This window comes from Anopheles moucheti, chromosome 3 (genome assembly GCF_943734755.1).
Source record: "Anopheles moucheti chromosome 3, idAnoMoucSN_F20_07, whole genome shotgun sequence".
In the NCBI taxonomy this organism is placed as follows: Eukaryota; Metazoa; Arthropoda; class Insecta; order Diptera; family Culicidae; genus Anopheles; species Anopheles moucheti.
Window position 1 is genome coordinate 4,163,613 of NC_069141.1, and position 72,089 is coordinate 4,235,701.

Here is a 72,089-nt window from a genome sequence, read left to right on the forward strand (position 1 = left end):
GTCATAAATTTTATCTTCCACGCAGGAACGGTTGTGTAAACCGGGCTTCTACCAGATCCTGGTGCAGGTTTCTGTGAGGTGCTTACCGACGTCCGAGATATAACGTCAGACCAAAACCAACATCAGCAGTGAAGGTGGACAATGAATAACGATGACATATTACCATGGTGTAGAGCAATGGCGCTTTTGTTGTGTAGCGTGGTGTGAGTGCTGCTGTGCGGCAGAAGATTTGAGCTTTCTTCCAACACTCCATGTGAATCCAGGGTACGAAACGCTGTGGCCCGCATGCTGTGGCAACCTTCGTCGAACTAAGCTCGACCTCGAGCACCTGCTGTCAACCTGTGTTGGTGGGGTGCCATTATTAAACGGGATAAAAAATAAGTTTGCTCACTCCACTAATGATACAATCTATCTGATAGCGTTTGATGAGGTAAAAGGATCCTATATTGAATGTTATGATTAAACAAAAATGATACAGTCCTTTTGCCTGCTGGTAACAAGTGTAAAGAGTGATAAAATTATGCTGGATTGAAATATATTCTAAACAACATAGCACGACGTAAGTTTGATGCTATAAGATCGCAAATCCCTTTGAACCGTAGATATGCAAATAAGCCTACCTTATCACCTGACACCGAACACATTCCCAGTCACGCTAAATAACTTAACTAGGAAGTTTATAAGCTCAAAGGTTGTGATGCCAAACGAAAAGTCCGCAACACAAAAAATACGCCCGATTATCTGGCAAGCAAGAAGGACAAGTTTTAAACAACTTCCTCTGCCATACACCGCTGCTGTTGGCGCTTCATGACCGGTAGCACGGTTGTGGTTGACGGATAATAATTGCTTTTCATCAGCCTTAACTCGATGCAAACAACACAACGGTTAGAGCAGGAGGGGTGGTGCGAAAGAAATGGCAGGGCGTTAATTTCATCAAATTTAGTTTTGAAGTTTCGATAGCGTTGAGAGGATGATAAATTAAGGCTGATGATTAGAGTTGACTCAGATGAAAGCGATTAAAGGGGTGGTTCTCTGGTGGAAGTCTTGTTACAACGGAATACAAAAATGAGCGTGAAGTCAAAAATGAAAATAGTAAAACTAGGAATATTATTAAAAACTCATTAACAAATCTCAGCTTAATTTGTCGCAAATGCCTTGCGCAATCAAGGCAGGCACGTTTAGCGATCCAGTAGTTATCTAATTACACGAATTGATTATGTTTCATTAGTTTGTGATGGAAAACTTTCCGCCTCAAAAAGTTTGCATGTCGTGAGTAATGCAGAGAAGGTGAAAAACTACATCTGTGGGAAATCCATTTTCCAGTCAGGGAAATACGGTTTGAGGCTGATTTACCCAAGCACGAGCGAGAACGAACCAAATGCTGCAAACGAATGATCGAAAAACGCAGCACGCTAATAATTCAGGTTGCGTGTTTGTGATTTATTTTCGGACCCACCGAATTACATCCACCGTGGGACATGGGACATGAAGGTGCTGTGGCGACAAAACGGCCTCAACCCTCCCAAGCCCCAGCAAGAGCGCCAACATAGGGCGCCAGGTGTTGTCGCCGGTTTTGTTTGTCTGGGGATTTGTAGCGGTTGTGTAGCCGCCCATCCCAGAAGCCAATGGAGCTTTTGGTTGTGGTGGTGATTTTCACTCCCTTTTAAAGTCACTGCATAACGGTGGTCAGCCAAATGGCCATCATCATCCATTGATGGTTGAGCCATTCTATGGGTTCTGCTCGCTATTCCCCGTAAAGGTGAAAGACTGTGTATGATGGCCCATCAAATGGGAGATTTCTTTTCACACGATATCCACTAGGACTGACTGCCCCCACAGCACAAAGGCCCCGAAGAATGTGGCTTGAATTGTTCGGACGAACCGTGAATAAACACGGAGCACAATCAATATCCTGAACTCCGGAGAGCCGACTCATTCCGATGCCCCATGATGTGGTCATGATTCGACGGTTGCTCTAAGGTTGCTTGCTAACACGAAAAGTCATCAGATAATCGTGAAGCAAGATTACATTCCCATTACATCTTTATGATACACTTTTATGCAAATGGCTTATCAGCAGCGATTGTTTTCCCGCGTTGTTTTGATTAGCTTGAAGGTTTTGAGCTACACAAATGAAGGTCAATGGCGAAGAAATGGAAAACAATTGGATGATATTTAGCATCTCATGCTTTAATGGGACATTGAAACTGCAATTAATAATCAACAAAACGAATTTCAACACCTCAATAGACTACGATCCGCTACAGGAGAAAGAGCATCGAGATCCTGGAGCTTGTTTCTGCATATCGGGCGAAAACAAATAGATTCACATTCATCTTCCCATCACTCCATCGCAAGTACTCTTCATCACACCAGCACGAACAATGTCATCCTCCGTGTGCTGTCTTAAGCTCACTTGTACGTTTGCCACGATATCCATCACACAACAACAATGGAGGGCCACCTGCTTCTTGCCTTATTCGCCTCACAGGAAGGAAATCTTAAATCAGCCTCCTTTGCGATCCTCCTTAAGGCTTATCCGCATTTCGGCGGTGTCTGAGGCTTTATTCATCGAGCACACGTACGGAGAGGGAAGGAATATTGGAGCACATCGAAGGTTTCGCATCTTGAGGCACTGTTCATATTTCATTTTGCATGAACGTTTCCCTCCATCGCACGTTCACGGTAGTGCAGACAAGATAGTCTATCGAGTGTGTGGGGCAAACCATCACTTTTACCGGAACACTAACTAAGCCTCGATGTAATGCCTTCTTTCAACAAATAGTGCACATGGTGTTCGGTGTTACTTCAACCCAGTTTTCCCTTCCAATCCGTAATATCCGTCATGCCTCCGGATGTCATTTTACCCACATAGTGTTGCATGGAGTTGCAATCGCCCACGGACACCTACTCGCCGTTGTTAACGAACGTGTTTACAAAGCTGTTGATCGAATGAATACATCCTGACGATATGAATGCCGACAGGGAAGGAGCGTAAGAGCCCTCTAGGAATGCGTCCAATAAAAAAGATGGTCCTCAGAAAAATGACGCCAACCACAAGACACCAAGAGCGATAAAATGCACACACTGGATGAGTTCCCCATTCAGGGCGCTCCATTGACGCAAACGTCAGGTAGCTCGTTCAATTTGTCTCCGTTGACAGTCTTGCCATGGTCCTTACCGCAGCAGCACATGGCTGAGAGGTGGTTATTTGCGTAAAATCTCGCATGAATGAGCAGTACAGTACATGGAATTCCCCCAACGCCTTATATGCACTGAAGGGTATTAAAAATAGAGTGTGGGATACGTTGTGTGTCGAGACCCGATCACGATAGGCACAGTTGTTTTAAGGTCTTCGTGTTGTGCGAAGGCTGACGCAGAAGGCATCAGTGCATTGAATCATTCAGCAGGTGTCAATTCAAAGAGTGTCTTAATGAAAATTCCCTGGTGACGGATTAAGAAACTAACATGAAGGATATGCAGTTGGTGTCCTTTAAGGTAGAAACATGATTTGAACGCTTCCAATATTATTAGTGGTGCAAGGAAATTATTTTGAATTAGTCAAATGTTTCTGTTCTCATTTGGGTTTTTATTCTGGTTATTATATCACTATAAAGTATATTACCTACCTAAAGCTACCTAAACACTTTTCCTACCAAGCAACGGTGAGTGGCGAGTCTCCTTCTTTTTGAGGTTTTCTGCAATGTATACGTTCCGGTTTCGAACAGTCTGAACACTGCCACGAATAAAAACATTTCCCAACATGCTTTCTCGTATTACTTGCTGTTTATCTTTGTCTTTTCCACCAGCCACGAGAACTGGCTACCGAACGGAAAGAATAACAACCTGAGGTGGAAGTCGAAGCAAAAACAACTCCTCGCGCTAGATGTAGACTTATTTCCTTGCGAGTTTTGTTGGATTATTTTGTGTTGTTACAGTGTTCTCTTGGCTAACAACTCCTTTCCAACGGAAGGGAATAACGCAACATAATAGCTGTGGGGGAAATAAGGACCTTTCCTTCATGAAGTATGATGCCATCGGATCCACATCTGTCGTTACTCGTTTCTGTCCTTAACCTTGCCAGTGTGATTACAGAATCGTTAGCAAGGAGCTGTGGTTGAGTTGGATGTGACGAGACCAAAGACACAGGTTGCGCAGGTTGACGTGATTAGAGGGAATTGCAGTGAAGTTTCCCAGAAACCGTAGGAGTTTGTCGTTTACCTGCAGGTATTGTTTTATTTTTAAATACAAAGACAAAGTACAATAATATAATATGAGCAATATTGATTACTGTGGAGAAAAACATCAACAATCAGCTGTAAGAGTGGCACTCAGTTGATATAAAGGCATGTTTGTCATGTCTGTTTTGTGAACCAGGAAAACATATTGTAAAGGAACGATACGTGTAAGCACAAGGTTGGAGCAGAAGGAATACTTTTTGGAAGCTACCGTCATTCATCACTAGGATCCTCACTTAGGAGTCAACACTTAGAGCTCATCGTCGGAATTTACTTTCAACGAATGTGTTTTCCTATTGCAAAAGCCTCAATGCTAAGGCTCACGAAAATTGCGTTCGATTAATCGATTGTAATTTTGAACGACATCCTTGCTAGCGCCATTAGCGCCTAATGTTTGCCGTTGATTACATTTGCATAAACATACGCTCGGGTGGTTTACTTTGAATTCATGCGGAAGCTTAAATGGCTTTTTCGATTGACGCTACGATTCACAAGCGCTCACCAGGCTTGGATGTTAGGATGAGAATTTTATCGTGCTTGCTAAATTTGTTGAACCCAGGCGTGATGGATTATATTGCGTTAGTCGTTAGCGAAGCATAAATATTGTATATTACGGCCTGTTATCTGGTTAGTCGTTATTGTGCAATCTTTTTGCTCTCTTAATTTGTTTGAAAAGCGCCCTAATACTTTGTCCTCGTTTTTTTCCTTTTCTTGGGTTTACTCGGTTTCTGCGGTGATAGACAGTCCAATAAACCATTCGGTGAGATCCAAGAAATCTGTCTGCTGGTGCTTTTGCCGCTGGTGTTAACTTTTAGGCACAATTATTGGGAAAGAACAATAAAACAACTGCTTCAGACGAGTAAAAACATGACCAGACAACGGACTTACCAAAACAAACTTCTTTGAACAATTTGCTACAGTCTGCATGCGATGAGAGATATTCTGGATTTAAAGGTCAAATGTACCTCAGTATAATCGATCATTCTTGTTAAAAACGAAAGATCCGAAAAGGCTGACGTAAGCACAAATTATTGCGTAATGTACAACATAAACTTTTCTTTGATCAATACTCGGAAACGAAACTGAAAACGAAAGCCTGTCAGTGTGGCAGAATTTGGTGCATAAATTTTAATGCAGCAAAAGCCAGCGCGTGTGTTTGAAGACGATAATCTTAAAGCGAACGTTTACCCATTCTAGCCCAAACAATCCTTTTTCAGTCTTTTCGCGTCGCACACTCGAGTGGTAAAAGCTCGTGATGCTTTGATCGTAAAATAATATAGCACACCGGAAACGTGTTCGCACGCTACGGTGGCCTATGGTTGGCAAGTAATTTATGTGCCTGTGTTCGTGCGAACAACCCTTCAGCTTGGCACAAACACACATTCATTCTTACGTGGTGTTTGGGGGCAATCTGTTTGGGTAGTGATAGCATGTAGATTTTACAGTTTTCTATAAATATTTTATGATAATGATGGATTGGAACGGATGCTGAAAGGTAGCGTACGCAGCAGCAACGATTTAGCATACTTGTTGTTTGCTGATGTAGATCGTAATAATGTTATCTCGAGTATCGATTTTTTGTTAGCAATCACTATTTTCCTACTCAAATACTGATGCGTGTAAATCAAGCTTACAAAATATAACCGAAAACAGGAGGAACACATGAGCAGAGATTTAAAAATTTTTAATCTTAAAAGAATGACTTCCTGAGCGGGAAAAAATTGTTTCAAATTAGCAGGGCAACAACCCTGCACTCCTCGGGAACAAACTTATGAAATCTAATTAAACTCTCATTAATTTACCACACTCAGTGATTATGCAATGAACGGTGGCCGTAGTTTGGGCATCGTTGTGTTACGTCGTGCTTACGTTAATGTACATCACACACACCGGTGTTACCAAGCACGTTTGAAAGTCTGTTTGTGTTTTTACCGAGGAAATAACCATTCAACCCCACCTAGCACATTGCTTTATAATGACTTTTTGTTTTAGCACACATGGTTCATGGGGAGTGGGAGTCGATGATTGCATTGTGAACTGAAGGTGGTAACTCGTTATGCCACTACATGGAACATCAAAACTTGAAGTTTCATTCCAGAACGTATACAAGTGTGTCACTTTAAAATGATTCGTATCCATAAATTCAATAAATAATTTAGATGTGAAATGTTTAAGTAAACGCCCAAAATATATCAAACTTTTATTATCCTTGATTCAGTAATTATGATTGAAAGAGTAAATTATTGTATTAGTGGTATGGTTAAGGTTTTTTGAGAAGAGTCATTCGTTTAGAAATAAAATTTTAAAGATTCTTGCAAAGTACAATTTCATGTAAGCAATTGATGTTTCCCTTATACTTTACAGCATATTCCGTTGGTTGATTATACCGAATAACTAATGACATCATCTGAATGCTTCGTTTGTCGTTTTTAGGTATTGTTGAAAACAGCAAATGAATTATTGTAAGAATAACGCATTAAAATGAATTTGTTTGTTCGCGCTAGACATATTCCCCATAAAATGTTTTCTTATGATCCTCGCGGGGACAAAAACCGGGAGCAAACATCGCGATGATATTATAACAAGCTTCCCCAGGCTAAACAGACGCTCCAGGAATTGATGGCAGTGCGTTGGATTCCACCATTTTGTGTACGTTCACTCAAGCGAAACGTGTACCCGTAAAAAAGGCTGAAGACAAAATTTGCCCTAAGCTCTACTTTTTGTGGTACGCAGCGTGCTTTCGGTTGGCTTTCTTTGCATGTTGTCCCAGGACGATCTGTGATTCCGCCACATATCGTACCAACGCACCACATCCGCTTAGCGTCCATAGGATCCCCTTAGTTGTGATAGGATTCATGCAGGATATTTTAAGGTACGGGAAGGTGTTTTACGTTGCACAGTGTGGTTTTTTTTTACTCGAGATTTAGTATTCCATTCCTCAGTAGGGAGCATCGTACTGGTAGTCTACGATGGCACTCTGATCATTTCCTGTACTTGACAGATGAAAGACATTCCGGTCGGTGACTTATGAGAAGCTATGAGCTTTTGGGGGTGTGTTTGTTTTGGTACGAGGGAAGTTTCATTCGTGGTACTTTGCGGTTTGCTGCGAGTGTGGAATATTTTTGCTTGTGGAAGATTTTAATGTCAGCGATATGTCCAATTGCCTGCGAGTTAGAGTTACTCACACAAACTTTTTCAAGAAAGATTTATTAACATATTCCAGATTTGTATCACTGTTTGATGAGAATTGATGTGATGTTTCATAGGTGGTTTAAGCAAATCATGTCCATGAGCTTGGTTTGTTTTTTTATTTTTGACTTCGAGAGTCATTTAATCGTTTTTTATTTGCAGAAGAATATTAAACTTAGATGTTTGAAAGCTGAAAATTCAGCAGCAATTCGAGTGAGCATTTAAAGTAATGTAGCGATTCAACCTAACTTCATGCAATTCATTGACTTCATGCACTTCATGTTGCAATTGTTATGATCATCATGAAGCGATTGGCAACGTGAAGTTTCTCTCTGCTTTTAAATTCATCTGAGCACGTTTATCAGATGGGTTTATAAAGTCATTTGTACCATTCTATAGCGCCCCACTTAAACGAGTTTTAATTATAATTTATTCAACCTCAGTTCTTGTCGTTTCCCTTCTTCCAGAAATGAAAGCAGTTTTTAAGTTGTGTTTGCTTATAACAGCGATATGAATATATCAATTTTAAATACTATTTAACCTGTTTTGTTCAGCTGAACATCAGACTCAACTAGATAAATGAACTGTGACAATTTACTTAGCTGCACTAAATGGGCAAAAGTAGACAATAACAGTAATGCAAACATTTCTTCGCTCAGCAACTGTACATCGAAATACGTTGGGTTCCGAGATGCATTTTCGAAATGACTTTAGTTTATTACCGCCTCCTAACCGCCAACCATTGCAACAATCTAGTAAACGAACCGTGATTTTCCAGGGCATGGAAGTCAACATAAATGTCAAACCGCACCCAAGCGGAGTCGTTCGCTCGGTCGTTTGGTTGGGCGGTTTTCCGGGTGGTCGGATTGTAGTTCCGTCTCGCTGTAGTTTCGCTCGTCAGCGGATGAGTTATGTTTTTAATAACCATAATTCATGAAGTAAAGCAATGCACCATTCTAGCGTTGTGTCCTTTTTTGGGGCAAGAAGGGGTTGACTGTTTTGACGCAATGTGAGGCGTGAATAAGTTGGAAAAATGAGAAACGACCAATAGTGACCGTTTGAATGATAGCCGGTAAGAAGCGGTTACAGTGTAAACATTTAATAAAAAACCATGATAATCCCCATAATGAAGTGATGGAATTATGTCGACCGTAATATTAGTTCAGATTGCACCTTACTGGCGTTATACTCTTTATCATGGTATGGTCATCTTTTTCTGTCGAAACAGTTATATTTAATTTAATTTGTTTTAATCAAAAGCCACCTCATAATGATCATTCCCTTACTTGCCCTCATTTTCCTGCCACTCATATCACAACACTTTGCTCTTGCTTCCATCTTGTTTCCGGTATATTATCGTATTGTTTAAACAATGCTTCTGCATTAAGCGTGATTCATGTTTGCGAAAGTCATGCTGGCAAAAACGAAGGAAATGCCAAATGGAGTACGAACGTGCAAAGTGGTTGGAGGTACAGTTTACTCTTCTCGTTATAGCTTGCGCATGAAGTATGGTACGTTTATTTCCGTTTGTTTCAAGTGTATTGAATAGTGCAGTTGGGGGAAAATGATGGTTTGATTAATGAAATGAAGTGGTGCGTAGAGTTCGTGAAAAATATAATTGCTGAGTAAATTTACAGTCAGTTTATGAAACTAGTAGTTTACTTAATTCGTTTTGCTTAATTCCTGTCATTCCTGTTGTGCAAACGTTATCGAATTGTTTGAAATTTGTTGGATAAATCTTCTGAAACTAATCAAAGTGACAGTGATGATTAGCAAAATATTACGTACAATTCGTTAAATCAGATACGTGTTACGTGTTACGTGATATTGATCAGCCTATTAGTAACACAGAAGAGTGTTGTAACATTTATAAGTACTGCCGGAAAGCTACACTAATTAACCGACGTTTTAGCCACAAGACATCCTGGGTTCTGTCTGTTACAACCGCAACCCAAACAACATTGCCCAGATACGTTACATCGGTGTACTTTGGAAGTTTGTTTTTGCAATTTTCCGGAAGCTAAAACAAGATCCGTTGTAAGGAAGGGTAAACCGGTGCGAGAATAATATTAGCTAAGGCTGGAAAGGGCTGAATGTCAGAAGAAACTAATGGTGTTGGTAGTTCTAGGTGAATAGACATTGTGCTGAGCACGTACTACACCGGCCGTCTCCGGACCGTCCTTTGCAGCACTCTCGTAATATGTATGTATCTCGTGCAGTGAATCCCGTGTACAGAGCATCTACTGCACATGTAAACCAACCGCATCGTCCAAACAGTTGGTTTGTAGCGTAGCATGTTTGATTTTGACCAACGGCTACGCTGTAATGTGGAAGGTATGCTACAACCAGGATTTTCCACGTTTCGCCAACAGGTACTCCCCACGGGTATCACACACCACATTGCGTACAGCTCACATCGTAAAAAGAATCGCCACACAGATACATTTACCCGTTTGATAAAACTATGCACACGTTGAAAACACGAGTTTGCCTCGGGAGATGAGGAAGAATGAAACATGTTTGTTGACAAAATAGGTAAAGCACTCGCCTGCAGGTGTCACGTGACTATACTGTGAAGCTGTCAACAATAAATGCAACGAGTAACGGCATTGCATGTGCGATTGCAATTCTTATCTTTCTGTCAGATGCATCGGAGAGTCTCGGGAAGTTAATGCTATGACTTGTGAAGCTAGGTAACATACGGATAGTATGTAGCAACTGAGACCTGCTGGTGAGTAAAGTATCGATTTCCGTTATCAATTCTTCTCGCCTTCATTTCATCTCACAAAGCACATATCTGCGTACTGGTAGGAATTTCACTCATCCTATCCAGGGTCCACTACACCACTCAGCACTAGCTGTCAGTTGAAGTAGAGTATGTAAACATGTTTGATTGAAACATTTTTCCAACAGGCAATCGCGGAACACTTTTGGCGGCGTCGAGGCATGTATCGTTCACGTTCATGCTTGTGATTGAGTTCGTCGACGGAAATTGAAAATGTAGCCACATTTCGATAAAGGAAAGTTTGGCCATGGCGAAAAGCATTCAGAACCGACAGGAAGGCAGAGGTGTCATGAATATGAAGGGAGCAATTCCATACGGTGGTAAAACATTCCGATGGATGCACCATTGCCAAATCTGTTCCCAGGACAGATCGGTGATGTCGATTCGGAATGATTGATCGAACGAATAGGCGTCGGCATGTGGAGCACAAGCATTCGGTAGTGTTTGCCAAAACCGTTTTTACCCGACGACAGGTGAGATCTCGAATCATAGCACAGTGGCAAGAAATGAATGCAATGTTGGTGATTGCATCGATAGTGAAAATGGAAATTCAAAGTTTTATAGTGGAAAGTTTTATGTGCATATTTGGGTATACTTTTTCCGTTAGAATTATTCTTTTCAACACCAAAGTTACGGCGCATCAATAGTAGTAGGTCTTTGGTTAAAGGATACTCTGTTGCTTTAAATATAACTGATAATTTACTCATTTGAAATAGAGGAATACTACGAACCACATTTTCGTGTATATTACAGTATTTTATATCTACTTATTGGACGTAAAAAGCTCAGAATATTATCATACGTGGATATTGGCTGAGCTTCGTGTGCAAATGATTAAAAAAATTATGACAAAGTCCAAAAGTTCGTAATGCTTAGTGGATAGCTTAGAAAAATCAACGAAATACAGGCAAAGAACGATAAAGTTTTCCAAAGCGCGAGAAAGCGAAGTCCTGAAAATGTCTCAGAAGAAGAATCTTTTGTCCCCGGATTATTGCACTTATGAGAGTTTAGTTAAAGACCACTTTTAGTTGAAGTAAAGTTGCTAGAAAAAAACGTATATGTATGCTTCGTGCAGTATTATATTTGGCTATAGTAAGTGTAATTAAAAAATTCTTTAATTTGCAAAAGCCATTGTCTCGTTTTGTTTTGTGAAAAACTTTTGATTTACTTGTATCCTATCATTCCATTTATTTGCTGCTTTAATGTGAACATCAATTCTGCTCTACGTTAGCATCAATCTTACATCCTTAATAACCAAACGAAGCATGAGTCATGATCCTGCATATGGCACATAAATCAAAGATAATCTCAGTCTACGACAAGGAAATTGAATGTGCACCGGCACAGTTCGGTAGATTAATCTGCTTCACAATCACAATCTGCAAACGTACGGTGCGAGTGAAATGAATTATGAGCGAGAAAGGTTATGTGGGATGCGATCTCATGTTGCTGGTCAGAATTTCAAGTTACGTACATTGCCTAGTGTGTCAGCATGAGGCCGATGAGATGCTAAAGACAGTTACCAAAGGTTAGGAGATAGATTTGTCTTCAGAGAGATATGAATTAAATGTAGCATTAGTTGCAGTTCTAGAAAGGACAAATGGGAGTTGCCGTACGATGCTTACCATGCATAGCAGACAGGTGTCAGGTGTGGACAGATGAGAAGTTATGTGTACCGATTGGTGGTACGAGATACGTTTGCTGCTGTACAAAACCGAATTAATTTCAGTTGATGAGACACATTGTTGTTCATATCTTGTTGTCCAAGCGAAGTTCGAAGCTGATGCTGTTTAGAACTACTGATGTTTTTTTTTAATTAGATGATTATGGAACGACTGATTTTTGCAAAATGTTGTCAAACTGAAATTTTGGAAGCTGGCAAGAATTAAATACTATTGACATTGAAATAAGCGTTCTGTCTGAAATTTTTTGGAAGAGTTTATATTACACAAATTTCGTCTAAACGGCTAGACTTATGAGACATAATCTACTGAACAGCGATATTTAGTAAAGTAGCTTAGCAGTAGGTAAGAGATAAGGTAAGTAAAGTGACACTAAATAAGGTATGGTGATGCAAATTTTAACAGTCTTGGGAAAAAAATAAACTATACAACTAGATGAATACAGTTGAGAAATTGTCTCTCGATTTGTACAACAACTTATCTGTGCTGAAACTTATCTTTCACCAGTACGAAATCAGGCCGAAAGAATAATTTATGACACATTCTGGAACACATTATTCTCGCTTCACAAATGTCACAACCGTCGTTATTCAACGATAAATATTATTTTTATCCTTCCGGCAGCTTTTAAACTGTCACCGATGCTGCCCGCTCACAATAGTACGACGCGAATGATTAATCGCCCAACTGGTTCGTGAGAAAATTGACAAAGTTTAGATGTTAAATGGCAACATCCACGACATGTCTGTTAGCGGCTTTGCTGAAAAGCATTGGAACCATTATGTTTGTGATTAACACGATGAAAATGAGACGAAAGTTTGCACATAATTCATTCGTTAAATGAAATTCTTTTCATTTGCGAATGTTTCTGGCTTCAACATAAATTAAAAGCCTTGTGTTAATTAATGAGATCTTCAAACGTTTGCGAACTATGCTTATAAACACCCAATGCAAGGTTGTGTTAGGAAGTATTAAAAAAAGAGAGAAAACTATTTCATTGGGTTGGTTTTTATGGCAAAAAGTGCTGTTATTTGTGCATTTTCTGTAAATATTAATTCCCTATCAATATTATTATAACGCATACATAGTACCAGAAACTGCCAGTCCTTTCGAGAAATAATTAATTAGCTGCGAGAAAAACCATTGGATAATTTAGTACTTATAATACACTAATTTGATATTTATTCGTTTAGTATAAAAACCATTTAAGCTTCCTGGTTGTTGGTAAGATCCATTATTAATCTTGAAGCATCCTTTAGTTATGCAAAAGATCATTTGAATGCTATTGGAAAAATATAATTACTTTTATTCCCAAAGTTCAATTTACGTATATTTGAAATGCCTACGATTCGAATAAAAAAATTCCAACCGTAATACACCACGCATCGATTTGCTCTGCCAAATTCAACATCTCTACAGTTTAATTCGAAACATCGAACACCTTGAAGCTATCGGCAATACCTGGTTGTAACACTAAACCCCCTGTAAACACACGCCCATAATCGAGCTCAGGCAAAAGTCACGTGCTGGTAACGTTTCGCACACGTATCATCATGGCAAATCAACTCGCTGTGAGAAGGTCAATGGTCAATAACAATTTTCAAATATTGGTGTTAATGTCAATCGGATGAAAGGGTATGAGAGAGTTGAAGGGGTCGATTTCGTAATGCTCGATAGCAATGATCGTTGACGTTTTGTTCGGTCGAAGTGTGTTACGAGGTGGAATAGAACAATGTGAGGGAAATTGCTTTATTGTCTGCCAGCATAATCATAACGTTGAATGCGATCATGATCCGATGCAATGTTATCATAACATTATATGTCGAGCAATATGCTTAATATTATAATATATTCCGTATATATTATTCCATTATCCATAAATATAATAAGGATATTGTATTAATAATAATATTTAATATTAATAATATTTTTATGTGTTTTTGAATGCTAGAAAAGTAGATTAAAGCTTGTTTGATTTACACAACCTACATACAACGATTTTGCCAGGGTGCTTCTAGCTAATTGTGATTGTATTGCCGCTAGAAATTTTGAAGAACAAGCATTAAAATATGGAAGCTGAAGCAAATATAAAAAAAGCTTCTTTTATGCAAACAGAAACGTTTCCAGATTACGATACTTTACATTACAAAAGGCACGCTCCTAGGCGTAATCGGTCTTTTGCTCTGCTTTTCCTCATTGTGAAAAAGCACTCATTTCCACCCAATTCACTGTTTACTTCGCATCCAAATGGGTTCCGGTCTTGTTCGGTGACGACGATATTGGTTTCAGCGGAAGTTCCCCGGGGAATTATATTTCTGCGCCCTTCTTTTTCCCGGAACGTCTCCATCGGTTGGCATAAAGCTAGCGAATGGAATCACCCCGGGTGTATGATGAAAAACCGGAAACGACCTCCATTTCCCTGCACTTTTGATTGTAAGGCACTTTGGCAAGGTAACGGTGGAGACGCCTGGTGCCGCGTGAAAAGCGAAAGATTTATTAAGTGCGAGGGCGTGTGCCGTGCAGTAGCAGCGTAGGAGAAAATATCTCGATTTGTTGTTTTGATTGGTTTTCCTCGGTGCTTTATCGATGGGTATCGGTTTACTGTTACATCCGTGGTGTAACGTTTTGTCAGAAATAACGGATAATTGATTGCATCAGTGGTATCTTAACTGGCGTTGTGATTCTATTGCTCTATGATTCGTTATTCTTAGCATCATTTTTTAGCTTCACATTTGCTGTGTTTTTCTTTAAAGCATCATCAATTATGTTTTGTAAAGCATCGGATTGAGCGTTTGGTAATTATTTAATTTTTATGATTTGACTTGAGTTCTTAGATGTTTAAAAGAACTTTATATTTTTAAAATAGTTTCGTTATTCGTAACGCGTATGCGAATTAATCGTATAACAAAACATCACAAACCGATGACTATTTGCGAAATAAAACTGTACACCAAAATAGGATTCCACCGTTCGTGTTACCATGACGACCCGCAGTTCTCCTTCGCTCATATCCCGGGTAATCATATCTCTTGCTGGTAATTAAAGTCAAGCTTCACCATTCATCATCTACGTCCCACCCAAGGATCGGATCCCATTCGCTCGTGTGTTTGCTATTAAGATATGAACAGCGATGTAACAGCACCAAACCGGAAGGTGACTGGTTTTGATCTGCACTGTCGCCTTGCGATGAGTCTCGCTAACTTGGGAACTCGCTGTGGCTGCGGTAAATGTCATTAAGAGATAATGCGCGCCCATCTACAGACGGAATAATTAATCTCTTTCATGTGTGACGGGGAATATATTCGTTTATGCGATTACATTTCAACCGAAAGCAAAACAACAAAAAGCAGCTTTTGGGAACGGCGAGCGGTGTGGCGTTTGATCATGAACCAGATAGGTCGGTTGCTCGGAATCGGGGTTTATCTCGTTGGCAGGGACGCCTGTGCACGTGCTCCGAACCGGAATGAGTGACTATACGTGCAGGCCGATAGATGGATAAGGCGCTCCCTTTCAAAAGCTCTCATCTTTTTCGCACCACCGTCTGCTCAACATTCAAACTAGCGGCCGGTGTCAAACATAGTTGGTCGGCCGCGGAATGATGTACCACAGCTAATCAAAAGCGTCATGCTTCGATGCATTTCGCAACGCCGTGCATGGGTGTTTCACCCATTGCCAACATGGAAGAAGTTATCAGATTCGAGTGACCTCGATGCGTGTGAAAGCTCAGCAGATTGACTTCATTATGTATTTATATCGGGCGCCTCGACTTTCAATGTGTTGCTGGATCGGTCCGGAACCGAGGATGGCATAATCAAGGTGTTTCGAGTGCGCCTGTGAATGCTATGGAACTGGAACACCCATGACGTCACGCGGCAGGTGTTGTACATTAAGCATACATCATGCATTAATCATTGCATGTGCTGATTTCGCGCCACGTACGTTTTCGTGGGTCCGTTTTGGAGCGCTAGTTCATTCATCATAGAAATAAAGCAGTACAACACGTTGCTGGACGTGAAAGAGATCGTAAAGGTGTTCTTGTTCGTGAGAGAACTTATGATAAGCATAATATTAAATGAAGGGTGTAGAAATTGTATAATTTAGTAACAAATGTAATAACAATAAAGTTATAAAATAACTCCGAGCACATCTAATTGGTGGATTAGATCCAGGATTTATGTTAATTGCTTCAAAAAGTTCATCGCTTACTCACGCTTAGCTCTATCTGGTATGCGCAGACACGGTAAGGTGACGAAAAGTATCCCCCGGTAAGCATCCATCTGTTTTTGCTGTTATAAAGTTCGAAAACTTCCATCGTGGTGGCAATTCAAGGTAAGGACAAGTTTTTCTTTCAGCAAACTTTTCACGGCCATCTCATTCACGCGGTCACTCAACTGTATAATTTCTTTGGATGCTATCAAGGTTAGCAACAGCTCCAAATATGGTGCACAAAAGGAAAGAATCAATTGCAGGTTGAATAGCGATGAGGGAGCTTGTTGCTCGTGAAGAGTAAAAAGAAAATGTCTTATTTTCGTTAGGTATCGATTATGTTGATGGAATAATGGTATGGCGTTTGATTGAAATTATGTTCTAAAGAAATGAGCGATTGAGTTTGTGATGATTTGCATAACCAAAATCGTATTCGAAAAAAGCACCGGTTTATCCAAGACATATCAAATCAATTGTCTGTTGTCGAAATCACTAATATCTGACTGCTCTCCAAACATCTCGAGGTTGTCATTAAGGTATGTTTTTCTTGTGCTCTTAAAAGCAGCTTATTCCTTATCCTGTTGCACCAAACATTCGACGTCCCATAGTGTTGTTTATTTGATGAATAGTGAGAAGTATGGCTTCCGAGCATTTACCAAAGCAAAGCTCATCATGCTAGACGCTATGATTCGGGGCAAAGCTATTCCTTTCTTCGTTTTTTTATACGAAGGTGAAAGAAATAAACACCCATCCGTCCACCCACTCACATCCGGCTGGATCATTGATTTTCCTCACCCTCAGCTGGTGCTTAAGGCGATACCAAAACGTTAGCCAAAAAAGGCATGTTGAATTAAATGCAGGGGGCAGATGCGGTGGACAGGCTTAGGAGATTGTTTGCAGCAGGGTCCGATCCCGATAGAACGAACGGCCAGCCAAATATTTGCCCATCGTTCGCCCACAGGACATTTTGGTTGGCAGGATGTGAATATGACTGGGCTGCTTCCGGGATAGTGTTGGAGAGTTTCCATTTTGTGGGCCGGTTTATTTTTTTCTCTCATCACCAACAACACTTGTGTACATCCCACAACATTTGCCATGCGTTGTGTAGGGCTAAGATGGAACCATCGATATGGTAATAGTGGCACGATGAAGCAGAACATTATAGCGCCTTTTTGGTCACTATTTACACTCCTCCCCAGTTTCACTTTCCGGGCGGTGTTCTTATGCGGCGATTCCATGCTCGAGGGTGTTTTGTGTGTAGAAGCCAGTTGGGATGGTGAGATATTTAAGCGGAATAAAGCCTGCAACGCGATATGAGTTCCAAATACGGAATATATTCCTTATTGAATATCCTTTCAGTTTACTAATTGATTTTGTTATATAGAAATTAAGTTGTTGCTAGAATAAATCGAGAATGTATTGGAGTTTTTGATGAATTTGTAATCGAAGTCTTTAAATAATGAGTTTTCAAATAATAGTAAACTATTATCTATCAAGTTTGAAATAACACTTATGACGGCTACTAAATTATATCTAATCATTCAGAAAGTGTCCTTGAAAGTGGGTCGCTTTTATCTCATCGTTACGAGATGATTTATGTAATTGAGGACCCACCGTTCGGTACCATCTTCGGCTCATCTTATTTAGCAATAAATGTAAGACAGCAGAATTGTTTGCAGATCGAATGATGGCTTTGTAGAGCAAAATGAAACAAATAACCCTTAACCTGATCCAACGCATCCCATAATACCCTTTTCGGGCTTTTTCACGCTTGCACAATCAACAGGTCCAGGTAAGATGAGCAGGGTGTACTTTCTATCTCGAATGTGTCCAACACCGGTTTTTTTGTTGTTGTTTGAGGTTACGAAGCAGCCGGCGACCACTTTGTAGAACAAGGCGGAAGGCAGAAATTGGAAAAAGGGACCGAAAGTGAATTGAAGAAAGTGATTCCACCCTTCTCCCCTTTCGGTCTATTCCGGTGGCCGGAAGAGATGATTGGGTAAAAACAGGGTTCACATTTAGAAACTTTCCGGGCGTTTGAACTTTTGGAAAAGATCGGAAGGATTGCCATTTGGGAGTGTCGTGATGATTTTTTTTTGTTTGCACTTTGTTGGAACACTTTCTACGAGCTGGTGGATCGATAATTTATGGCTTGTGTTTTATGCATGATTTGGTTCACGTCGAATTTAGGTGTCTTTTTTCTCATTAGTATGATGCTTTATAAAATGTGTTTTTTTTAGAATGTTAAGCCAATGTACAACATGTTTTATTATTTATGTTCAAACATATGATGAAATGTCATTGGTAATGAAACGAACTTTTGAAATGAAATGAAGAAATAAAATTATTAATCTTATCCAGATATTGGTAAAAAAGAAACACTGTAGAAGAAAGTAAACATATTGCGCCATTTTATTGAAAAATTCTTTTATTATACAAACAATGCCATTTTCCGTTTCCGTTTATTACAATAATAGTTAGAATATGACCAATAAAAGTAAACATAATGAATCAATAATAAGAGTTCATTCACCTAGCAGCGGTACACTTACAACATCCTTATCCGATTAACGTTCGATCCTAGTTAGGTACACGTCCATATTGAATAGAGCAGGATGTTTCCACTTCTTGAGTAATTTAGCGAGAATATTACTACTACATCCTTTTGCATACCCACACCATTTGCATTAGTGGGCAGATTCCGCGCTCCAAAACATAAAAAGGTTCCATTCGTTGCGCCAATCACACACGGTTCCGCTTGTGATACTTTCTTGTTTAGCCGAATGTTTCTTACTTTAAATACATTTTTGGTTTGCTTGTTTTTGCTTTTTTATACATTGAAAGGGACCAAGATTAAGTATTATGTATCCGTTATTGAGCTGAACATTCCGAGCTCCTACTTAAAGTTGTAAATTTAAGCTTTAAATTGGAACATTATTCCTTGCCGGCCCGTTTTAAAACAGCTTCGTATTTTTCCAATTTGTACAGAGCTTTAAAATTAGGAAGCAATTTACTCCAGCAACGATTCGATTTGTTTAAATTTTATATTTTTACCTCCATTTCCACAAAAAAAAACAAACAAAAAACACCTTTGAAACGTGCTTTTACTTTGTGCGCCCTTCAAACTCAATCTTTCCCGAAGAGAATAAGTAGAGCAGGAAAAAACAACTTTCTGATTTAATGCACCATCAGTTGGCCAGAAGTTACTTCGAAAACTTTTGCTTTTAGGTTCCACACAAAACAACAAACTCGAGTGAACGATTCGAACGAATTCTCACAAAAATAAAATGGTACGAATGATAGACAGCACAAATTGAATCACTCCAATCCGATCGTCGACAAAGTCGACACAGTCGGCAGTGAACGGGGCCTTCGGCGCGCTTGGTGCTCGATTGTTCTTTTCGTTTTGTGCCTGCCGTGCGCTGACCATCTGAGCAAGGAAGGGTAAGCAGCACCGGTATCGGTTTGCGAAGGATAGATATCACACACAGCTTTCCGGCACTCGGTTTGTCATTAGGAAGTCTTCAATTCCTTTCAGGTTGATTTCCGCCTCGGAGATCTCCTCGTCCCGGTAGGTGGTGCTTGATATGATGGGCTGATGGTGATGGTGGTTTGCCTGATGGTAAAACCGATCCTGACCCTTATCCCTGTCCACCTTGTCCGGTTCTAGCTCCTGGGGCGAATGGGTGATGTGCTGCTTGATAGCAAATGCGGAACCGGTCGAGTTAATCGGAATCAGCTCTTCCTGGTGGATGTCCGTCAGTCGGGGATACTGGCACGGCAGTCGAGAATGTGGAAGAAAGGGCAAAAACATCACATGCATGTTGTCGGTGAAAAAGTTGATCATTGAAATGAACAATGCCAACGGGAGAGAAAGGCAAATGTAGAACAAGCTTTGAGAAAAAGCTCCTGTCAAACGGATCTAGTAGCCGCGGGCTTGACAGTTTACGAAAGCCTCAACAATGGGGCAACTTTGCACCGGGCAAGAAGCTTACCGGTATCAGATCGGGATCCTGCTCGTCGTCAATAGTTTCTACTTTGGTTTTCGTTTTAATGCTGCTGCCGACGTTGTTCATCCATTTGGTGGTTTTCGTGGGTTTGTCCTTCTGAAATTGGGAGGCAGATGCAGCACAAGAAACTCATTACTCCCAACTCATCCATCGATCGGATCTGTCCGACAGTACCTTCGATATGTCGACCAGCAGAAGCGTATTTTTCGACTCCTCCGTGTATCGCTTTTCTTTATTAATATTTTGTTTAAGTCTTTTCGATTTCAGATAAATTCTAACAATAATGATGATAATGATCAGTACGATGGTTAGGAACAGCCCGATCAGGATGGGTGTCAGCAGGGTTGATTTGGGGTCTTGGCTCGGTGCGGGATCGTCGAGTGCGCCCGGTATGAAGAGATCCGCAATAAAGATGCGCGGACTGTGACCTTTATGGTTGACCGAGTAGACGTACAGCTTGAGCGAGTCCGGCTGGCGATGTCCTCCGGCGGGCAGCTGCTGTCGGAGCAGGTCGAAGGATGTGATGCTGAAGATGGGTTCCTCGGTGTTGGTGAGATTGATGCTACGAATGGAACCGAAACCGGTTTTCATCTTGTTGGTCTAGAATTTGGGAGAATATTTCGATCGTCTCTTACCTGTGTCCCGGGTAACGGCTAGAAAGCATCTCCAGCACGAATGATTGCTTCAGTCCACCATCATATCCCTGGTGACAGTTCACCTCGAATGCGTTGGTGAAGTTGCGCCACGAGCAATTGATAACCGAGGTGGGCAAACCTGTGACGGAATGATCCAACATCCCGCCGGTACATGTGAGCATGGAACAGTAGGAGAATTATCATGCAATTTGCATGATGGAAAAAACATAAATTTATCGTATTTCATTTTACTATTGTCTTCTTTTCCAGGAAAATGAGGCCAATCAAGCTCGTATCACTAGTTATGGTAAAGCGAGAGAGCAAAAAGAAAAAAATACGGACCAAAAAACAGTACCAACAAACACAAGCATCAATTTTCCTTCATTATTTATGCGATGCGAACGGTTGCTGCTGTTGCTGGTAAAACCGTTACCGCCAGCATGCACTGGCAATCGAACAAAAGCGAAAAAGCGGGAGGGAAAAAAAGGAAAACCAAAAGCAGACAAACAGCCAGCAAAATAAGTGCTTGCATCCGTACCGGCTGCAATCAGGTGGAAAATGCACGGTTCCGCCATTGTTCCGATCTCGTTCGTACCCCAGCAGGACAGCGTACCGTACTCCTGTTCGCTGGTCGGTGTGTAGTGCAGCTGGCTCGTCGAACCATTGCTGGAAAATCGATGCTGCTCAATCTCCAGTACCTCTTCCGAGTTTTCGAAACGCCAGTAAAACTTGCTAATGAGAGGAGAAAACCCCGAACAGTAAAGTGAAGTCCGCACAGTCCATTTAAAACGTTTACAATTACTCGAGGGTGTGTGTGTTTGTTGGAGGAGTTGGAGCAGTCTACTCTTACCTTGCCAATGGGTGCGTTATTATATCACAACTAACGGTGATTGTTTCGTCCAGCGAGACACCGATGCTTATAATCTTGTCCGTTGCGCAAAGAGGAACATCTTTTGGGAGGCGAAAACAATACAGAGAATAATTAGTAATTTTTGTGTATTTTTTTGAGTTTAGGAGAACAATAAACCAATCATCTCGTATCATAACAAATTTACAATAGTTTATACGGAAGGAAAAATTGAGTTTGTAAGTTCTATGAACATCATTCATTAACATTGGATGTAATAAAGTACAATTACATCCAATTTTAAGATGAAACACCAAACTAGAAGCACTTAAAGACATGCCAAACATGACCAGTCAAGTGGAAACTCGACGCTACCCCTTAATTAAGCAACTTACATTTGATGTTGAGTATGATCTCATTGCTAAGCGTTTCGCCCTCGGAATTGAGTGCTCCGCACTGGTACGAACCGCTCGAGTAACGTGTCACCTTCTGTATGACCAGACTCTGGTTCGAGCGAACGATTTTCGTTGACGACGAGTTCTGAGGTAGTTGCACTCCCTGGTGGAGAAATTGATTAAACAGAAACGTTGACTCGTAATGACAGCGATGGCGATGATGATGATGATGATGATTGGGAGTATCATCAATAAGCATCGAATCGCATGTATCGACAAACAGCGTGGATGAGTTTTGGGAATGAAACTATATCGCAGCAAATTAGTCAACTCAGGCTCTGGCAAATGCACTGCACTTCAGCAGCGGTCTAATTGAGACCGTTGGCTCGTAAAACCCCGAGCGTATTAGACGGGGAAAGCAACCTCTGGTACAAATCACCATCCATCCATACACTCGAAGGGTTTGTGGTTAGCAATAGCTGTATCATTTAGTGTACTAGACCGAACTGTTTCGCCAATAAATTTATGCAAATTTGATGTAATTGAGGTTGTTGCACAGTTGTAGCACAGTGGTTGCGACCGTTTTTGTTTCTCGGAAAATGGGTATTCTTTTCGATGATGATGCCGGGCACTAGAGAGATCGTGATGGTGCGATGCTCGTTCCCGAAAGGAACAGTAGTGCTGGAATTTGTTGGATATTTGGAAAGGAATTTTCCTTCCGACATCCGCTGGCCGATGGCGTGGAGTATTGGAACGCAAAATAATGTGGCGTACGTGATCGAACAGAATAATGCCCATAATTTCAGCGCGTTCAAGAGTGAGTGCTTTGGGTGCGGTAGTATCACCGTTAAGGAACAGGGTAATGGAAGGGTTGTAAAAGGAATTCACGGTTTGTCGTTAAACATGGGTGCAGTATTTGCGGAACATTTGGAATGCCCGTACGAAGACGCATTCCAACAGCCAGCAGACAACAGATCTGTACTTACATTGTGTAACCAGGTTAACCTTCGCCATGACGGATTGGATTGTATCTTGCACTCGAAGTAGATGTCGTCACCCTCCTTGATATCGTCCATCGCGAGTGTGGAACCAAGCTGAAGCACAACTACCGGCGGATCTGGCAGGATTCATCAAAGAAACAAACCGACCCCCAATCAAGGACATGGACTCAGCAGAAGAGGCACACGAGTACTCACAGTGCACGCTGATGTTTTGGAAGTGTTCCAGGAACAGGCCGGCCACCTTCGGGTTCTGGGCCCGGCAACCCAACAACCGTCCGTCATCCTCCACCGTTGGCACGAACGTCAGTACGGAGTAGGTAGTGTTGCGGATCGAGTGCTCCTTGATGCGTTTGAGCGTCTTTTTGCCCTTGGTCCACTGGATGACCGCATTCGGACGCGCACCAGTAGACTGACAGACGATCTGGTACTCCTTGTGGGCGGCAAGCGATTCGGTTGCGTTCAGAATGTTCACCACCAACGGTTTTACTGAGGTGTGCGGTATAAAACGGAAGGAAATGCGGTTATGGCAGTTTATTCGTTTAGCAAACGCTTGTGCAGGGCCATGATAAGGGTCTTCGGTTTTGTAATGTTTGCGTTGGGAAAACGGGTTTGTCTGTTTAGTTTGCTAATATCAATGGGAGTGTTGCCTTGGTAAATCATCTCCTGAACGGCATCAAATGAATAATATTTTGTGATTTGCAAAATATGTTTCAGAACAGATAACCAAAACAGGTGTTTAAAATGGTTTAAAGTTAGGGTAGAGAAATCTTCAAATGTTTGAAAATATCTTCAAAAAAATGAGTTACATAAATCTGGAATTAATGATGGAAATGATCAACAAAAATTAGCTTAACTGCATGCATTCTATTTCCTAGCAAATTATGTATGGATCTGTGTCTGAAAACAACATTGATATCGACAAAGGACACTTGTACTTTCTGTATTCCTTCTAGCAAATGAACATGCTCTCGGACACATTCAATCAAGCGTGCAAGATTGTACCAAACGTGATCAGTTTCCTGTACCATCCATCCGTATCATTTTGGCCACCCTCGAAGCAAGCATCCCCTTTCATTCCCCTGTCTTGCTGTCGTCCGAAAGCATGTCCGGTAATGGCGATGGTGAAAATTGACGCTTTCAAACACTTACGGTACATATCGAGCACAAACTTGCTCGTACGGGGTTCCATCAGCTTCGTGTTGGACGCCTGGCACGTGAAGACCGAATGCAGCTGGTGACGCTGGACGGATGTCCACAGCAGACGATTTTCGATAATGTTTCCGGTGTTCTGTTCGATCTGATTATCCACCAGATTATCGTTGATGAACCAGAGCACATCGGGCTGCGGTCTGCCTGAAGCGATCGATAGTGGGGAGTTTTGTAAGGAATGGGGTGAGACACAGATTAAAGGAAGGAGATACACAACTCGTAGCAAATGACATTGCATACAAAAATAAGGAAAATTGTTCTTTCTCAACAACAATGTACAGAATGGAAGGATGAGAATACGGAATAGAGATTAATTAAAACGAAAATACGTTGAAAGAAGAGCATTAATGAAGATGGATATTGGAAGTGGTTCTTGTCTTGGGTAAATTTGCTAGTAATTTCGATTCGATCATTTTAATAGCAGTTGTTTTTATTGAACAAGATTTTCAAAGTTTCAATTCAAAGTTTTTTCTTTGAGAAACCTGTCCCGATTCAATATACTTTCAAGTGAACAAATCTTTCTCCTTGCTAACAGGAACTCTTGTGAGCAGATAAAAGAGAGGAAATGCTCTTCCGTAGATTCCGTTTCCACTTTGGGTAAACTCGATTCCTTTCTCTTTTTTGTTGCTGTTCTGCCATACTATTCTGCACTCCGTTTGCCATTCAATCAATGTTGAATTTGTATGCAAATCCATTGCACCGTTTAAATTCACATTTCCTTGCCCAGAACATACACCGCCCGGATGAAACGGGTTTATCCGTGGAAAGATGCAAAGGTTTGCTTTTCAATAGAATTATAAAATCGTTAGCAAGGGGTTTTTGTATGAGCAGAATTGCTTCTGGCTCCACATCGTTCGCCTTGTGCTTGCACTATTCGATTTGAGAAACTTTCACACTGCTGGGCTACGTGAGTACTGGTCCGGCTTTGTGGAAGATTTGTAACATTTTAAGTCATTTAAAGTTATGATCCCTCTCGTGTACTTGGGATCCAATTGCATTTTTTGCACTCCCACACTTATGTATGAGTGTAAAATAAACGAAAACCTACACTGTTCAAAGAGGTATTGCAAACCCCAACATCAAAACTCAATTGGCAAACTGGAAAGTGTGTGCTTTAGCTTGCGTTGCTAGTGAACTTTTTCCCTTCCGGTCGCTTCCAATGGTCGACTCGCGCGCTAGGCAAGGCACACATTTTTCTCACCATTGCCGGGCGGCTGAAATAATAGTCAAACAAATATCAGCCAAAGCTTGCCAGACCGTGAAACATCTGCAGTCGACTTTAAACTTTTAAGTACGCTCGAATGAGTAGTGAAACCCCTTAGGGGCTTCGGGAGCTGGATTCGAGCACTGGTGCCAGATCAACTTTTCGTTTCGTTTCACGGTTGGTTTTTTTTATTCTTTTTTTATACACAATTTTTATGTTTGCTTTTCAAGGGGAGAGAAGGTGGCCAGGAGACAGACAGGGTTGAACAAAAAAAAAAAGGAAAAAAGCAGATTCGCCTTTCAACGCTACGGAGTGTTTTGACATCTCGCGGTTCTTTTGGACTCAATTAAAGTTCATCGTCTGCGTTGCTTTCGCTGTCTGGTTGGTTTATGGATGGGGTTTGTGTACTCCGGAAAAATAGATTAACATTAATATTTCATATAGGGCAGTAGGGAGGTTAGTGAATCATAATAAAAATATAACAATAACTGGTTGGTGTATGACTTAACTAATGGGAAAAGCATAAAGACACGACACAAAGGAACAATACAATATGCATGTCTAAAGTTGTCACGTTTCTTTTTAAATGAACTTTTCAAGGCAGAGAAACTTTACATAAATTACCTCCAACCACACGGCACGTCAGCAGTATATCATCTCCTTCCTCCTTTGGTCCTATTATTGTACTATTTATGACACGTCCCCAGCGATCTAGAACTACGGGTTGCGATGGCGGTACTGTAGAGTTGTTTTTTATTTTTGGTAAAAAGAATATATGGAACGGATGTAAGTGAGAATGGCAGTGGAACGCATAGAACGAACCGTTTGCGAAATGGTTCAGTCATTTTGTATGATTTAGATTTGGATATCATTGTAAACAAAAAAACACTTCTAACTTACTAATCACGGTGAGATTGAAGCGGAAGCTTTGCGTTTGGCTATTTTGGAAGTCAACCCGGCAACGATAAATTCCCTGATCGTGACGTTTAATTTCCTGCCCAAGGGGAAAAAAAGGAACGTATTACGCACGGAATGGTTGCACAATCGAACTGAGTGTTCGTCATATTTACACAACAAAAGCAACAGGGATGCGAAATCAAATCGAAATGGGTGACGTTAACAACTTACGTTCAATTCCAAATATGCTGGATCACTTTCGATCACGTAACGGGCACGTGGACCAAACACCTGCGGCGCGGACCAATGTTGAGCATCGTTGAGCGATTTTCCCCGTACATCGAGACTGTTGCGGGTATGGAAAAATGCAAGAGGAGCAAACAAAATCCATAATCAAGGTGTTATAAGTAGTTCTTAGTTTAAAAATTGACTATTTTTACTTAAAAAAAAGTAGTTGCCGCTATTTTTTTCTCGAAGACATAAATTTTTGAATGTGTTCTTTTTTTTTAATTTCAGTGTAATTTTTTTAACTGCATCGATATTAGAAACTGTACAAATTATGTTAAATTTTTTTCTCATCTTATAAATTTTCAACACTTGGAATGATATTTTAATTGAAATGTAAAATTAGATCTTATCAGACAAAAATTGATGCGTTCTTTGACAGTGTGAAAGTGGTGATTTCGTAACAAAAATGCATGCGCTAGAGAGAGAAATTTAGTGGCAACGACTGTAACCTAAACCATTATCCTTTTCACCTAAAACTCACTATTGCTTGAGCACAAGTTTATCTCTACTGAAGATTTTCATCACTGCCAGACGATAATTACCTCCAAAAGGGGATATTTTTTCTGTCCGGTCTCTACTTTATTCTACCAAGTGGGACCCTTTTGCAACGATTCGCTTTTCTATGTTTATGACCTCAATATCGTTTGTTTTGATATGAGTGAGCCAATGGAATCTTGCAGCAGCTTAGCGTTTGTGCGCTACTCACATTGCAGATCGTTTTGAAACTACAAAAAAGCCACCAAATCTAGATATCGAGCTCCGGAGCAATCCGCTTCATTGTCGTATCATAGAGCTCCTTTTTCCATGTGAGTGTGTGTACGTTTGTGTTTAGAAGGGAAGCTGTTCCATAAAGCGAAGAGATTTACCCAACGCCAAACAATGGAAGTTCGAGTAAACGAAAAAATAAACTTTCCGAACCGTCCACCACCCCGTATCACTCAATGCCAGGATATCCCGTGATAAACCCGGTGATGGCTTCTGAACAATGAAATAATCCGTACCAGTTGATAGAGAAAAATCTTGTCTCGCATTGCAGCACTTTAGCCTTGCCTCGACGAATGTGTCCGCTTCAAAAACCCCTTATTGTCACACAGTAATCTCCGCTCCGGTAAGTGACCCACAACTGCTGTAACTACGGAGTGTCAGTAATGGGTTGCTGACCAACCCAGTACACTACAGCACCCAACCTGGCAACTCTGACTCCTCTTCGTTTGCAGCCATCTGCAGATTGCTCAGCATCGCACCCGAAAAACCATGATCCACAAATTTTGCCTTCACATGACCATTTATCCAATCGAGATGCTTACGGAAGGGCTATTCCAAACCATGGAAGTGAATGTGTGTGTGTCCATCGCTGTAATGGTGTGGTACGGTGAAAGAGTGGTGTGAAAGCAATGGAAAGGAGCGAGGGGAAAGAGGGAATCATTTCTATTCCACTGACCAACAACCGTCCTGTAATGTGTTATCTAGGATGATTCGCTTTTGGAATCGCTTTTCCTTTGGCAGGAAATCCGAGCGGGAAATTGTTCCTGGCCAAGTGATTTTATATAAATTGTTATCTTTTTTATTGTCATTTCCGCTTATGGTTGCTGCTCTTTCTTCTCTGCTGCTTATCAGAGCGTAAGGAGTGGGAAGAATTGGTAATAGAGAGGGGAATGAGTTAAAGCGTTAATCGTTAACCCCTAAGGTAGTGTAGATTTAGCCTTTCTTTCAGCACCTGGGATCAGCGTGGTAGAATGGTGGAAAGTATTCGTAAAATTTTACTTAAGAGATCAATTCATTGATTTTATTCACTGCGAATAAAAGGATTTTTAGCCCAAAAACTATGTCTCTTTGAATAATACAGACGTTTTGCCTAAATTGCTGAATTTGACAACTTCTCTTGAGGTTTCCAGTAAGGATTTGTCGTCGATTTGTTCGCTAGAAGCATTACAAACTGCATATTCAAGTATGGCTTATAGCCATCAATTTCCCATCTTTACCGTATTGCATCGACAGTGTAACCGGCAAAACGTACGAAAAATGTCATGTAACCGGAACCGAAACCTGGGAAAAATCAAGCAAAACTTTCCAGCCTTAAGGGATGTACCTGATCCTGATGCATTCAGGAACTGCATTGCTGCACCGTTCATCCGGAAAAGAAGGCAAATGAAACCATACTCCACCGAGGGAATATTTATGTTCCATACACCGGGCTCCACTACTTGGACTGTGCTAGAATATCGGGTTAAGCCCGGTATTTCCTATACCAGGGCACAACGAAAACAGCGGAAAAGAGGGACCTGGGACGGGATTTTGGCCACCACGAACACTTTTCCACCCTGGATGGAAGAGGATCTCAGTTTTATATTTCATGAAGTGTAAAATGAGGTTCGTTCGGCGCATAATAAAAGGAGCAAACATAAAACCCGAAGCCGAGTGAAGGATTAGTGAAGGCTGCTGCATCGAAGGGCAATTTCTCGATTGATTTTCCCCTTTCCCGTTCGTATGGGGTATGCGGCGTTACTGCAGTGTCAAGTGGGTCTTTGCAGGGTCTGGCGAGTGTGGCACAAAGAACAAACTGGAGCGACTATGGAGCTGGACGATATGGGAAACATATTTTTCAACCCATGCAACAAACTGGCAACTTTCACATTGGACTACTTTGATCGATGCAATGCTATGCAGCGAAACACGACCTTCTTTTCTGGCGCTTAGAGAGAAGCTGCCATTGAGGTGCCCTGCACTGGAACTGGATCGGAACTTAAATAGCTGGATGTGAAAATGTGAGAAGGCGAACGGATATCACTTACCTGTACAAAGGAATTCCAGCGTTGTCGCGAAACCACAGCACCATATTGATTTTGTCGCGGTTCGATGCTAGAAGCGGACAGTAAAGAGTGGCCTGCTGGTCTTCGATTGCTTCCACGTCAGTGGTTTTAACTGCCAACGTGTTGTTGAGTTTAGAGCATATTGGATAGAGATGGAATGTTAAGAGCGCTGCTTTCATTTACCAAGAAATAATTTAATTTGAATATTCCAATTCCCATACAACATGAAGGATAAACTTTCCCAATGTTTTGTCGATATTAAGCGTTAATTACTGTCTAAATAAACTTTCTCCAACACTCAAACTTACTTAGCAGGGTATGATTTAGAATGCAAATATTCATCGCCGATTTTAGGCAATAAATTTTATACCAGCACAATAAACCATTTTCGGCTCCTTCCGAAACCACATCCCAGCCAGTTTTGTTTGAGTGGTAAATAAGTGCAAGACGGTGTATGTTTAAGGGATAGCACCACGTCGTTCCAACGCATCCCAAGTGAAACTAAAAATCAGACGAAAGAGAAGAGCCAAAAGCAACATCCACTGTGGGCATCGCTTTAGTGCGAGTGGGCTGATCTTAATGGGTCCGCTAGGAGTTCCAAGCGCCTGTAACTGTTACTGCTGCTCAGTTCTTCAGAACCGTTTACTACTGGTTGGTTTGATGCTTCGAAGCTTCGCAAGAAAAAATACATCTTCACCGGGTGGATTGACTTTAACAGCGGCAATAGTAATCTTCCCACCAGTTACATCGGTCGTCAAGTATTTGTGTGTGATTTCTGCTCTTCTTTTTGAGCTCTTTGGAGTGGTTTCACGTGGGAGGCGAACATGCAAACAGCGAAATATAGAAATATCACAATTTTATAGCCACATTTTAGTGTTGCTTCCCCATGTCCCGGACGGGTGGGCAAGGTCAGTGGACTGGATGGTGTACGTTTTTATGGGGCTACATTTGCTTCCCGTTAGCCCAGCTCTGTCGTGAGGTTTCGGCCAAATCCCTGAATGGGTGTTGGAGCATGATTTTTCAATTTAATAGACTCGTCGGTGGGAAAGTTTTTTTTACGACTTTGTACCGTTTACTTGCACACTGAAGCTGATGTTAAAATTTATGTGACATGTCACGTTTATGGTGGAAATGAACGCTTTTCCCAGTGGTGGGGCGGTACATGTTGGTTGTTTAGGATTTTTGGGTCTTTTTTACAAACATTTTGCTATGTCACCAAAGAGGACTCATTGAAACTCCATTTATTTACTGTTAAAATTCAATTCATTTGCTTCGTTGTGTCCTTTTTTGTGTCTTCTGGGTAGTTTCTTTCACTTTGCAAAAGGAAAACTGTCACAAACAGACGCCTTCGCCTGTGAAATGCAATTTAATTTGCTCCCATTATTATCCACGTCTCCCGGATACGCCAAATTGTTGCAATTGTTCGTTTAATTTGTGGACCGTGAGAAAGGGCGAGAAAATCCATTCCAGCCATTCCCGGTTCGTGGTAGTGGCGAGGATAGTACCTTCGAGCGGTTTTGCTGTAGCAGAAAGCACCGGCTTCGGCAACATTTGCCGAACCGGCTTCGGTGGAAACATTTTAGGCTTGTGGCCGCTCCATCCACTCCATAGCCGGGCTGGGGTTTACGGTTGGTTTTAATTTAATTTTTTCCACAAATTCTTCTATGCCGCATCCTGCGGCTATCGGTAACGATGCGAGACGGCACACCGTCGGCGGTGCCCGTAGTTCGGCTAAAACCATGAAACTTGAAACTCGCTTCTTGCGCTGGGATGATCACCCCTCGGGGTAGCGGTCTGTCTTTAGCTGTGCCGCCATTTGCAGAATGGTTACTTAAAAGTTGCACGCGAATCGGTCGTTCGCGGTTCGATTCGTTAGATGTGGCTTTTAACGGTGTAGACGTGCTACCTTCCGAAATCTAAGCAGAACTTGGAATAAATCGTTGCGTAACTATACGGCATAATTGAAACCACGAAAACCATCATCCTGTTGTGTGGCGAATGAATGTTTGAACATTGTTACGTTTGATTTTTATTGATTAAAACAACTACGGTTGAGGTTGGTGTTTTTTTTTTGTTAATTAAATGTCTTCACATCAAACAAAATGGAGGAAGATTAAAATACGTGAAATTGCTTTACACGCTAAGCATGAGCAGTTTAGGAAAGCTCTTATTTTAGGGTAACAATGCGAAAGGAATATGGCAAGAAAAGCACGAACAACTTTCATTACTTTTCGCGATGATGGATGCACGGTCTCGCGCAGGTCTTGCACACAGTTTAAATTAAAATTCTCGAAGCAAAAGGTCCACCGTGCGGGTTTTCCCAGTTACATCATGCACGGATACATTGTGTAATCAACAATTACAAAGGAACAATTTAATTAAACCTGATCATCACTGTCGACTGCGTTTGATGTTTACTGATGTAACTTTTCAAAAGAAAAAATAAAAATAAAGCAGAGTAGAAACACATGTGGGATAAGACACAGTCTCGTCGTTTGTCGAATTAAGCTCACAGTAAATGAGAAAATGATTTACAAAATGATTTAGCAAACCATTCGCGAATTCTCTTTTACATCCATGCTGGTTTTCTTGTTAAAATTATTTTTAATTACTTAAGTCTTATTAGCAACGCTGCTTTATCCTGTGCAATCATGTCAAGCGAAACAATTGAAGTAAATTTGTGGAGGACATTAGAAGAAGCTTGAAATTGGTGGAGCTACCGCAACGTAAGCGATTATGGCAACCTCAACGACAAGTGGCACCAGAGAAATAAAAACGCATCCACAGTAAACTAGCAAAATGCACAACACAAAAAAGAGCTTCATCATCAAAGTCCTTTGAAGTGTTGCGACATAAAACACTATGTACGGCGTTATATGTGCGTGTGTGCTTGTTGCCATTTTCTGTCCACGTTCTCTCGAATTGCTTTTTTTCGCATCTGCCATGACTCGATTTCCGAGCACGCGAAGCAGAAGACGTAGCAAGAATGTTGTTTGGTTGTAATTACACCGCTCGTACATGAAGTCTCACAGTGAAGGATTTCTACCGGCGAGGACTGATGCTGATGGAACATTGTACGCCACCCATCAGTGCGAGGATAACACACAGAACGAGCAGATAAAAAGAAAACGGATGGAAACCTTATCCACTCGGAGTCATTCGGAGGACTTTATTAGATTGAAGTTCATTACCATGGTTGCTAATTCTTATTAAATCATTTTTCTCGTTCACAACTCATTTCCAGCTTTACATCATACGGGGGTACTGTTACCACTGGTACTGGATCGTAACGGAGTGTAACTGAATGCGTAACCGTGAAATTGTTTCCTCTTCGCTGTTCGGAACACAGTGGATGAGCATAAGATTGTTGAGCATGCTGGTCGTAAGTCATTTGTTTGCAATTGCGATGATTACTGATTGTTCATTAATGTTAATGTTATCTGCGAACAAATTATTTTCAAGAATTGTTTTACATTTCGCTACTGCTTGACTCCTCAAATATTTGCGTAATTTAGTTTCGATATGCTATAAAATATTCAAATATTTGTGATAGATCTTAATTAAACACCGAAGTGTTTCAGACGTTTATAAATTAAATTGTTTTATATTAGGTAATCAGCTAAGCTACATCACTTCATATGCAATCAGAGAAGCTACCATGACACGTTCATAGTAATGGCCTTCCAAGAGTGGAATAGACTTTTATTAAACATAATTTGTATCGAAAAAATATCATTGAGTTTTTTTTAAGAATCGTCTGTTGTGGATCAAAACCAATTTTTCAGAACTTAAAATCTAACACAGGTCAGTAAAGACAAACAAGACCATTACACTTTGCCATTTTCTTTGCAGACGGGAAAAAAAGTAGCGCTAGCGCTGCTGGACCACTGCGAAAGTACCCCGGTCAAAGCATTTCTGAAGTCATTAGCGTTATCTTTCATCACAAGCGCTCGCTGCTGCACCTTATCCACCATCTGTAATGACCGTTATGAAATCACAATTACTTACCAAAGTTTTCCTTCTCATTGCGTGGATGCGACCAAACCGACCCGGCAAGCGCAAACAGATGCAGCAGCAGAAAAAGCAGAAAAGCAAACGACAAAGGACGGTACCGGTGCGAGAAAAATGCGCCCGTCGCTGGTAAGTGCAACCGGAACGGGTAGCTTCCGGCTCGGGTCGTGTCGTCGTCGACGTCGTTCACTGTTGGTACCGTTGCAGGATGTTGCTGAACATCGTACGCCGGTCGATTAATGGTCATTGTTGGCGCGCTCGGTCATGTTTGATTTCGTCCTGCAGTCGGTTCAGCATACATTCCGTAGGCTTTGTGGACGAATACGGTGCTGCGGCGTGTGCGATTTGGTTTTGCTGCCGTTCCCAGGTAAGGAACGTGGATCAAGGTGCATTTTATTACTGTACCCTATGTATGGGATCGGGCTGATGAGCTGAATTGAACGCTATCTACGAGTGGTGAAACTTTAGCTAAACACGATCACTGCTTGATGCTGGCCTATTTCGAAGTTGTTTTTAACTATTCCACACATTCACTGCACTTTCGGGCGGGTTTCTTTGCACTGGTCTAATGTAAGTAACATGATAACATTTATAACATCACTCTAATGCTGTATTTTAGCACTGAACACTGTTAAGATAATGAATAATTATAACATTTTTATAAAATACACTATAGAACCTCAAAGCACACAATACTGAATGCAACTAACTTGTTAGAAAAACCAACACTGCTTTTAAAACGCTTTAGATGGAACATTTTTGCACTCATGAAGAATAAAACTTTCATCAGTTTAGTCCTTCATGTCGGATGCTGCCTGAAGGGCCGACTGGCGTCCGTTTGCTTTATTTTGGAGAGTTCACGTTTACGGAAGCTTTCACTCTAGAGTTGGAACAGTGTTTTGCTAATATTGCAAAAAACTGTGCTGAAACTCAACAACCACCATGAGAAAAATCAGCAACAGACTTTTTTCTAGGTAGGGGATGCATATTTTATTTGGTTTCGTTCTGAAACGAGAAAGAAAACATGGAGAAAAAAACATTAATTCCATTACAGTATTTCGAAACCATAAGAGCAATTTTCAGGTGGATAAAGCGGGATATGGATTGTTGACATGTTTTAAAGTAGAATTTGGAGAGTAGTTCAATTCACAATGAAACATTTGATTTTTAGTAAAAGAAGTTTTAAAAATCAAGGAAACTAATAATATTCCAACATCCAAGTAGGAGTGTTTTCCGTTCGGTTTCAATGTACCCCCATTAGAGTGCACGTTGGTCTCTTCCCATCCAACTCAACCACAGCTCCTTGCTAACGATTCTGTAATCACACTGGCAAGGTTAAGGACAGAAACGAGTAACGACAGAAGTGGATCCGATGGCATCATACTTCATGAAGAAAAGGTCCTTATTTCCCCCACAGCTATTATGTTGCGTTATTCCCTTCCGTTGGAAAGGAGTTGTTAGCCAAGAGAACACTGTAACAACACAAAATAATCCAACAAAACCCGCAAGGAAATAAGTCTACATCTAGCGCGAGGAGTTGTTTTTGCATCGACTTCCACCTCGGGTTGTTATTCTTTTCCGTTCGGTAGCCGGTTCTCGTGTCTGGTGGAAAAGACAAAGATAAACAGCAAGTAATACGAGAAAGCATGTTGGGAAATGTTTTTATTCGTGGCAGTGCTCCGAATGTTCGGAAACGGAACGTATACATTGCAGAAAACCTCAAAAAGAAGGAGACTCGCCACTCACCGTTGCTTGGTAGGAAGAGTGTTTAAGAGATGCGGTAGGTAATATACTTCATAGTGATATAATAACCAGTATAAAAAACCCAAATGAGTACATTCGACTAATTCAAAATAATTTCCTTGCATCAATAATAATATTGGTAGCGTTCAAATCATGTTTCTACCTTAAAGGACACCAACTGCATATCCTTCATGTTAGTTTCTTAATCCGTCACCAGGGAATTTTCATTATGACACTCTTTGAATTGACACCTGCTGAATGATTCAATGCACTGATGCCTTCTGCGTCAGCCTTCGCACAACACGAAGACCTTAAAACAACTGTGCCTATCGTGATCGGGTCTCGACACACAACGTATCCCACACTCTATTTTTAATACCCTTCAGTGCATATAAGGCGTTGGGGGAATTCCATGTACTGTGCTGCTCATTCATGCGAGATTTTACGCAAATAACCTCCTCTCAGCCATGCGCTGCGGTAAGGACCATGGCAAGACTGTCAACGGAGACAAATTGAACGAGCTACCTGACGTTTGCGTCAATGGAGCGCCCTGAATGGGGAACTCATCCAGTGTGTGCATTTTATCGCTCTTGGTGTCTTGTGGTTGGCGTCATTTTTCTGAGGACCCTCTTTTTTATTGGATGCATTCCTAGAGGGCTCTTACGCTCCTTCCCTGTCGGCATTCATATCGTCAGGATGTATTCATTCGATCAACAGCTTTGTAAACACGTTCGTTAACAACGGCGAGTAGGTGTCCGTGGGCGATTGCAACTCCATGCAACACTATGTGGGTAAAATGACATCCGGAGGCATGACGGATATTACGGATTGGAAGGGAAAACTGGGTTGAAGTAACACCGAACACCATGTGCACTATTTGTTGAAAGAAGGCATTACATGGAGGCTTAGTTAGTGTTCCGGTAAAAGTGATGGTTTGCCCCACACACTCGATAGACTATCTTGTCTGCACTACCGTGTACGTGCGATGGAGGGAAACGTTCATGCAAAATGAAATATGAACAGTGCCTCAAGATGCGAAACCTTCGATGTGCTCCGATATTCCTTCCCTCTCCGTACGTGTGCTCGATGAATAAAGCCTCAGACACCGCCGAAATGCGGATAAGCCTTAAGAAGGATCGCAAAGGAGGCTGATTTAAGATTTCCTTCCTGTGAGGCGAATAAGGCAAGAAGCAGGTGGCCCTCCATTGTTGTTGTGTGATGGATATCGTGGCAAACGTACAAGTGAGCTTAAGACAGCACACGGAGGATGACATTGTTTGTGCTGGTGTGATGAAGAGTACTTGCGATGGAGTGATGGGAAGATGAATGTGAATCTATTTGTTTTCGTCCGATATGCAGAAACAAGTTCCAGGATCTCGATGCTCTTTCTACTGTAGTGGGTCGTAGTCTATTGAGGTGTTTAAATTCGTTTTGTTGGTTATTAATTGCAGTATCACCTTCCCATTAAAGCATGAGATGCTAAATATCTTCCAATTGTTTTCCATTTCTTCGCCATTGACCTTCATTCGTGTAGCTCAAAACCTTCAAGCTAATCAAAACAACGCGGGAAAACAATCGCTGCTGATAAGCCATTAGCATAAAAGTGTATCATAAAGATGTAATGGGAATGTAATCTTGCTTCACGATTATCTGATGACTTTTCATGTTAGCAAGCAACCTTAGAGCAACCGTCGAATCATGACCACATCATGGAGCATCGGAATGAGTCGGCTCTCCGGGGTTCAGGATATTGATTGTGCTCCGTGTTTATTCACAGTTCGTCCGAACAATTCAAGCCACATTCTTCGGGGCCTTTGTGCTGTGGGGGCAGTCAGTGTGAAAAGAAATCTCCCATTTGATGGGCCATCATACACAGTCTTTCACCTCTACGGGGAATAGCGAGCAGAACCCATGGAATGGCTCAACCATCAATGGATGATGATGGTCATTTGGCTGACCACCGTTATGCAGTGACTTTAAAAGCGAGTGAAAATCACCACCACAACCAAAAGCTCCATTGGCTTATGGGATGGGCGGCTACACAACCGCTACAAATCCCCAGACAAACAAAACCGGCGACAACACCTGGCGCCCTATGTTGGCGCTCTTGCTTGGGCTTGGGAGGGTTGAGGCCGTTTTGTCGCCACAGCACCTTCATGTCCTATGTCCCACGGTGGATGTAATTCGGTGGGTCCGAAAATAAATCACAAACACGCAACCTGAATTATTAGCGTGCTGCGTTTTTCGATCATTCGTTTGCAGCATTTGGTTCGTTCTCGCTCGTGCTTGGGTAAATCCGCCTCAAACAGTATTTCCCTGACTGGAAAATGGATTTCCCACAGATGTAGTTTTTCACCTTCTCTGCATTACTCACGACATTTGGGCTTTGGGTCGGAAAGTTTTACATCGCAAACTAATGGAACATAACAACTCGTGTAATTTGCATAACTGCTGGATCGTTACACTTGCTTTGCCACTGTTGATTATGAACGTTGGAACTCGGGAGTTGAGGATGATGATGAAGCTTGCCCTGATAGGAGTTATGAATGATGTAGTACGGGTTGGAAGCGTACATAAATTGAAATCGATATTACTTTAAGAAAAATTTCATTTAAACCTCCAACACATGGTTGAAGCATTTTCAAACCATTTCATTGTTTTGCGATGCAAATGATTTATTCATGCTTTGGTTCGCATTTTTGTTAAAAAACATGAATTATGAGGGATAATTTTGGTATATTTACCATGCATATGAAATGAGGAGCATGAAGAGTACAAAGAAGTACAAGTAACAAGAAATAATGTGGTAAGGTCAAACGTTTTCAACGGAAGGAAGACATTTTGGAAGCTTTCATCCATATTGGATTATACGGATTCATTAACTATAATACTACCGAACGTTAAATTGCACCCTGGAAATGGCGTACGTGCATAGGAGGTTAGTTATCGCGGCATGTAGATTTATTGTCTAAATGTCAAATTGCTCCCTGCAGTATATTACAGGCCGTTTGTTGTGTAGGAAGGAGGAACAAAATATATGTTTGTAACTATATGGGAGAAGATTTCTACAGGCACCGGCATTACAAATCAAGCATTACAGACGTAAAAGAATCATGTATTTGAATTAAAATTCGATAATTTAAAATATCTGCATCATTAGTGATTAGGTTCTTCAGTGAAGTTCTTCAAAACAGGATTAGATGAAATAAAAAACGACATCGTGTAATTATTCTAAATATTCATCCTACCAAACCGAATACGTAGTTGAAGCGTTTCCAAACAAAAAAAAAAACTCCACTGAAGCCAAAAAGCACAACATGTGTTCCTCCGTGCATATCCTTTTTCTACCGTTTCTTGTCTAGACCATCCGCCGACCATATAAACAGCATAATTCCACCCCTTAGTGCTCTTCCAAACCGACCTCGCATAATCACTCGTAAAAGCTTTACATGACCTTGCCATCAACGTTAGCCTGCCGTGCTGTACCATCGAACCGTCATATGATGGAATGTTTTTGTTCAAGAGTTGATCGTTTTTGTTGCTATTGGTTGTTGCTTTGCCTACAAACAACATTTTGACACAGCATCATTTTAACCCTTTTTGTACTGTCCATAAATTCGTTGCAAATACACGGTGTTGGGCAGAATGTGTTTTTTTTGCTTCTCCGGCATGATGTTAAACAAAACCATCACGAGCAGATATGCACGAGCATAATGTTCGAGTTTTTTGTAGGCATGGGGGCATGGTTGTTATGGATCGATTTTTTCACGCTGGCAAAAGTTATTACGGTTTGGTATGGAAAATTAACCTCATGAAAACTCAATCAACTTGAAGTTGACTTTTCAGCACGATTTTTTTTTCTGCGCGTGAACCATATACAAGAAGGGGTATAACTTTTATACTTTAAAGTGTCCACATTAAAAGCATCGTGTTACATTGGGAATAACCATTCAGGCGATAGATTTTCGCTCGCAGTTGAGTATTTCTCAAGTCTATACAAGTAGGGTAAATTGTTGCACTTTAGTTAGGCATTCTATGCTGGTGTATCGTTGGACAGAAATTAGTCTCCTCATAGATCTTTAACCACTACCAGCCAATATATGTAAGTTGTGAAAGAAGACATCAGATTCCTACACGAAATGTACATTTGTTGGTTTGGTAAGAACGTCAGTCGTCTACTGTTACGCAAGGGCAATTACTACTCCCACGAAATACTTATTTTCACGCAAAGCGACGGATCGACGAGGCGTTTCAGGTCTCTTTTGAGAAGCGTGTATGGGGTATGTGGGTTGATGAATGCATTTTAGTAGAATAAATCATGTTAATCAACATCTTGGCGGGTTGCGTGGTTTTGTAGAAAAATTTAGCAAATTTGAACCGAGTGTAGTATAGAGAATAAATACAAGATTTAACTTATTCCCCTTATAATATTTGTTCCCCTTCAATCTACTTACACAAGCCTTTTTCTGTAAAATCCTTTTATGCGTATGTCGTTAAAAGTAGCATTTAATTGTTTTACTTCTACACAACAAATTTTTACACGCCCTGTTATTACACTTCATTCACCAGAATAGGTTCCGCTTCCTTCCTTCCTTCCGAAACACTTCCGATGATTGATGATAGACGACCACGGTGGCGTCGTCGAATCACCGTTCGCTTCGATGATTTATTGTGATTATTGATAATCTTTCACGAGCCTAACGCACTCACATCTTTCATTTTTATGTTTTCACCAAATGGTACCACCTTCTAAATTTATCACCTTACATTCTACGCTGTGTTCTCCGTTTCGTTTTCACACAAAAGACACAGTGGAGTGCTCACCGGTTTAATTAACTTCTATATTTCCGGAAATTATTATTATTATTTAGATTTTTTCTGTACTATTACTTTTGCCACCGCTGTTTTCATTGCTTCGTGCCGACACCAAGCAACCGCACAAACACACTCAGAAACGGTTGCTTGCTTCTGTCATCTGCAGGGTGTGAAAACGTACGCAGTGAACCGTGTGAAAAGAATTTCCATTTCTAGTGGATTATACTGCGTCTTATTCCAGTTTTCCACGGCGTCTTTCAATGGGATGGAAAGCTCACCAACAAAAACGAATGGTGGCTAGCGGAAAGACATCTTGTGGGTTGAATAATTTCACACTCCACTCCACGTCACGCTTATCCTTCAGTCGGGTACAGTGCTGCATTGATGAAACATGCGGCCGTACGATTCGCGTAATCCTTTGCATATTGAGGTCGTAAGTGAACGGACTCTTCACCTGCCGTAATGCTGACTTGCCAAGGTACACTATTCACTAGCTGCTCACCAACAAACATTACCAATTCTTTTATCCGGTATTGACGGTTAATGACAGGTTCGTAGGAAAAGTTTCGCACAGTGTTGTGATTCCTTTTTCTTTACCACTAAAGCGAGATACCAATCGAGAGAAATACACACTAAATATCAGTAGCGCATCCTGTGCCAAACAACCAACCACGCGGGCGTATTCCATCGGACTGATTCGAGCTCATGTCGTTGGTACGCAACTTAACGTCCTGCGAATGAACCGAGTGCTCGAGTTGTGCTCCGATAGTCTCTCCGTTTCCTCGATTTAACGGCCATACGCCGCATTTCATCGTATCGGACGGAAGTTCTCAGCTGATTTTACTCTAGCAATGAACGGAGAGTTTTCGTCGATTTGAACCGTTCTCCATTCCGAAAAGCAGTGAGAAATGAACGCGTCTGGAAAATACGCTGCAAAGGAATGAATCATGAATCTGTAATGTTTATTCTTAAAACGAAAGCCCTGCTAAAATTTGTTCTTGCATGTCTCTGAATGTGATTAAAGGAAAATACACTCCATTGAACTCATTATTTTTCGTTGAAATGTGAGAAAATAAATACATAATTGGCGTTGTCCTTTAATAGCTAGGTCTGCACTACATCCCTTAAAGGACTTCTTTAAGCGTACAAAGCAGCACCCGAACTTGCACCACAAACATTGCTAACAGATGTTACGAACGCGTGAAAGATATTCAACCATAATCATTCGCTCATATCACAGTCTATCATGAGCAGCAGGTGGTTCAACCAGCTTGTTTAAGTTATGCATAAATAATAGCTTGTCTTCGATATCATTTCCTGCGAGTTTCTTCGTAACTACCGAAAATTGCGCCTTGTGCTACATCTTGATTGGGCCCGACGAGCCGAAATGTTGCCACAAAAAGAGGTTGTGACGATGTTCTGCCGTTGGTACTGCTGGTTGATACCTTCACGCAGTGACTAATCAACGAGACCCACAACCAACTGGAGCATGAAATTGCTTTTCAATGTTTTTCGGCAACATTACAGAGTATCTTACGCTCTCGGCAACTGTAGTGCAACCTCCGTCCAACCGTCCGACCTACCAGGCCAACAGGTAAAAAGCAAACGCACCGTCGAGTGGGTTGCACTTTCGCTTCAGAGGATTTATTTATTCAATTTTCTAATACTTCATCGTCGAGCTCCTTATCGCACGGCTCGGCACGGCTTCCGGCGATGGAAAGGATGCGAAAAGGTCTTGTCTGTTTGGCAGAGAGGAATTGAAGAGGTTCATTGTTTGTGCAAGTAGGCAGATCGTGTCGGTTCAGCCAAGATATGTCTGCTTGGAAGAGTTGTTTGGCCACAATGAACCTGCAAAGTGCATTATTCCTATGTTTAATGAGCGTTTAATGGAGTCTAGAGGGATTAAGTGTCAATTACAACGGTTCCTATGCTGGCGAGAGTTTAAATGTGTGATTTCTAACATGAAACATTTCTATGCGTCAAGTCTTATGCGCATTAATACTACAGCAGCTTTAAATAGTTTTAACACACCATTGCATCGTTTGCACCAAATGAAAGCCATTTCCACCAAATAATATCTCGCTTTAGAGCTTTTCAATAGACTGTTGATTAAAATGAGGTTCATCCTGCGATCAACTCATTGGGAAATGTTTCTGCAGTGCCAGTTTTCATCCATTTCGAAGCGCTTCAGTACCGTCTCAAATCGTCACGTGACGAATAGTGGCTTCTAGGCCGGTTTCTAATTTTCGGCAGTCACAAAAATGCATCGCCTGACCTTCTCTAAACCCGTTCAACACAAACCTTTTTGACAAGTGCAATGCATGGGTAGGCATCACTCAGTACGTGTTTGGTATAACGATTGTGTCTAAAAGGTCTAAAGCGACCGGAGAGAGATATTTTCGAACCTTTTATTTTCCTCCAAAATGCATCCTTCACCACCGAACGTGATTGCTGGCGAAACTTCTGGGTTAGCAAAGCCCGGAATAATGATACGAAATGGAAACGATAAAGTTGCACCACCACCATGCATGCATCCGGTTGCATGTTGCACAGGGATGGTGTGTGGTTGCGATTTTAATCATTTTAAATTGCAAATTAGATCCGCGATAGTGCACGGGACGTGTTTTGGCACCTGTGAGAGTTTGTCTTTTTCCGGGAAGGCGTGAGCTGGTGCTTAATTAAATCAAGAAATTGACGGCTAAGTGGCACGTCTTGATGCGACAGTTGGAACCGATGATACGTAGCAGATGGCTGGAAACAGAAAAAAAAGTGGATTAACGCACGCGAGCAATGTTCAGTTTAAACAAAACATTCAAGATTTAGATAAGGTATTTTGATAAATACTAAGTTCTTTTTCATTCGATAAAAAAACTTCTTGGTGTTGCCCGTTTTTCTTGTGTGAAACTAAAATTCCATGTTTCACCTTTTCTGAAGAGTGGATAATCAATCAATTAAGTGTATCATATTTGCTCATTTGCCTTCCATGATAGAGTTATTTTATCAACCGCACCCTTGGATACATTTTCTACCATCGAAGAATATGAGGAATTGTCCTTGAAGGACTAAACATCTGAAAGGTGCACATCTCATCGTCCTGTTCATAATTTCTTCAGCGACAACCATGCCGGTCGTTGATTATGTAGCACTGTCAAAAGCACAACCACGATCCGATTTTCCCGACGCCTTCATCGGAAGGATCAACTTTCATCAGTCTCCTCGTTTCCCTAGACAACGCACCCCACTAAAATATCCCAACCCCTCCAGCATTGGCTTTGGAACCGAGCGCAACGACTCAATTTGTCACCATCGAACATGTCGAACACGATGTCATCGTTCAAACACCCGATGCATCACCGGTGTCCTATATGCGCCAATTTTCCATACCGACCCAGGCTGAGCGGCGGCGGATCGCTCCACCGTTGTTGGAGGATTTTCAATTTATGTAAATTTAATTTTCCCTAATTGAGTTGGTAGTGCTTTAGTTTTTGGTGGTTTCTCGGCAATTTTCTCACCGACAGCAGCTGCGTATGGATCAACAACGTGTCGGTCGCCATCGTTCGCGCTAACGCGTAACTTCGATTCGTAGGAAGCCATGGCTGGTACTCGCCCTCGATGGTAACACGATCGGAATGTATGAACCTGACTAAATGGCAAACAATCTGGCACCACCTTGCCGCTCCGTGTTGTCAAAGTTTGTTTGAGAGGCAGTTTTGCATAAAATATTGGAACTGCATACAAATCGTGAGCATACCATTCGGTGGGAAATTAGAACTGATTGTGGAGACATGGAAAGCATTCGCCACGCTAAAATGACACCGGTGCAAACAAGGTTTTAGCCAACCAGATTGCAATTCCATTGTCTGTTTGCAATGCAATCATTTTTAGGAAATGTTTCCTATAAACACTTTCATATTTTGCGAAAGATGTTTCACAATGTAATTTTCAGTAGATTACCTTCCAATGCACTAGAGCAACTTACGATCATCCTTTCCAATGCGAAAACCCGAGCTTTGCACCCACACGTCAAATAGATGCCGCTTGACACGTACAGCCCCGTAAATCCCTGTGACAAGTGTCTTTACGCAGTGTCTGACGGGCGTTCAAAGGCGTATAAAAACCGCCTTTAGATCTCGACCCATTTCGGAAAGGCTCTTAGGTGCTTACAAAGACGCTAGAAGGTGTTCCTTAGAAGGACGAGATTAATGCGTTTTCATACGCTTGATGAGATGCGGGCCAGCAGCTGCCGAGGGTGTGAAATTTAAGTAAGCAGAAGCCAGCGAACAATCTGGCCACCTTTGTTAAGAAGAGTATGAATAAATAAGTGTATTTATCATTTTCGTTTCAATAAAAGTAAGCGTACTTGAAGCAGAAGGAGCAGAATATCAAATATTACACCATTTGCCAGGATCAAACAATAAAGGACGTTTCATTTGAATGCTTTTGAAAGGATGTGGAAAAACATTCTCCCAAAAAATTAGCTAGAATTCATTAAATGATTATTAATAGTATTCTTCTGCCAACAATTTAGCTAAACAACATTAAAAAGTTATTTTAACTCAGGAAAAGAAACCCCGAATATCGCCACCACTTAACATTTCAATTTCGTAGGATCATATTATACTTGGTTGCGTGGTAGGAAATTATTGTATAACGCTTTGTTCGAACGTTGAAATTGTGTAAGCTATTGAGTAAAATAATCACCTCCTACGAGATGTTATTTAATGTCATCAAAGTTTGTTTGATGCTGCTTTGAATATCCATTTTCTGCGTCAACGCTTTAATTACCTAATGTACAGATGTATTGATTTTGTAATCATTTTGATGTTTATTTATTTAAGGGTTTGATTAAAAAGAATAAAAAATCATGTCAGCACAAAGATCTCTCTCTCTCTTCTTGGTGTAACGACATACCAGGTCATGCCTACCGTTTTTGGCTTATTAGACTTATTTTACCGCGTAGCCTGTAGTCAGTTCTTGCTACGGGGGATTGGTCCGATTTGGATTTTGGTCCGGTTCGTACGTGTGAAGAGCGATGCCGCTATCATCATGCCACCAGGCCGCCTCAAACAAAGATCATGGGGGCTAATTTTAAACACTTTCATCAATTTTTAACCTTTTACCCATACCGATAACATTCAACCAAGCTGTGCGTCTTTTGAAACACACATACCCCATACATAATCGATCGATAAGTGGTTAGGCAGAAGCATTTGAAGCAAACGAAAAATCACACCCAGCAATGCTTACGATGCCTTTCTCGAGTTCAAAAGTCCGGAAAGATTCTCAATGTTTTTGCCCCACTTTTATCACAACCATCACCACTTCCGGACTAGATTGAGCAAAAACACCTTCCCCAAATCAAAATCGGACTTTTTCGAAGATCCGGATTTTTCCTTCTCTCTCTCTCCCCCCCCCCCCCCCCTATCTCTTCCTCCTTATTCTCTAAAATGGTTCTACCTCAGTCAGTGTAACATTCAAAATGGATTGAAGATATTCGAGTCTTCGAGCCGTAAGCCTATCCAACTCATCTCACCCAGAACCTGTTGATTGTGGGCTTAAGTGTGTAGGAGTGTTTGGGATCAACTTAAAGGTTCGTGCTTTCTTTAATATTGGACGTGCTTCAACCCACGTTATACCCTTTTCCACATTTATATTCATTAGGAAATTGAAAGTAAAGCTCTATGAAGAAAGATTTTTTTTTCCTTCTGCATGATTTTTGGATACACTTCTACACTCTTTTTTATCTTCTATTCTAAACTACTCATCACAAAACTGATTCATCTCACACCACCTAGTAGCTCTGCCTCAATCGAAATGGAAGTGAAATTGAGCTATCACACATACGTTTTATTTTATCTTCACATAACTTCACAATACTCGAGGTAACCGTAGCCTAAGTGCTTGGGGGAAAAATCAACTTCCTTGCTGCTCATATTACGGGTCATATTCCATGTGTCAAGAAGGATTTTTTTCATCAAGTAGCAGCAATAGGTTGGCAATTTCTTTCAAAATTTCCTACGATCTGTCTCTTCATGTCCCCCAACCCATTGTCACGGATATGGAAGTCCGTTAAACATGTGTGAGTGTGGGAAGTGTATACATTTCCCTTTTTTTTTCTTCCCCCAGATATGTTGTTGCTATCCCGATTCTGTCAGACGACACGACTGATATCCGGTGAAAGATGATCTACACACATCCATTGCCCGTTCCACTTTTCAACCTTGAACGGTGAACTCTTAATCCATCACTGGATGGGAGGATTTTATTTCCTGCTATTGAGTAGCTTTCCGCAAGGGAATGCGAGAGCAAGCTTTCACGTTAATCACTTATTGAATAACTCGCCCAAAACCCCGACAAGAAGAAAAAAAAAACATCCCTCAAAACACATGATAGCCGGATAGCACGAGAAGGAATTGTTTACCGCCACTGACGCTTTGCCATTATTACAAATGATGCGATATAATGATGTGCGTAACAACAATAAACACCATGATGGGAAAGCTGGCCTTGGTGTACTGGCAAGCCGAATCACGCGCCTCGGGCTCATGCATTATGGATGAATATGATGGATTCTTGTCCGCAAGCAAAACAAACAACATTTAGTACATTTGTGAAGGTTCTTCGCCAAGGGATAATAGACCGTATACGATGGTGAAAACATTAATCACGATCGATTGCATGAGAGGAGAGAGTGAAAGTTTTGACATTGATTTTTTGTTTACACAAAACATAGACCCTTTAAATGAGAGGGGTGAGAGAGAGAAAGACAAACACATATAATTAATCAATTATAATAGATTTAAAGGATACACGAACATATTCTGATGAAAATATTGATCTACGGTGTCTTCGGCGAATTAAAATCGTACCATCTTGAGCCTCTTCTCAGAAGACTATGCGATATGCTCCGCTATTTTTCTGTACTGTGAAGCATTTGTGACCAAAACCTTTTAACTCAACTAAATCCCGCTCACGTATCTCATGCAAAGAATCTTTAGACCAAACATTTGCACGGGGTTTAGGTGAGGATTTAGTAGCCTTTCTGTCAAAAGCGTCTTGCTTTAATCTGACCTCGGGCCCTACTTAGGTGGGATGCGAAAACGATCTCACAATGATTTGGATTGGTGGTGAGTAAATAGTGAGCGGAACGGTTTCCAGAAATACCCCATGTTTCCAAAAACATTCGTATTCCATCTCAGTTCACTGCTATTTCCATATCGTTCCTATCATCTGTTTTGTCCGAATTGTATTTCTTTCGTAAAACGAATGAATCGTAATGGTACCCGGTAAGGGAAAGTCACACCAGGTCAACAGTATTACAGGGTACCGGACCAGTCAGATTCACATGCTTGCTCCAATGTTTGCCCTATGGTCCCGGTGGGTGAGCGATAGGCAAATATTTGAACAATCATTTTGCTCCGGAACGGTGACGGATCTTTGTGCCTTGTGGATGTTAGCCATGCAACACACAGTGTTAGTGTTAGTTTTTACTTTGCACAGTTTTTCACTAGTTAGAACTTAGTACACACTATTGAATAATATTGTCTATCATTATAAACGCAACCGTATATCGTTTTAAAACGCAAGGCTCTACAGATTGATTTGAGAATCAATGCTACGAAATTCTTCCTTGTGGAATGCTCTGGCCCTTACAGGAACTTCCAGGGGAACAGAGTAGCAATTGACAAGCAGGATCTAGAGTCCTTGAGCAGGATCCTTGAGAAGTTATGATACTTTGTTGCGGGAATCATGCATACAAAGAGCTGCACAAAGCTCTACGAGCTCCAGAAGACTACGTCAGAAAACGATATGCCCCACATATCGCTATTTGATAAGTATCTTTAGACTTTAGGCATGCCATCACTCTCGCTATTTGCAAAGGCCATGTTCTGCGGACTATCTTTGGCGATATCTGTGAGCAGGACCGACAGAGAAAGAATAACGAAGGCCACTAGATGAGATGTTTGCCGCAGCTGATATTCTGACAGTGGTGCATGTCGGAAGGTTATGATTGGTTAAGATTTGTTATGCACCAAAAAGTTGTTCGTCAGGGACACGTTAACGAGACCAGAACCCAGTTTGCTTGGAACGGAATGGTGAGTCTGATCATTTCAACACAACGTGTGAAGTGCTCAACAGTGTGTGGGCCGTAAAAAAGGAGAAGAAGACATGTTCTAATTCGCTACAAACCAAATAAATATGAAATTTATTGTAAATAATATAAATACCTTCTGGCATTTTTCCTGCACCTTTAATCCACTTTTTATTCAACCCATAAAAGTCCTCTTCTATTACAATTAAACCAAAGCAAACAAAGCACCATTTTCAAACCATTAGGCAGCTTCCAAATCGGTGTCATCATGTACACCCACCCTGCAGCACACACATTCACCAGCCCAAGCAATAGGCTAATGAATTCCGAAGTTCAAATTTTAGCGCCACACCTCATCAGGCGATCATTTTGCACTTTGTTGGGCAAGTGTACCCTTTGTGCACGAAACCCTATGGTGTGTAAAATTGTTTTTTCTTTTTGCACAGCACCGCAGGATGCTGCTTGTTTCATATCACTTACCAATGGTCACGGGGGACAGGGAAAGGGCTTTAGACTGGAGTTTTAAAATTTATATGATTCGTTTTATCTTTTGTTCGCTGGGAAAATGGAAATACGAATTGTTACGTCTCTCGTCCTTTTTTTATTTTTTGCTCTACAGCTTAGTTCCTTTCGCTTCTGTGGTTGGCTTTCCATTACGAATTCAGCTCTTTTTTCCTCTTTTATGCATAATTCGTACTGGTTTTTTGTGTTCGTTTTCGCTTTGGAAAAGTAAATAATCCACCAACGTGTTTTTTGTTCTGTGCTGTGCTGCCCAAAACAACTGCCCAAATGTTTGCTATTCTGTTTTTGTGTTGTTTCGTTTCCCACCGTTCAGCACAACTCTACTCGCTACCGTGTGATATGCGTTCACATTTGTTTCTTCACTCTTTTAGCGGGGTATATTTTATTATCCATTGCCTCATCACCACTGTCTCCAGCGCATTATGGTGGAAGAAAGTGTTTTTTTTCCCGCTATTGTTGTACGCTTTTACCATTGGGAAATTGTTGTGCAAAGTTAAGCTTCAACAAATTCAATTTAGGATGTGTTTGTGACTGCGTCCGCGTGCATGAGCGAGAGCCACGATCCGTTGTTCAAACAAATTCAACGTTAGCTCACCTTTTTCGGTGGCCAGAACTCGTTCAATATTTCACCGATTATCACCGAGCGATTAAGTTCCTTTTGATGCTGAATAATTTACGCATCATGCGTGTACGGTTGGCATTCCGGAGGGGGATGAATGTGTGGAATTGCTTTTTCATTCATCCTCTGATGAAGAGGAATGGTAAACTGAGGCGAAGTGGCGAACAGGTGTGTGTGTGTGTGTGTGTGTGCGTGCGTGAAGGGACAGGTGTGCCTGGATGGGAATTTATGTATCTTGTTTTTGCTGAGCACAAATATTTTCATGTCCGATCAACGATCATTCGCCATTGTTTGAAGCCTTTACGAGTTTCATTAAAATTCAGCTTTTTCACCATTACGATGATAAGCGGCATGGTAAATTGTGGTGGATAGCATATTTGGTTTACCTCTTTGTGTTTCGATATTTTATTGTGACTCGTGTTGTCTGATACGGGAAAGTGTTTCGTATTATTTGCATAAAAGTAATATATTCTTCAATTTCAAATAGAAAAAAAACCTTGCTATTCTGATATGATCAAAGTAAAAGATACATGATACATACATAATGGCAGGTTGTAGCGTCTCATTCGGCCTACACGCACACAGTTAGCATGAAAGATTAGAATATAAATTGGTTCATTTCATCGTGTAACTTTAAACACAACGTTTTCAGAAGAACAAACCTAATGAAAGCTTTAGAAATCAGCTCGAATAATTCCGTGTTTTACAATTCTCTTAATGTGATGCTATAAATTATTCATTCAGCCGGCATAATATCCTTCCCGTAGTAGAATTATCTTAGATTATTCTGACATTTTTCTCACACAACTTATTGCTTAAATGCTAGATAAATCGCAAATAAAGGAGCTTTCATTACCGAAACCATTCCTTCTCGCACGCTCCTTAGCCAAACATGACCCCAAAAAACCCACCCAAAGCCTAGACAAATAATCCGTCCTAAGAGTCTCACTTAAAATACAATCACATAAAATCCTACCGGCCGCACACCCTAAGCGTCTGCAGAGCAGTCGAAACCAAATCTACTGCATGTTGCACCAGCCGTACCGATAAAGGCATTGGCTTTTAATTGACCTGCTGTAGCCGTCTGGGCTTATAGTATTTTCTCGCCTCCAGGTTTGAATATAATGCAGGGCGCGCTTGGGTCGGTTTTCTTATGTGCTTGTGGCGCTGTGTCGACCGGTTTTGCCATTGCCGGCTCAATTTGGGACGGTGCGGGATACTCAATCAGTTTTCAGTAGCGATTCCCACCGGCAATGATTAAAAGTACCCATCCTTGGAGCTTTGGCATAGCCCGATCGTGCCGTCGATTATCGGTCCCCCGGGTGGTCCGTCCGGCTACGGTGCAACGAAACTCGAACCCGTCGCAGCTCGGAACGAAAAACAGAAATGGCACCGGCTTAGACGGCAATCTTTCCTTCGCACGCTTGCCAGTAAACGGACGGTGGGTGCGAACCGAACAAGATGCTCACAAACCCAGTACATCATCCAGCACAATTTTGTCTGATATTAGTTTTGGATCGGGTTTTTTTGTTTGTACCATTCTTTGCTTCTTGCCTTGTACAATTTATGGCAGAATAACTCCGTAGCCAATTGTTTCAACATGTGCAAAGTATAACTTTGGCTAAAACTGCTCCCCCAACTGCAATGAATTTGGGAGGCAATTGATTTGGTTTAATGCTTTCCTTTAAACGATCCTATTACGAGCAAGACGTGCACGACACGCGGTGATATCACTTTTGACGTTTTATGTGCAGTAGCGTTTGTTTTAAGTTGCATGGAATTTTTTTCCTGATAATATACAACTCCATATGAAGGAGCATATTATGCTTTTATTACATAAAGAATTATGTTATCATGCTGACGCGGTACATAGCTCTCGGACAATATATTTTCACTCCATTTCGGAATGATTTGTTATCGCAACAGCAGCAACGCAAAATGTGTACTATTCAAACATGCCTTGCAATCTCCACTAACAAGAGTTTATTTTGGCTAACGAAGGAGAGAAAATAAAGTACCCCAGTACTGGCAGAAGAAGCATTGCCTCCCCGTTGCAGGCGAGACCAACGGAAGCTGAAGCTACATTACATACATTACCAACTGTTCAAACATTAAGGTTGTGCATGTTTTTAGCCTTCAATTGTTTCTCGTATTCGCATCGTTAGTCTTTCCTTGTACAGTGTTTCTTATATTTTTTATTCCACCTACATCCACTGCTACCTCGATGTCAGCTGCGGTTGTTGTGGCAGCTGATGCATCCTCGCTTGCTGCTTTTAAAACATTGCTTGCTGAGATTGTCTCGAGCTTTTGCAAAACCCATCGTACGCCGTGTATATTCATCCAGGAAACGGTGCAGCTGTGGAAAAATCTGAATGCGATTAAGGCACAACGCAGGCAAATGGAACCGGGTGACCCTCAGTCGGTAACCTGAATAGCAGTGCAAGATGACGCATCTCGTACGAAAAATTCAAAGCATTTTAGCGACTATGCCGTGGATGTGGTTAGAGGAAATGTGAACCGTGAAGACGGAGAGGAGGAAAAACAATGAGAATCAACTAAACCCGGCAAATAAACTGACTTACAGCAAAAATCGTTTCGTAATAAAAGCGGCAAACAAATACGGTAACGGCAGCTGGTTGGGTTCTGGGTTCCGGATGAATATTCAAAAAATGATGATACAGGATGAATGATGCTTGTGTATGCAATATTGCGACCATGGTACCCGAACAAGTTGGAACAACTTGTTCGTTAAAAATCAAACGTACGAATGCTTTAAAGAGTTACAATGTCGTCCTTGGGAATATAATTCTATAAGTTGAGTTAAACGCTATCGAACGCTATTGTATTTGGCTCACAAACAATTTAATCATGTTAGACCAACGGACAACACTTGAATAATAAAAGAACAACATTGAATTAACTTCTTGCATCGTCTACTGATCCTGATGTAATCAATCTTGGCTTTCTGGACAAAAGTTAAACCTCGCTTGAAGCAGTTTAAGTCTCACCTTAGCCCGGCTGAAAAAAGATCCAATAAAAAATCAAATCGATACATTTTCTTCACTCTTTCTGTTGGTGTGCTCGTTTTTTTACCCCTCATCAACCTTTCCTTATTTGACATAAACTACCGGTCGTCTCCATTTCTGTTCACACAAAACACCGGGCGCCTCCATATTCCTTATCACGTGCTTTACATCCCCGAGCAACAACCGCAACAAAAAATGGAAATAATCTCGCCTTACCGTGCAAATAGACATGTAGCGATTTTTCTCAGTGAGACATTTCGCGATGATATTCGATGAAATGCGATGATAAGTTCATATATAAAAAAACGGCTAGTCGTTTTCATCGCGTGTATGAATTAGCTCAATTTTGGCTGTCATTGATTACAAACACAAATAAAAAATCGGTGTAGGTTGTGTTGAAAATTATATTTTTTTGTAAGTTGTAGGTTATAAACGAATTTATTCACCAATGAGAAGAATGAGGACACCCATTTGGGCAAGACGGAGCCGACTGATGCGTTCGATTTTACATGAGGAGCCGGCTTGTAAAACAATGTAATGATTTGACAGCCTCAGTAGGCGCTAAATTGTCTCGAAATGAGATGTGGTTTTTTGCAAGATTGAGCCACTTTGCGAAATTTCGCTCTAAGAAAAATCGCTGCATGTCTATTTGCACGGTTACTATTCGTTTCCGATCATCGTTTTCATGGAGTGCTAAGCTAGGCAGCAACAGTTTCACAGCCATGGTAGGGAATCGGAAATGGAGAGAAAAAAAAACATAATTCCCTGCGGAACTTCCGGTGCGGGGCTAATACTCCGGCGCAAATCAGAATTTATTCGAATACGGGGTAAACAAGCGTGGGACTTGAAAGAGCCATGGGAAGGTGGAAACAATCCTCACTTTCGTGCAGCGTCAGCATATCGATGACGGCCGGCACGCGAGTATTGAACGAAGTATCATAATCTATAAGCGTGTTTGTTGGCATTAAAGCATCTTTTATCCATATTTATTGCAGCTTCCGGCTTCCACAGTGTGAGTTATACGGCGCTGCTTATGTGGTTATTTTTTCGCTTCCGAATATCTTTCTATACCTTGTGATTTTATCAGCTTCGTGTGAAGAATTGTGTAGTGATAAATCTTCGGTTCAATCCTCTCATCTCTGCAGGAGTACACGATGTTGTTGTGCTGATGTGAAGAAAGAATAAAACATTATTTAGAAAATATTCAGTAAGCTTCCATTCCGCATTATCTATTGTTGTTCACCATTGCCCAAATAAGCTTGATCATTACTGTATGATAATAGAAAGTTCCCTCAACTGTACAGCTGTCGGTCGTTTTGTTTGATAAGGTTGGAATATTAGATTCGCGTCCTCATCGCGTTATACCATCAGACAATAAAGTAATCTCTCACATTTCATACGATACAAACACGACACAAACCGTGCAGATTGTGATTCGTCCCAGAACCCCGATTTCAAAACGATAATCTCTCCAGCACAATCGATTCACCCATAGGGCACGGCCTCTACGTCACCGAAACCGAATTTTGCATTGTGTTTCGAATGAACCATTTGCCTGATTGACATCAACACCCGTTCTCGTGTCTTGGGTTTCGCTTTGTGCGTGCCATAATATATCCAAGGCCCTTACGCAACGGAAGCAGCAAGCATGACATGCGAAATCAACGCAATACGCACGCAGTCGGCCTTCGGTCTGATGTACGGTGAAGAAGAGTTCAGCGTCCCACAACAGTGCAAACAGCAGAACAGACGGTTCGAGCTCGCTGCGTTTCCGTTTGTGCGTTCGTATGGGCATCGAAAATGGACTCCCAAAAAGTTGATTATCATTTTGGACAACGTTTCTAATATACACACACACACATAAGCGCATACGGTGAGCGAAACGATGCATGAACGCGTCCATTAACCGACTCATATTGCAGCTGCTTCGGCCGGAGTCCTTGTGCGAAGATATTGGACCTTCGGTTTCTATCGTTTACCCGCTGGGGCTTTTCTAATTTATCTTTGGAGCAGAAAAAAAATAAACGCACCGTGCATTATCTAGCACATTGCCCGTAGTTTCCGAAGCACTCTTTGGAGAGTTTTAAACGATTGCATACAAAAACATGTAGTCTATCGCTACGCAACGGAATCCAGTGCTGCGAGTGCTGGACGGTGTCCAGCGCGCCTGTCCACAAAAACAAACAATAAACAAACACTGTGTCTGCAACTCGTGGTGCTGGCACAGGCCGGCAAACTAAACGGAGCCTACATAAGTGAAACCTTTGCCGATCCAGATCACAGCACGAATGCTGCAAGAGATAATCTGCATTCCGTACGCAAGTGGTGCGTTCTTTTGTGTGGATTCGCGCGCGTACAGCATCCCGTGCCCGATTTTACCGCCGGAAGATCGGAAAGAACAACTAATCGAGCCGGCTAGTACATTGAAACGTTCACGTTATCTGTGCTGTTGGGTGTGTGTTATCTTGCCTTCGAGCCGCGACGGTCAACGGAAACCATCGACCATCTGCCCTTAGTAGACGACGGCAAACATGAGCAATGGCACATGCACGGAACCATTAAGCTATGGTTCGCATTGTGAGCTTATTGCAAAGTTTCCAGGCTTTGCTGAGCTCTTGTGCCTTTTGATGCAGCATTTCAAAATAAAATACGAACAATTTGTCTAGCATTTGCCAGCTGCTCTAAACCACATTACAGTCAACAAATGCATGTCAATAAATGCATGTGTATGGTATGGGCAATATGATTTTCCCGCAAATAAATTGAGTTAGCAATTGAGTAAATAATTTGATGTTATTGACTTAATTGTTAACGTGAAAAAAATTATTTCATCTATTTAATAAAACGTATTAAATACGGTTCAATAGAAATTGTACTGCGGATTAAATGTGGTTCCGGCTTGTTGAGACTTTTCTTAAACTGTATACTTAAAATCAGTATCTTTTCTACATTACATAAAAAAGTAAAAACAATACCATTATGATTAAAAGTACTCACTACTCGAGAATTAAATATTAATGATCAACCATTAATGACAGCATCTGTATCACTCGAAGCAAACTCCCATCCAGTGCTAATTAGTGCGATGACGGGTAAATCATCTTACACGAATCCGCCCTACGTCGAACGGTTACTTGGGGATGGGGGAAAGGAGCAAATTGAAAAGTTAGCAGCATTGTCTAACGAACCCAAGCTAGACACTAATTAAATTTCAATTTATTAAATGCGATGCAATTTATACAAGTTTTCAATTGATTCTAAGCCTTCGTGATGACCACCAATTACTCACCCAGCGTCCGATCGCACGAAATGCTTCTCCGTTTTCGGTCGGTCGGGACGGTGTATGTGAGCAGAATGCTGATGAGTATTGATGAAGAATAGATTGCTGCTTGGTGGGTATTGTGTGCAAGTTGTCTAATTAAAAGTTTTAAAGTGTTTCCCACCATCGGTATCATGTGGAAGGAGTTTGCGTTTCCGTTACGAGTGTGCTGCCTTTCATTCGACAATAAGATTTCCACGCTTTTGAGTTTTGAGTGTACCGTTGCAGGTACTGAAGTATCGTTACTGTTCACCTCAAAACAAAAATAAAAGCTCTTTAATATAAACTAACGTACAGTAGCGCACCAATCAACTATTTCAAGTGGAAGTTGGTGGGTGAAGCTCAACTCAAACAACCTGTTAACTTTTTCCTCGCCGGCTGCGATTTTCTTCGCCCGCACTTCGGTTTTTCAATCGTATCAATCTGAGCAAGTTTGATGAAATTCCTTTACCTTGCTTTGGTTTTGCTTGAAAGTATTGCTCCCAGAGCGCGCACTACTAACAACAGTCGCGGGAGCACTACATTTTCCCAGAAAAGCTCACCAAGAAACGCAAAAAAAAACTAAAGCACAACAACATAGCCTCTTATGGAAACTATACCAACTTCCGGCAATACGAACTGTCGAAGTGACCAACTCGGTACTCGGGTGTCTCTTATAGCCCTTTTTCGCTAGCCAGTTTTGGTGAACTTGGACCTAACTTTCGAGTCAATTACGAGCACCGAAATTGGGTAGCCGTAGTGCTACGGAATGCCACTAAGAGGAAACTTTCTTTCGTTTGTGAAAGTTTCGGCATTGGTCACCACCTTCCAGGCAAACAGCTGAAAGTGCTATTACCGCATTGCCGTTTCCTTTCCCGAAAGTGGCTTTATTTCCGTGGCTATTCCGGTTCCTTACACGCTTGGATGTATTTGTTTGATGAAAACATAGTGCTTTCATAACTTTATTCTGTTCAAGCGGTTGCACACTGGTCCTTTTTTTCTCGACCATCATGGTGAAAGTGTGAATTAAAGGCTTGCCAAACATTACTTGCAGCACAAATTCGTTAAATTTACAACCACGCTTCAAATCGGTTTACTTTTGTCACCTTCTTATCTTCCCGATCAAGTAGCAGCTGGGCTTTCGGCCGGCCATTTAAGAGCGTAGCACATATCTGTCACTTCCATTTCACTACCGTGCGCTGAGACGGAACAGCGGAGCTTCAGAAAACATATGACCGAGTGAACGTTCTGCCCGTCACAAACTTATGAATAAAAAATAAATTTGAATAGAATTTCATGAATATCAAATGCATTTTATGTAAATTGCGACCTCAGCAGGATGGGAGCGCTACCAGGACACGGAACGGTAATCGATGCGAGTAAAAGCTTTAACTGGCGTTGCAGGGAAAAAAGAGCCTTACACGACAGGATCGGCTAGATGATTGTTGTGGTAAAGAAGTTGTGAAAATCATTTATGGTTAATAAACGTTTACGAGAGATGCTTTCTTAAAGGAATATGTGAGCCCGTAAACCTCGGTGAGACGACTGTATCTTTTGCACACGTTTCTAACCGTGTAACATTGTTTAAGTGGAGATGCTAGAGAGGTTCCCCTGAAAAATGAGATAAATTGGCGAAAGCTATCCCCTCGGTATAACGACAGGTCAGCTGTAACAAAGCCACAGGATATGAAAAATGAATGTAAACTTTCTCCGGATTCCAATCTGCTTTTTTTCGTTAAGCGATTAGATTGCTCAACCGGAAGTCTTTAATCGTTTTATCCCTGCTATATTATTCCGTTATCAAACACTTCGTCCTCCTGTCTTTCTCATTTCGCCACACAAAAAAAAAGATAGAAATGCATCATATCGCATAGCTTCTGTAACGCTCACCTGTAGCCGTGATGGTAGCAAATTGAATTGCTTCATCACACAAAAAAGAAACTTTGCTTCTCTTTTATCCTGCGGGAGTAAAAATTAGGTCAATCCTGCCAATTTAAACCTGACCTTACTTTAAACTTCTTCGCGCAACTCAAACATCTTGAGGTGAATATTTCCGTGCCATACCGGGCAAGGAAGGTTGCGTATGGGTGGGAAAAGAAACGATCCATTTTCTAATAATACCCTTCAGAACTGTAGGAAGTAATTCCAAGAATTTCCTCTCAATGTTGGGATGGGGTTTTTTCGTGTCGTAAAACTATTTCCACAATGTTGTTCCACTGACGGGACCGTAATTGATGCAAATTGTCGAAAAGTTTGCCAATACCGCAGCACATTCTTATCTGTTGCATAAAGGCAAGGATTGAAGCTATCTGTTTACGATGTATAGCGTGGACATTGAAGTATATCTTCAGGACGTACGAAAATGTACTATAAGACAATGGTTTAAGCTATTTAAGTTGATGAGTCGAAAGCGGTTTTGACCACTATTCTCATAATTTTCTAACCAAAACGTTAACTTTATTACTGTTTTGTGACAGTTTACTGGCATTCCTTAACAACCTAAACAGGTTATGGTAATAAAACTTTATATTTAAAAGCTTTCCGATGGTAGCAACTGGTAATAGAAATTGTCCCACTTAAAGCAGCTTAAACCACATCCGCCTGGTGATTGAATTAAAGGGAACAGAACTACTCCTACTTTTATCTGGCTGCAGTCTATTCATGCTGATTTTTTCTGAATTTAGCTTAAACAAAAGTTCTTCAAACACAATTTATGTCCAAAACCAACTTATTATGGAACTGGTTTTTGAAGGTAGATTTCTCCATCCCTTGAATTATTGGTTTACTGGCTGCTTACCACTCCACAATCCATAAAATGAGCCCCTAAGCATCAAGCAAGCAGCAATCAGATTCCTGTTTTTCTACCGCACGCGTAAGAAAATCGAAATTTTCATTTGATTAATTGCAATAATCACGGTGCTGTGAGTACTTCACCCTGCATAACGACTCGCGCCCCGGGGAAAATGGGTCCCGTTTTACTACACCAAAAGTCGGAGGAAATTCATCACACCGTACGGAACGAGCCAACATTTGGTCGGGAGTTTCGGGCGAAGCGAAAGAAACCACATTTATACGTGCATGAATAAATTATGCAGCTTCCGTAGCGGTAGTTTTCATAAATATCGGCCTCATTTTTCATTCATCTTTCAGCCCACCACTCAACCGACGCCCCCAACCGGTTGGGCCAGTGTCGTTTGCTGTGTGTGTGTGTGTCACGTAACGAATTTGAAACGTGAGTCAGGGTGGCACAGTATATACCTAGGTGCCATGGTTCCGTGCCGGGTCCGTGTGCACCAGCCAAACGCCAAGGGTTGTAAATGCAAACACTGATTAATAAATAGAGCGTAGCAGCACTAGGTGTTTTCTTTACAAACAGCAAACCCCACCAAAACAACCCTTTCACGATCAGCGGGTGTGTGTGTGTGTGTGTGTGTGTGCGTGTGGGAATGGGTATGGAGCTTTGATTCAAATTAAGATTAACAAGCAAATACTACCTGGAAGCTAGTGAAAAGGGGATTATTTTGGGGTTTGGCGTGTACGATAAGCCAGCAGCAAACAGTTTGCCGCGAGACCTTAATCTTGAGGCGTACCGGAAATGATGCTGATAAGCTCAACTATGTAGCGACGGAGCCGAACGCTAAGGTTTACATGGTTTGCTGTAGGTGAGCGATTAAAGGCAGTAGAAACAGTAGCAATTCAATTAATTACTTTTAACAAATGAGTTTTAATCCTGTGCACGGCAGCTGCTATACGTTGGGGCGGTGTTTTTAAAGAGTTTGATTGCACATAAGCGAAAGAAATACTTTTATGAAGAAAATAGGTTTCGATTGGCCCGTTAACATGTATCACGTTCTAAGTCCACATTGTCCTTTTCCAAGAATACTACCAGCGCTTCATTTAGCTCAAGTCACTTCACTTGTATGACCTCAGAAGCAGCTTCAATGCTCGCTTCAATGAGCTTGTATTTCTCGCTCTGTTTCATTCTCCGTTTCTCTCGACCATCATCTTGCTGATAGCGCAACAGAAGATTAATCCACCCATCAGTCTGGAAGGTTGGAGATTGAATTTCCTTGCCATAAACTGAGATTATCTTTGATTTATGCAACACATTCAGTGTCGTGAGCCAAGCTGCTGAGATGCTTAGCAGGAAATGAAGCGCTATAGATCATCTCAACGAGGTACGACCGCAAGGTTGACACTTCGATCATAATCTGTTTGTGATCCGTGCTTTTTGAAGCTTTGTACGGTTGGTGAGATGCATAACAAGCGCTTGTGATTTATCAAAATTTATTAAATGTGCCATGGCGAAATGTTTGATACAATTCAAGCCAAACGGCACCATAAATTTTACGCCAAGATGAAAATCAACTTCATTCCACGCACACTCGAACACGCAAGACATGGAGTGCATTTCTTGGCTTTTAAGTTATGAATCGACTTCTTCAGAAAAGTTGCGATCAAAACTTGTATCAACCACCCAACCATCCGAACGCTGCACATGCATCAGGAAACTTATTCTAATAAGTACCACAGTGGAAAGATTCCACCGAAAAACTACTGCCATTCATACGACCCGGTTTAAAATCTGTGGCTTTCCCAGACCGGGCGTAACTTTTTCTCTTGCAACCATGTTTGCAACCGGAACGGTGCAACGTCACGTTGCAATGGGTGTCCCGTGTCTGTGTGCACTAGCAAGCAGCATCCGCTTTTTTGGAGCGATTCGGCGTTCCCCGGGATGCCGGTCTCTAGCCGTCAGGGAGCTGTCTTTCAAGTGCCGTCTAGCGGAATGCCGGAAAACTTTCTGTAGTGGAGTGAAATTGCAACTATTTTTGAAGGTATTTCGTTCTTCCTATCAGTGTGGCAACATATCAGCGCTATGAATTATGCCATGGGTATGTTGCGCTTGGTATGAACGTTTTTCACTTCATCGGCCTTGTGAGTGGCGGTGTACAATTCTTTACATTCGAAATTTTAATCAAATCATTTTGAAGCAGAAAATAACCATAGAAATATTAAGATAATTTAAATTTAAATCAAATATCACTAGAACCATCTGCCTAATAATGCGTTTGCCCGGCACGCTCGCTCATCATCAATTGCTCCAGCTGTGTGCGTTTGATTGCTTGCGATTCCCGACGGAAGCTAGCAAAGCAGCTGGTGAAATCATAATTACATTTCATCCTTTTATCCTTCCTCAAAGAAATCGTTTCCCTCTTTCATGTGTTCGTCACGCACTTGTCGCGTTGGTTCGGAAAAATTCAATTAACACGTCTCTTTCCACACACTTTAATGGCGGAAATGACACATGACGGTACGGTATCAGGTGTCAGTGGCAATATCCGGGCGTTTTTCCCCCACACCAGGGTATAGAAGAAGGTGATGGTGCGTTTTTTCTCTTTTATCAGAAATAATTCAGATTGGTTAATTAAATTTGGTAACCATGGAGTACTTATATGCCATAGATTGCATGGGTGTTCGTAACCGTGTAACTACATCCAGTGAAATTGTGGAAAGTAATTGAATGTGGCACATAGATAGATGGTGAAATTATCTTCCTATCAACCCATGTTAATCTGTTCCACCCTTGTCAAATCTACTAACTGCTGCTGTTGCTTTTAGCAAGCACAAAACCAAACAACCGCATCAGTAATGCGTGGTAGTAAAACGCGCTCGATCGTAACATCACACCAACATGATCATCATCGTCATCATCAGTAAGTGCAATAACAATTTATTATCAATGCCTACGTGACCGATGGCATTAAACAGTGCGGGCAGAACAATTTGCATTCAACGCATTTCTAACCAGCCGGCAGTTGCACTCCAAAATGGTACCATATAACACATAGAACCCACTGTTCTGAAGAAGCAGACACATTTGATAGTATGAAATGAAATAAATTCTACATATCTGGACGACATGTGTTTGGATTCGGTTTTATCGTCCGTTCTTTTTTTTTGTGTATTACCTATGGCTTAAATTAATTCGTGTACCGAGCAATGTTGCAATTGTTTCCCTGAGCGGGCGCAGTGCGGTACGTGCAGGCGTGCACCCCGTGGGGAAGTTAAATCGAATTGAAATATAGCACATTTTTCATGACAGATAAATTCCTGTTTCTGCTTTTTCGACACCGCACGAGCGATTTCATTTATTTCTCTTTTTTGTCATGGCGGGCCGCTTGGCCATAATGTGACTTATTTTGCATGCGTACATTGTTTTAGAACGCTTCGACCAAAATGTCCAACGATAAATTAGTGATAAAATGTATCCAAATGGTAACTCACTTTAATGTTGCAACCCGTACATACTAACTACATTTTGGAAAGATTGGAGAATTAGTTTTAAAGTTTGTTGATATCTTACTGAGCATAAAACTGAGCAAAACAAGAGTCAGAAAAATGCAACACTTCTATAATCGAATCCTCATCCTGCTAGCTGTGCGACATGTTTCGATTTCATTTCATTTCGAATATTTCTTTTATTCCCTTTATATATTTGAGTACAAAATAATCAAGCCTCGGGAAGCATAGGTGAGCGTACACGACAAAGATAGAGTATGATTGCAAGAAATGCAGTTTGCATGTTAAATACACACGTGAAAATCCAATTAGTGAACAGTGTTTTATAATATACAACTGGAATGAAACAAAAAACTACAATTGAATAAAGTATATAAAAAAGTACCTTTCTTCTCCAATTATTTCTATTGCACAATACGATGCATGCATTTGCATTATTAAACACGGTAAAGTTTACCGGCAACATTAAACGTACGATTTTCTTGATAAGATTTACAATCAGGTCAACTCTCCCGTTAAGCGCTTACAAAGTCACCTTGCTACAATAAATAAAGCATAAACTAACAACATTACGTCCGTTGTCACGAAAAAAAGAAACACCACCGTAGAAGGGCACTTCAGTTGCAATCATAACAATCATTCATATCTACACTCATACGTGCTTCAACCGCGCTATACCTATACCCCAAGTAGCTGAGTGTGCTGCATGCAGCGAGATAGGGCAACTTTGTTCCGATCCTTGCACGATTTACTTGGGCGCCGCGCCCAGCAAACCCAACGAGTGATCCTGGCGCGTTCCAAGGAAGCATCCATAAAAATGAAATATGACGGTTGATGCATCTCGGTGTAACAAACCGCCACCAGTCACCAGAAGGAACTGAGAAGCAACAGGACGACACTTCAACAAGACACCCATCGGTGCATGAGGTTGTACTAGGTCGTGCGGAAAATAAGAAAAGCTAACGTTAAGCCATTGCCTGCTTACTTTTGTGGTTTTATCTGGTAGGGAAGGTATTTTTTGATGAAATAAAAATGAACAAAACAAAGACGGTTTCAGCTCAAGATAAACCAAGCGAACAGGTTTACATGTTCACACAGCACAAGTGAACAGTAAAGTAACACGATGTTCCATTGATTCAATGTGCAGCAACAATTGCTGTTGAATTAAAAATACTTGTTACAATTTCTTTTTTAAAGAGACTTTAAAACAACACATTTAAAGTGCTTCTATCATCCTTCCGGTCCGTTGTGAATTATTTGACATGATGTGCTTTGTCTAACTAGTACATTTACCCGAGCGAAAAATGAATTTACGATCCATGTCCTTGGTGTCATAAATTTTTTTGCGAATGAGAAATTTGCTTCTATGAAACGATGTACGCATTTTTGCTTTACTGAAAAATAATCATTTATTAATATGTTTCGAAGAAGTCTGAAGCAACATGTCTATACATCTGGAATGGCTTAATTCTTGCAAAAGGTCGATGACACGCATTGTGTTAGCCACGTTACATTGTCAGTATGTGTGTGTAAGTGTTAGGTGTTATGACTACGTTCCATATAGTAAATAATAAAACGCAACATTTAACGCACCTAAGGTGTGGTTTTGGATCCGTGTGGGCGTAAGACAAAATTTAAGAGCCTCATAAATAAGGAAAATCCGGACATGGTGTACGTAACAGCTCAAGTACATTGCGATTAGTAATAGCAATGGTAACTCTGCCATAACTCTGTGTCAACAGTCAGTTAACTCTCTCATTTGCTACAGACAAATATTATCGTTCCGTTTTGTTAACTTCAGAATTAATCAGAAGCCGGATCAGAACTCGGCTTTGATAACATCCGGGGCCATGGACGTTAGGTGAACATTAGAAAGGATACGATAGCGTGGAAAAGTCGTTAGATTTTACTGCTGATATTAAAGTGGAGATATTCAAAGTTTATTTGCCTACGAATGACCTATACTAACTTAAGAACTGGTTTCTTTCATGACTATCATTTTTACAGCTTTCAGTACCTAGTGTATCTTTAATAGTGCTCTGTTAGTTAAAGACACAATATAGCCAACGATCTGTTCACCTCATCTTCATTAAAGCTTAACCAAGAAACTGGCAGTACTTCACAAGAAAGCTCATTGAAACGACAACTCTCTCCCTAGGATCTCTCCCAAGAAAAATAGCTTAATTAATAAATCTTTTACTGTAAATAACTACAAACTCATCCTTTCTGTGGGTTTTATTTAGCAGCTACACGAATAAACAGCTTATTGAATTCAAAGAATTGTGCTTCTTTTCAGATTCCCTAATTCTCAGAACAAAATTTAATTTTAAATCACGATTGAAATCAATAACGTTTTAACAATAAAGAATCGCTAAAACAGAACCAAATGGTGGATTTGATGGACTCGAATATAAGCAATTAGCTAAATTACGCACGTAAAAGTTCAATGATTGAGCTACTCTGACGTACTCATCGCTCACAAGCTTTTTCTGCCAAACGCTATTCAATTGATTTAAAATGACTATGCACAAATAATTGTTCATTTGAAATGGTGGCTAAAAATGGGAAAATGGGTATATCAAAAACCTAACCCCGACCGTTCGACGACGCAATCATCATAATGGTTGATGAACCGGTTATGGGAAGTATGGCTTCGAAATTAATTTCAATCAACATTTGATTGTTGTAGTCTTTCCTTTCTTTTTGTGTGTCAATTAACGACGCTTTTCCATTGATGTTTGATGATTATGCATTTGACTATTTTAAATTGCATAGCTATTCATTTTCGGGCTCAAAAAACGGTCACTCGGTTCTGCGTTAAGTTCCATTATTCGCAATGTTCTATCCAAAACTTTAACCTTAAACGCAGTAGTAATTTTATTCATGAGAAAAATTTGGCTTCGTTTTGTTTATTTGTCGATGTGATCGCATTTAGATACCGCCCAATATCGACACAGTCTCTAACACACTCGTTCTTCATGCATTTTCTTTTCAATATTTGAATATTTTGGCAATAAAAGTTTGCATTTCCATTTTCACTATCGACACAGGCAGCGATCCGTTACGCCACGAAATTGCATCCATTTCCTGCCACTGTGCTATGATTCGAGATCTCACCTGTCGTCGGGTAAAAACGGTTTTGGCAAACATTACCGAATGCTTGTGCTCCACATGTCGACGCCTATTCGTTCGATCAATCATTCCGAATCGACATCACCGATCTGTCCTGGGAACAGATTTGGCAATGGTGCATCCATCGGAATGTTTTACCACCGTATGGAATTGCTCCCTTCATATTCATGACACCTCTGCCTTCCTGCCGATTCTGAATGCTTTCGCCATAGCCAAACTTTCCTTTATCGAAATGTGGCTACATTTTCAATTTCCGTCGACGAACTCAATCACAAGCCGCCAAAAGTGTTCCGCGATTGCCTGTGACATTGGAAAAATGTTTCAATCAAACATGTTTACATACGCTACTTCAACTGACAGCTAGTGCTGAGTGGTGTAGTGGACCCTGGATAGGATGAGTGAAATTCCTACCAGTACGCAGATATGTGCTTTGCGAGATGAAATGAAGGCAAGAAGAATTGATAACGGAAATCGATACTTTACTCACCAGCGAGTCTCAATTGCACTTTCAAAAAGTAAACAAAACAAAATACTCTTCGTGTGTTGCCTAGCTTCACAAGTCATAACGTGACTCTCCGATGCAACTGACAGAAAGATAAGAATTGCATTTGCACATGCAATGTCGGTAATAGCTACATTTGTTTTTGTCAGCTTTACAACATAACGACGGCATCCCTTACATGAATGCCTTACCTTACTTGATTTTGTTTATTAAATTCATTCTCATCTCCTGAACAATCTCAGGTTATTAATGTTTGCAGAATATTGACCGAGGCAGATATTTTTTGCCTCTACTTGTTTGAAAAATTCACTTGCTCTTCAGGACTTCATGCAGAAACAATTCACTTCGTATTGCCCAGCAATAAAATAAAAGCCAACCCGAACTCACCACAACAAGATTTACACTCATAAACCCCAGTACTTATGATGCACAACTATTGTACCAATCAACCAACCAACATGCCCTGAAATCACATGCAGACCAATTTTCGCACGCTTCTGCATCATTAAAAAAGTGCGGTTCAAACATTACCTTTCCGTTCCGTTCACGTTACACAAGCACTTCTCATTCGCTCGGACCAGCTCAACAATACTCTCAGAAAGCATCCCCAATTTAATGCACCCCCACTACATACACCCTCAATGAAAAGAATGAAAAATGGGCAAAGGATAAGGGAGGGAGCAAATTTAAATTGCAGCACAATTGATTTCGTTTTTCTCCGCATTTCTCACCCGTCCAGCGCTGTGGAAAAAGGAATGAATGTTGCAGATTTTTTTTCCGAAAGCTTTTCCTACGATCAGTAAGAAACACAATCATGAATCACGCTTAATGCAGAGGTATTGTTCAAATAAAACAGTTGGCAAACAGTTGTTTGGAATTGCGAATAATGAGAACAAGGGACGAGTTTACTTTACGCTTTTGCGAACGCATCCAAACAGATGTTTCAATAAAACATAATGCCCAATCAACAGCGCGATTGTGTGTGTTCGTGTCCGACTGTAAGAGCTTGGATTAAAAGCCATAAAAATGTTTAAACCCTGTTTAAGGCAGGATAACACGACCCTTGACAAGAAGTGTCCATCTTAATCCGCCTAGTTGACATCGTTTCATCGCTTCATTATGGAGCTTACTGTGTTTTTTTTTTTTTTTATTTATTAAATCTTCACTCTGATTTCGCTTCTCGTGACACATTTTCGGTAAACCAGCAATCATTCAACCCAACACCCGAGTGTCCTCATTTTCCTTCAGCTTTCCAACCCATTTACTGCTCACATTGCGTCAAAACAGACAACCCCTTTTCGGGTTCCGAAAAACGGACCCAACGCTTGGATGTTGTGTTGCTTTACTTCATGAATTATGGTTATTAAAATCATAACTCATCCGCTGACGAGCGCAACTACAGCGAGACGGAACTACACTCCAACCGGCCAGAAAACCGCCCAACCGAACGGACGAACGAACGAACCCGGGTTGGTTGCGGTTTGACATTTATGGTGACTTCCATGCCCTGGGAAATCACGGTTCGTTTACTTGATTGCTGCAATGGTGCGGTTTGGTGGTGATGGTGAAGTCACTCGTAAAATGCATCCCGTAACGCGTTCGGAGTGGAACGGAGTTACTTGAAAGTAACTGAGTTTAGTCTTATTATCCTCAGGAACCATTTTAATCCATATGACACTTCCGAATCATTTGGAAATGTTCTGCAACGAGCGTTAATTTCGAAACTTTCACAAAGCAACAACTTTTACATTCAACAACTTTGAGTCTGAACCATGTCACATAATAAAACAACACTATCGTGATATTACCCAATTGTAAGACCTTTTTCCAACAAGCAACCCCTTCTACCTTTACTGCTAGCATTTCCCCGCTGTTACATGATAAAACTGCATTGCATTCGTTCGAGAGCCTGGTTTAGCTCGGTTGGCAAAACCACAACGTGCTCGCCGACCATTTCCCAGCAGACATTAACACGGTTTACAAGAGGCCGTCGGCATCATTATGCAACGTGATTCTGCACCTTGCGATGACTCTTACAATTCAACCATTGCACACTGCCCTGCCGGGCGTACCCTGGCTTCGTGATCGCATTACTTAATGAGCTGCAACATCCGTACCCAGGATGGGTTTCGAGATGGAGGAATAAGAACTGAATGATATACACGCAACCAGTCGTACTGGATAATCATTATGACGAAAGAAGTAACCGTGGGATGCAATTAGAAGAGAAACATAATCAAAGCTTTGCTCTTGTACAATAAAAAAAGGCTAAAGCCGTCTGGAAAAGGGAACGCCTTAACCGTATGTTGCATTCAATGTTCACGCTCTACCACGACGATCTCTTCACGACGCTACAGCACGTTACTTTTTCATCCTCTCATTATCTATAGCAATCTGGTTCGGGTTTTTTTTTCACTTTAGCACACTTTCCGGGAGCGCAACTTCTACTGCACATTAAAAGTTTGCTTCTGTAACAGGCTAGAATTGCTTCCGCCATGGAACATGGCGCATCATTCTGCAACCGGTTCATGAAACATCATAAAACAAAATGGTCTCTTAAGCTACTGTCACTGGGCTTTACATATTCTATGGATGTACTTGCAGATCCTTGGAGATACAATACCGATTGAGTTCTCAGCCTATTAAGCCGAATAGTAGAGTCAACCGAAAGCACATGTCGTTCATGTTCGCTGCTACCTATAGACCCGCCACAAACTCGAAACCACCAAATGCATTCACCAAAAGCGACGACTTAACTGCATCATTAACTCCAGCTCGAACTCACCAGTGCGGGAACGGTTAGGGTGAGTCGATACAGTTTTACACTTGAAGTAAATTTCCCAACAAACAAAATCCATTCGATCGTAACACACACCTTTGAGCAGTGGGACCGGGAAAATAGCTCTTCCAAAACCGAGCCGCACGGTATTGGTCAACGGTATCGGTTAGCTTCGGTGAATGCGTTCTTACTAATTCTCCCCAACTTCAGAAACAATTGCACGCCGGGTGGCCTTTTTTCCGGGGTTTTATCTTGCCTCGCTATTGTTTCGTAGTACCGCATGCTATTCGATACGCGTTCAATATCCCGAACAGCTGCACAATCACAATCAAAACCACACCCAGGTCGCGCTGCAGGAAAGCTGAACGCATCCAGTCGAGTTGGAATCTGTGCATTACTTCGCCGTGAAAGCAATTTGTGCACCACAAATCCAAAGGGCTTTCGGTTCCGCGGGTCGACAGTATTGCTCTGGTGCGTTGTGTCAGGTCGTATCGGATCGTTGAGTATGAAGTAGTGACATATGCTAAAGTGAACGAATGAAATTTAGTTTACATGATGAACAGAATGGTGCAAGCTTTAGACACAATTTCAAACTAATATGCTTCGTGAAATGCATTTCAATGTTAAACAGTGTTTAGTTTCTTGTGATAGTATTCAACGGCGGATCAAACGGTAGGCGGAGTAGGCGGTCGCCGTGTTGGGGGCCCCAAACAATTTGTGCCGATTGTGCGATTTTTGGAAATTTAACAGCAGAGTTAATTTATAGCACAAAATCTAATTAAAAAGGTACAAAATTGATCGAAAATATCCTCAGATTTTATTTATCCTTGGTTAGATAATTATTTTTAATTTGATTAGCTATATCGGCACGGTTACACGACTACGCAAGAGAAGTATGCAGTGTACTCAAACTCCTTCTTCTTTATCGGCACGACATCTTCAGGATGTTTAAGCCTACCATTTCTATTTTTATTTTTACTTTATTTACCCGTAGGATAGTCAGTGCTGCGTACGGAGGTTTGGTGGTCCAAATGACATTTTTCCATAGTCCTGTCTTGTACAGATCGACTGTGCTACCAATACACCATCTGGCCGCCCCGTGAACCCTTATATGCCCTTTTACTTCAACCTATTCATGTATTCTATTTCTTGAACGGGATTTTTTCATCTGTTCGTAAATGATCCTACCGTTAGATGCTAGAATAGAAACCATGCTTATTTTCACTTTCGCAATATTTGCAAGCTATTGCCATTGCAATACTCGTGGTGTGGTATTGTTTTCTTTCACCGATTGAACCGTGAAAATGTCCTACCTGCGTATTTCGGAACAGTATTGTGGTGGAGTATTGTGTTTAGTATTACGATTGTCACAATTTCTGCAAGTTTGCAAGCCGGTAATGATGTTATAACCGACACAATCTGTCAGTGTACTACGACATAGCTAGCATTGTCATAGAATTTTCATAAAATCATATTGCAATCATTAGAACTATCTATTTCGTTTGAAATTTGATACCTCATGGTTCTTGGAATACCATTTCTGTCTTTCTTGATTATTACTTATTCGAAGCTGGATTGTAGGTTCAGCTTATGTCCACCCATCCCAAACTGTCCAAACACTTCATCATATCCCCTTGTAGAATACTGTTCAAACTACATTGTTGTAATCTCGGTAACATTTGCATCGTTGTTAGACGTTGTGTGACGAAATTATCGCAAGTGTCTTCACGATGACCGACGAGATCGGCCCAGAAATTCTTGGATTTCTTGACGCACAAACAACCGACCTAAAATTGGAGCATCAAACTTCATACGCGAAAATCAAGCGAACGATCGAAATTCACATTAATATGTGCAGGGCCACGAGAGTTGATAAAATGCTGACAAATTTGTCCAATGACCAAATCAGCTGGTCAACTGTGAAAACCACTATACCGTAGCCGCGCACACAATTGTTTTGCAGATTTTCGATACCAGAAGTGCATGTTTTTCCAGAGGTGACATCTGCAGCTTGGGACAAATTTGCCCATCACAATTGCTATTGCATACTATCAAACCCGTGAGAACGATCGCTAGTGTACGGAAGATGGATGAAACGGAAAGCATCCTTCATCTCGATCAAACTTTTCCGTCGGCTGGTTCGAAATTCCAGACAAAACCAGCTGTTTTCCGTTTTCCGATACCAGGAAAGCATCCACGGAAGAGGTAGCACCTTGTACAGCAATTTTGGTCGAAAACCACCGAAAGGTATGCAATGTTTAAACACTAACTCCCGTTGGTCGAGTAAAATTTTGCAGCAATTTTGCTCGAAAACCGCCGAAAAGTATGCAATGTTTAAACACTAACTTTCCCGTTTTTCGTGAAAAATTTCTTCGAAAACTACCAGTTTCCGAATTTAAAGTACCAGGAGAGCATCCACGGAAGAGGTAGCTCCTGGTACTGCGCCGTAAGGTATGCAATGTTTATACACTAACTTTGAAACCAATTTTCCGCCGTAAGGTATGCAATGTTTATACACTAACTTTTCAACCAATTTTCCGCCGTAAGGTATGCAATGTTTATACATTAACTTTTCATACAAACCAGCTCTTTTCAGATTTCCGATACCAGGAGAGCATGTTGTTCAAGAGGTAACATCTTCCATCCCCCTCCCCCCCCTACCCTCACCATCAGTCCATGGAGGCCAAGATGGCGGCCAAGATGGCGGACAAGATGGCGGACAAGATGGCGGCCAAGATGGCGGACAAGATGGCGGCCAAGATGGCGGACAAGATGGCGGCCAAGATGGCGGACAAGATGGCGGACAAGATGGTGGCCAAGATGGCTGACAAGATGGCGGACAAGATGGCGGACAAGATGGCGGACAAGATGGCGGCCAAGATGGCTGACAAGATGGCGGCCAATATGGCGGACAAGATGGCGGACAAGATGGTGGACAAGATGGCGGCCAAGATGGCGGACAAGATGGCGGACACAAGATGGCGGCCAAGATGGCGGCCAAGATGGTGGACAAGATGGCGGCCAAGATGGCTGACAAGATGGCGGACAAGATGGCGGACAAGATGACGGCCAAGATGGTGGCCAAGATGGCGGACACAAGATGGCGGCCAAGATGGCGGCCAATATGGCGGACAAGATGACGGACAAGATGGCGGACAAGATGGCGGACAAGATGGCGGACACAAAATGGCGGACAAGATGGCGGACAAGATGGCGGCCAAGATGGCGGACAAGATGGCGGACAAGATGGCGGAAGATGGCGGCACAAGATGGCGGACTAGATGGCGGCCAAAATGGCGGACAAGATGGCGGACAAGATGGCGGCCAAGATGGCGGACACAAGATGGCGGCCAAGATGGCGGACAAGATGGCGGACAAGATGGCGGACAAGATGGCGGACAAGATGGCGGACAACATGGCAGACAAGATGGCGGACAAGATGGCGGACAAGATGGCGGACAAGATGGCGGCCAAGATGGCGGCCAAGATGGCGGACAAGATGGCGGACACAAGATGGCGGCCAAGATGGCGGACAAGATGGCGGACAAGATGGCGGCAAAGATGGCGGACAAGATGGTGGACAAGATGGCGGACAAGATGGCGGCCAAGATGGCGGACAAGATGGCGGACAAGATGGCGGACAAGATGGCGGACAAGATGGCGGACAAGATGACGGACAAGATGGCGGACAAGATGGCGGACACAAGATGGCGGCCAAGATGGCGGACAAGATGGCGGCCAAGATGGCGGACAAGATGGCGGACAAGATGGCGCCCAAGATGGCGGACAAGATGGCGGACAAGATGGCGGACAAGATGGTGGACAAGATGGCGGACAAGATGGCGGACAAGATG

General features: G+C 41.4%; 1 protein-coding gene across 1 annotated transcript; it reads right to left on the reverse strand.

Moving 5' to 3' along the window:
* Positions 1-18,509: 18,509 nt before the first annotated feature.
* Positions 18,510-33,654, reverse strand: LOC128302468 (uncharacterized). Its single transcript, XM_053039297.1, has 15 exons — positions 33,405-33,654; positions 29,379-29,508; positions 26,530-26,644; positions 26,302-26,395; positions 26,026-26,139; positions 24,138-24,341; positions 23,184-23,474; positions 22,974-23,104; positions 21,988-22,150; positions 21,596-21,695; positions 21,284-21,477; positions 20,746-20,884; positions 20,285-20,672; positions 20,096-20,206; positions 18,510-19,872 (listed from the first exon to the last, which is right to left on the reverse strand). The coding sequence occupies exons 1-15, from the start codon at positions 33,652-33,654 to the stop codon at positions 19,582-19,584; spliced, it is 2,715 nt and encodes a 904-aa protein (XP_052895257.1). The 3' UTR covers positions 18,510-19,581.
* Positions 33,655-72,089: the final 38,435 nt, after the last annotated feature.

Excerpts from the sequence above, each read along its gene's own strand:
- LOC128302468 (XM_053039297.1), bottom strand. The coding sequence starts at position 33,654 with ATGACCATTAATCGACCGGCGTACGATGTTCAGCAACATCCTGCAACG. Across the intron at positions 26,645-29,378 it reads GCTGGAATTCCTTTGTACAG|TCTCGATGTACGGGGAAAAT; the intron begins GTAAGTGATATC and ends TACCCGCAACAG. Across the intron at positions 20,673-20,745 it reads AGCCGTTACCCGGGACACAG|CATCAATCTCACCAACACCG; the intron begins GTAAGAGACGAT and ends TTCCATTCGTAG.